Genomic DNA, 60948 nt, shown 5'->3' on the forward strand with positions numbered 1-60948 from the left:
ACAGATGTTATAGGAATAGCCAAAACATCCCTAGCAACTCGAGCTAATGTGGGATACCTCTCAACTTCAGATTTCCAATACTGGAGAACATCGAACTTTTCTCCCACAACCAATTTTTTCCGAGGTGTAGCCAAATAAGCATCAAGATCAACCGTTGGATTTAAAACCGAACCATCATCATCATCAATAGCACCACATAACTAACATAATGATTAAAAAGAAACAAAAAAAATAACAAGTTTAATATAAACAGATCAAATTAAACACGCAAAATTAATGATAAATAATAGCAAAAGTATTCACTTAACAAATAATCAAACTTGAAAAATCATTAAATTGTAAACTAAAACACAAATATTAACCTGATATATAGTTGATAGTTTAAAAGACCGACCATCATCAGCTTTGCCATCATCAAATTCATTATAGGGTCCGCTAGTCTTTTGCTTTGAGCTAGAAAGAGGTGCTTGAGCAGAATAGAAAGAACACAATTCACCTAGAGCATCTTGAACCCTTTTTACCTTTTTGTCACATTCCTCTCCAACATATAGCAGGTTGAACATTTGCCTTACACGTTGAATCTTGAAACGAGGATCAAGAACAGCAGCAATTGAAAGTATCAAAGAATAATCCTCCCAATAATTCTCAAATTTGTCCAGCATCATTGATGCCATTTCGGCAAGCTTAGGTTGTTTATGCGCTTGAGTGATAGAATACTCAATGACAAGAACATTCTCAAAATACAAGTTTGCTGTGGGATATTGAGAACCAGAAAATAGAGTGGTAATATTATAAAATGGATGCAAAAAGTCGCACACATCTTGAAGTGTATCCCACTCATCATCAGAAAGTTTATAATCAACACCCAAAAATCTGTTGATATAAAATTTCAGTGCAGGTTTAGCTTGTAAAGCTTTTTGGAGCATTGTATACGTGGCATTCCATCGAGTAACAACATCAAGACTTAATTTTCCATTAAACACACATTCAGCATCAACAACTGCTTGCTCAAACTGAGACAACTTAGAATCAGATCCATCTATATACTTGACCACTTCGCGCAACTTAACAACACTTCCATCAACAAATTCTAAACCTTTCCTAACAATTAAATTCAAGACATGAGCACTACAACGTACATGGAAAAATTTTCCATCACAAGGAAGTGGGGAACAATTCATGACATCTTTTCTAAGATAATTCACCATCACATCCATAGAACGAGCATTATCAACAGTCATAGAGAAAGCTTTATCTTGCAAGTTCCATAATCGCTTCTCTAAAAAATTCATGCTCGACAATTCGTAAAGGATATGCATGACAAATAATAGCTTTAGCCAACTTACTTAACCAAACTTTTTGATCAAAAGAAGAGATAGAATTATCAGAAGCAGAACCTTCTTTAGGTTTAAGCTTACATATATCATAATGATGTCTACATGTTGAAGTACCCATGACTGAGTTAGCTTTGATAACCACTCCACAATAATTACAAGTAGCATAGGTGGTGGTTTTTTTTTAGTAGTACTATCAACTGGTGTTTTACCATCAAGTACCTCAGAAAGAGTGAAATGTCTCCAAACATCTGATCTTCGTCCACCTTTAGAAATACATCCACTGCCTTGTGCAACTCGTATGATTGGGGGCGTCATAGTAGCAGGTTGGTTCTGAACTGTTTGATTTCGAGACTCCATTGTTTCAAGATATGTGTCCCTCTCATCATTTGACTCCTCAAATTCACCATCCATTACTATAAAATAATTAGACAGAATAACAATTAATAACAAAAAATAACAATTAAAGTAAAAATGAACAGATCCATTCAAATAAAAAAATTATAAAAAAAAATAAAAAAATAAAATCAAATGAACATGCAAGAGCCAACATCGAAAGAGCTCAAAAAATGCCGAAAATCATTCACAAATTTCAATCAACTAGACCCAAATTAATCAACAACAAGAATAATAACACGCTTTGGCTATTATACTGGGTTTATCCAAATTCGAGCAAATTCAAGGAAAGTAGCAACTAGCAAACACGAATTAGATACATACCCAGATATTTTCAAGTCAATAAATAGTAATTACCAGAAAATAAAAAGGAAATTCAAGCAAAGTAGCAACTAGCAAACACGAATTAGATACATACCCAGATATTTTCAAGTCAATAAATACTAATTACCAGAAAATTCGAGCAAATTCAAGGAAAGTAGCAACTAGCAAACACGAATTAGATACATACCCAGATATTTTCAAGTCAATAAATAGTAAATACCAGAAATTAAAAAGGAAATTTGGGCAAATTTATTCGAAATTCAAGCATAATCAAAACATAAGAAGCAAATTAATTCGATATCTTACTTTTGAGTGTTGGAGAGAATGAATGTATATATAAACTATGAAGGGAGCGCGCAAATGAGCGGTGGTGAAGTGGTGGAGATCGAACACCGGAACGGAGCGGCGGTGAAGTGGTGGAGAACGAACACTGGAACGAACACAAGTGAGGAATTGAAGGTGACTTGGGATATCGGAGTACCGGACTGGTGGTGGTGGACGGACGGAGTGAGGTGGTGAATGGTGAGGGAGAGAAGAGGGAAAATCTATGGTTTTGGTGAGGTGGTGCCCTGGACGGTTTTGGTGAGAGGAGGAAATGGGAAATGGAAAAAAGGAAAGGTTACTTAGGGTTTTGGGTATATATATGTGCCCCTAAACGGTTTTGACCGGCCCATATATATATGTAGGAAAATGGGTCATCCTATACTAAAGTAGGATCATTTTAGGAGGGAATTTTCCCTCCATCCAAAACTTTACTATGTACTCACTTTTTTTCTTTTATTAAAATCATTAATTTATCAACAAATTTATTTATTGATTTTTTTAAAGCATTCTATTTATTGATTTATTTGTGTTATCTAATTATTAATCTATTTAATATTTATAAAAAACTAATTTAAAGTCATATTTTAATTTATTTAATAAGGAAACTATAAAAGTAACTAATGAGGAGCTCGTAAATAAAAAATAATAATATGCTAAGCTGTAAGTTCTGTAAAAAAAAAGGAGTTCGTAAATAAAAAATAATAATTAAAAAAAGTAACTAATAAGGAGATTTAAAAAAAAAAGAATATAAGGAGATTATGACTAAATAACTACTATAGCGTATTTATGATCTGACCAATTATAACTTTACTGATTCAAATTGATTAACTGATCAACTTAACATGTATAGTCATTTCTCGATTTAATTTTGACCCGATATGATACATATTGTATGACAGTGTGACACGACTCGATTATGACTTGAGTTAGTTCAAATGACTAAAAACTACTAGCTTGTTATATCTTTTTTAAGAAACTAACTTACTATAATTAGTAAATCGCTAATTAAAACAACATATAAGTACAACTGGACTATTACCTATTACTATAAGCCTATAACTTTATAGTGTATTTATGATCCAACCAATTATAACCTTACTGATTCAAATTGATTAACTGAATAACTTAACATGTATAGTCATTTCTCGATTTTGACCCGATATGATACATATTGTGTGACAGTGTGACACAACTCGATTATGACTTGAGTTGGTTCAAATGACTCACTTTTGCACATTATTAGATCAATCCATTTTATTAATGAATCGTATAGTCAAATAGTTAACCTAATTCAATGTGTTTATGACTCGACTTGTTCTAATTTGATACCTATCCATTCAAACTTGTTTAAGTCTCTAGTTGATTTCGATCCGATTTGAATTCATGAATGACCTAATAAACCCAATACTTTATAACTTGACTCGATTATATCATTAGTGAACTTATTTGTTTAATTTACTATGGCACTATTCAATCAACCCAATTTGCTTTGTGACCCCTATTAATTGTGAGTTTATGACTAAACCCCTCCTAACTTGCTACCCAGTTAACCTAACGTGTTTATGATTAGACCAATTACAACCTACCCCATTCTTGCCCATTATCTAATTAACCAAACTCGATAACGATAAGAACGGATTTTAAGCCGATATGATTTATGACCATATTTTCAATTTAACCCAAATCGATTATGACTAGAATCAATAATGACCCGACCCGATTTTAGCCCAACTGTTTTGAACTGAAAATCGTTTTCAAACTGACACAATTCAACCCGAACCGATTATGACCTTAACCGATACAGACACGTCCTGATTCACCTAATCAGTTTTGAACCGAAACCTGTTTTCAAACCGATTAATTTCAACCCAGACCGATTATGAACAGAACCGATAATATAATGACCCAAACCAATTTCACCCGATCTGTTTTCAAACTAAAACCCGTATTCTAACCGATCCAGTTCAACCCAAACAAATTATGACCCGAATCGATAACAACCCGATCCGATTAAGACTCAATCTATTTTGAACCGAAACCCGCTATAAACTGGAAAAACCTGATTTCAAACCGACCCAGTTCAACCCAAACTGATTATGACCCGAATCGATAACAACCCGATCCGATTAAGACTCGATCTATTTTGAACCGAAACCCGCTATAAACTGGCAAAACCTGATTTCAAACCGACCCAGTTCAACCCAAACTGATTATGACTCGAACCGATTACTATCCGATCTGATTAAGACCCGATCCGAATAAAAACCGCAATAAATATAACCAAACCAAACCGACCCGATAATTTTCAAAACCAATCCGAACTGACCCGTTGTTAATTTTAAACCGTTAAAACCCGACCCATTATAACCCGAAACCGATAAACCCAACCCATAACTGAACCGTTTACCCGAATTGACACCCCTAATTATATGATACAGGGCTTTTGTATGCTCCAATTATGGGTAATGACATAAGGTGACTTCAGGCTTACAGGGATAGATTAAGAAGCGTGCATTTTTCTTCTGGAACTAAAATACCCCTTTCTTTCTTCCAAAACTCTTCTACTGTAAAAGACTAAAATACCCTTCCAACCATCAAACAATTTTGGACATAAATAAATTAGAGAATAATGCAATAAGATTTCCGACATATCACTTTCCTTCAACTTGATACGAGGCGTGAAGCAGAGGGAAAAGGGCACAAAGGGTATTTTGATGGCAGCAAACAAAATTAAATTAAAGGAAGCTTTTAACAACACACTTTTTACGGCTTCATTTACTTCCAACTCCGTCCTATTTATTCCCATCATTCCGGCCTTGTGGTTGCGGGTTCAATTTACCCTTTTGCTACAGTAACATACATGTCTTGATGCCTATATATATGGTAAATTAAATACACTTTCTTTTTACAGAGTATGAAGTATGAACTATATATATGGTAAATTAAGTATAAACTGAACTGAACTGAAAATAATCATATGAGAACAGACCCCTTACTAATGTTATTATTTCACTACTTCAAAGTGTCTATCCTGCAGATATAGGACGAAAAAAAATTGAATGAGTTGAGGTCTAAGTCGAGTCTTAATCCATCCTTGTCCTTGCTATCAAAAAAATCTTTTACTTATCATACTTCGTAATTACTAATTAGTTGATTAATACTTCCTCGTCATTTCTAAGTTTGTCCTACGTAATATGTAACTTGTAGTTATAACATATAAGGAACCACACCTTTATTCTAACAACCACTGAATTAGTGCATTTGGTCCCACCCCTTTTCTTTCTCATCAATAACTTCACTTTAAAAGAGCCAAAAATAAGGGACAAAAAAAGTAACCGATAAAAACGACACAAAACTCCCTCTATATTTTTTTAAGTGTTACATATCGGCACATATTAAAGTGGTAACATATCCTCACTTAAATAATAATTTAACACATTAATCTCGTTCTCCTAAAGTTAAACGAAGTATAAAAGTTAAAATGAAGCAATTTTTTTTAAAAAAAAGAGCGAATAATATTTTACCGGCAATCATTCAGATAGGTTAAACTCATTTTTTTACCACCACTCCAACCTGATAGAAGTTGTCTGACTGTACACTGTAGAACCTATCAATTCAATTACGAAGTTGTATTTATTTAATTGTTAAAATAAGGGGAGAAATTGAGTCTATTGAGATGCAAAATGATCAGTTTCGTCTCAAATGAACCAACAGCTAATAATTTAATAATAATATAAATTTCCTCGTCAAATAAAATATGGGGTTACCAGGAGACTCGAAACACTGCCTAAATAAACAAATCTTTCTGCATTTAAAAATAAAAAATAAAAAAGAGTATAATATACAAAGTATATTATAGTTTGCGTCAAAGAGAAAAGAGGTTGAGTCTGGTTTACGCCAAACTCTTGTTTCTCTGGTTTTTTTTATCAAACATCAAACTTCTCCCATTACTATAAAGAAGCCACCCTTTTCCCTCTTCTCTCTCTCCTCAAACCTCAAACACTTCTTTTTTTCTCCTTTTTTTCAGCTTCTCTCTCTTCTTTCTTGTTTTTTGATGAAAAAAACTTACAAGAAAGATGTACTAAACATGTGTTTCTAGGAACTTGTAACTTTTCAAAACAACCAACAAACCCCTATAAATATTCAGTTTTTTTATAATAGTAAATTCATTCAATTCAAACAAAGACTCAATTTTTTGAGAAAGAAAATGGAGAGGATGAATTTTGTGAAAAATGGGGTGCTGAGATTGCCACCAGGTTTCAGATTTCATCCAACAGATGAAGAGTTGGTTGTACAATACTTGAAAAGGAAGGTTTTTGCTTGTCCTTTGCCTGCTTCCATCATTCCTAAAGTTGATGTTTGCAAGTCTGATCCTTGGGATTTACCTGGTAATTCTTTCATTTCTTTCTATTACTTCACTAACCCTGCATTCTGTAAAAATAGACGGGATTTGATCTCAGGTCTTTTTCTTTCGGGTTTTTGAATTTGCAGGCGATAAAGGGCAAGAGAGGTACTTTTTCAGCACAAGGGAAGCCAAATACCCAAATGGGAACAGATCAAACAGGGCAACTATGTCAGGGTATTGGAAAGCCACTGGCAAAGACAAGGCTGTTGTTGCTGATGCTAAGAACAACAGCCCACTTATAGTTGGGATGAAGAAAACACTGGTTTTTTACAGAGGAAAACCACCAAATGGGTCAAGAACTGATTGGATTATGCACGAGTATCGCCTCGTAAACTCGAATCAAACTCAAATCAACCCACAAGCACTGAATTCCCCTCACAAAAGGGGGCTAGTGCAGGTAAAATTGGTTAAACGAAACGAAAAGAAAGCGTCTATAATCACTCCACTATATTTTATACAAGGGTTGATGAAACAGACACTCTAAAATATGGAAATGATTATAAAAATCATACAACCTTAATAAACTAAGCTAAGGATATTAATTATAAGCAAATTATTAAGTGGCAATCTTTAGAGTTTTGATATTGTCCCCACATTTTGAGCAAACATCATTAAACAAATCTTTCTCCTTTTCCAAGTGATTGACTTTTTTTTTTTTTTTTTTTTTTTTTTTTTGGGTGTTGCAGAAAACAGGGGAAGCAACAGGAGATTGGGTGTTATGCAGAATTTTCCTGAAGAAAAGGAACAATGCAGCAACCAAGAATGATCAGGAGGAAGAAGAAGGGGTTATTTGTGAGGAAGAGGAAGCCATTGTTACTAACAACAAAAGGATTGGAAACCCAGTTTTCTATGATTTCTTATCAAGAGACAGTGGAGGTGTTGCTGCAGCAGCAGACTTGAACCTCCCTGCTCCTTGTTCGTCTTCTTCGGGTTCGAGTGCAGTCACTGATGATGAAGGTCACCACAACATCCCTAAAAATCATCGAATTAATGATATCGATTCATCTGAAGAACGCGATGACAGCAGCAGTAGCTGCAATAGCATCTCATATCTTAGAAGAGAACTTTAACACCCCCCTAAATTAGTAGTTTTAATTTTAATCTTGTATGAAGAGTTTCAAGTAACAACTAGTACTAGTAAAATAACCAATCTTTAAGTTCAAAAGTTTCATGTTCTTTTTAAAATTTTTATTATTTCAATTAACCAAGTTTTAGAGTTTATTTTAATTAATGTCATGAATGTCCAACAAAGAGAACCAAAGTTACAAGAAGAGAAGAAATTAATGGTTAAAAAGATGTATGGATATTATTGGCAATTGGCAAATTTGATAAGTAATGGGCAGTTGTAAGAGAAAAGATGTGGCAATGTCAATTAAATTGAATTGAAATTTGTTGCTTGTAATTTACGACTGTTGTACAGTAGTGTCACAACTTTAGAGATGCTTCCAAGTCCATGCAAAAAGGGGAGTGATTCTCAATTCTTACGGCTCTTAAAGATTGAAAGTTTTGGCACGAGTGGAATAGTTTTGTGGCTAAAGGGTTTTATAAAAGAATGGAATACATGTGTGTAACAAAGAAACTTTGCTCAAAGCGAATTACTTTTACGGAGTATTTTATAAACTTCGCGTATGTGTGGGTTTTTTTTTTTTTTTTTTTTAAATCGCTTTCTATTGTGAGGAAGCATAAGAATATGAACATAATTTTTTGCAAAGATCTTAATACCTCCCACGAGGTACGCTTTGCATTTTTGCATCTTTTGGTCTTTAAAGAGAAAGGAAAGGTAAAGAAGTCAACATTTACCGGAATCGAACCGGGTTCCTTGAAGTTTAGGCTAAATGGTTGGAATCCGATGAAACTCCTGGGCCAGTAGTACAATATCAAAGTACCATTCTTGTTATCTACACTACCATGGTAATTGGTAAGCATCTTGTGCGTCCAAAGAAGTAACAAATGGTGCGGCATAAAGTGGTGATGAATTTAATACAATCACAACTAAAGGTTACTTGGCCATTTTGGAACATATCGTGATAGGACATGTTGCTTTGATAGAATTGCCTACCACTTGGAAGATGTATTTAATTCTATTATAACTCCTCAATTACCATACTGTACCCAGTACCCTTTTCCGTTAATATCTGATACCACAACGGTAAATACTCTGTACTTGACTTGAAGAATTCGGGTAACATTATACCTTTCCAAAAACAAAAGGATCTATCACCCCACATCCCTCCACTTCCTCTCTAGAGGAAAAAATTGTTTCCAAGACATCTCAAACATATGTATATCCCACCTAAGGCCTCTATTCTTATGTTTAAGGATTCTTCACTCAAACCTAACTCCAGTGTTCAACCAAACAACCACTCGACACTAGAGGGACTTCAAAATACCTCGTACAACGAAAAGGATCAAAATATGCAAGGGTGCACACAATCATCACCCAAATAACAAGAAATCCAATATCAATTTCACCTACCTTCTACATTTACAAGAAGGGCAAATTTTGTTTTGGAGAATCTCAGTTACAGAAGCAAACATTCTAAGGACAAATTTTCAACAACATCTGTTACAATTGTCATAATCATAGCATCAAACACAAGAAACCAACACAAAGTAGGGTCCCAAGTTTTAAACAAAAGAAAGAGGGAAATATACTGAGGGTTGAAATTCACAAGACTTGGTGAATTTGGTAGAGTTTGGAACTCAAAAACAGGTTGAGTGTTGCACAATGTTAGTGACACTAATTTGCAATTAATTTAAGGCATGTCAAAGAAAACAAGGAATAACCTAAACAAATTGGGTCTAAAAAGTCATCACGTATAAGTATGCAATTTCTTGTATAATTGAACAAAGTTCATAAAATTGTATGGTCCGACCCCACAAAACAAAGCCAATATATCCTATTTATGTTGCAGCTGACTTTAGATAGCTAATAGACGTCAGTTCCTTGCGAAAACAGGAAGGAAATATTAGATATTAATCTCACAATAATCATATTAATTATTAATGAAGCACTACTCATCTTCCAACTACATAAAAACTTTGACTTGAATTAAGGGGTAATCATTCCCTAATCAAAATGTACAACACCGTATCATGTAAATTAGTACCATAATTAAACCTAAAGTGGCGGCCTATATGCCCTTGACACGTGTCGAAAAATGCTTTGGTTGACTTGCCCCTAGTGTTAGTGCATAACCTAAGAAATTTAATAACTTATCAGATTATCAAATGATCATGACTATCCCATTCTTTAGTACATAATTAAGTATAATTAACTCATCATAATCAAGCTGGAACATGATGCTTAGCACATAAAATCTCAACATCATAGTACTAGTATATGTTAAGAGAAGTAATTAATTAGACAAGGTTATGAATAAAAGTGGACTAATAGCCAATGGGAACGCGCCAAGTGGATGTGGGACATAGGAAGGACGGCAATAAACAACTCGACTAAGTGTTTAATTACGGGTTAATTAAGAACACTTTATCACACTAATTAATAATTAATATGAACAAGATTAATCAGAAGAATTCAAGAGGCAGGAATTGGAAGGAGGGTGGGAGGGAAGAGGAGAAAGGAAATTAAATTTGCCGACCAAAGGTTACTTGCGACAATGGATTTGAGTCATCTAATATGGATGTTGGAGTTCTTCACGTCACCCACACTATAATCATATTTCATTTTCATGACAATAGGAGAGAGGGAAAGAAAGATAGAGAATAGAGAATAGCAAGGGTGCCATTGTCAATCACGTGGGTCGTGGGCAGGGCCGTCATGGTAGACCACAAAAAAACACTATCAGAGTGAAGGATAACTCAAGTAGTTAGAGCTTTTCTTTCAATTTTAAGAGAGTTTGAGATCAATTCTCATCACTTGTTCATGTGGTTCTCTAAAAAATAAAAAATAATAATAATAATAAAAAAAAAAAAAAAAAAACTACTCTGTAAATGTAAAAATCTTAGACAACAATAACACTACGTGGCTATACAACCTTATTACAACCCCACAATCAACAATAAACTCTAAACCTATTTCATTTGGTTATCGGATAAACTTATCGTACAGTGTATAATATACAACGGATGCATAAGATATCTATTTTGCAAGTTTTAGAGTTTAGGCATAAGCATCAACCTGATTAATAAGTAATTAGGTCAATTACACTGAAGAGGAGAGAGAAAGGGGGGCCCATTTTGGGTCCAGCAATATTTAATTTTCAGAGGAAGGCTAAAAGGGATTACCAATAATGGGTATCTTGGACAAAAGAAGGGCAGGTTTGAGATTTCTACAACTGTGTTAACCTAGCAGACAGGGAATTGATTCATCAAATGGTGTAGGTTGACTGGCTCCATTACATTTACCCCACTTTAAATTGCCTACTTGATTAGACAAATTTTATTTTTTTGCCCAGTATTTCTTCAACAGTGATATGTCATTTTCTATAATTTATGTTTTTAAATCCATAGAAGAGTACCAACACAAGTGTATAATGTGTTATCTATAGAGTCCAATTACCCAAATTCAAACAATCAAATTAAGCTTCAAATAAGTGCAGATAAAATTCGACGAATTTGGATAATCACTTTTCAAATGGATAGAGGGAAGTGTTGAGTCACTAAGAGTCTGGATCGAGAGTGAGGGATAGCTCAAGTGGTTAGAACCCTCTCCCGGTTTCAAGAGATCTTGGAATCGATTCTCATCATCCGCCCTTGTGGCTCTCTAAATACCAAAAAAAAAAACAAAACTATAGAGTTCGGATTATTACTTTTCCGCAATTAAATTAGGGGAAAACAAACAATTCAATGGAGAAAGAAGCAAAAGCGCCAACGTCTAAGAATAGCCCCTTCCCATGGTTGTGACTTGTCAGTTTGTGATAGTAGTTTAATCGTGCACTACAAGCCAACATATGGTCTATGTCTAAGCCCCTCTTTAATCCTCAACCTTCACTACCTTCATTAGTTTCGTAGTCATAAATAGCCAAGAGCTTGTACTAATTCGTTGATATGGGGCCAAAGTCAATGTACAGATACTTAAGATATATTTCTCATCATGGTGATCACGAACTAAGCATATTAATCCCAAATTTCAAATATTCTATTACCATTTAAGTTTATGGGCCTAGTTATGACCTTGTTCAACAATTAGCATAAAATATCTTCTTCTCACATCATTCACTAGTTCTCACACTTGCCTACACACAAAAATTATATACGAAGTAATTGAAAGACGGACTTGACGAATTTTGAGATACCTAATAAAGGTAAGTGATGAGGTATTATAGAATAGAATTGAAAGAGGAAATATAGGATACCTAATAAAGGTAATTTGCTAAGCAATAAAACGGAAAGAGTAAATAATATCACTAAGATGAAACGGAACAGCTCAAAAATAAATGTACGAAATACAAACTAATAAGGACGGAAAGACACTCAAAAGAGTATAAAAAAAAAAAAGGAATTTACTTCACTATTCAGGCTACTAATTACCAAACACCTCAGTAAATCAGATTCTTCACTGTATTACAAAGTAATTTAAATTTGAGACCAAACAAATGACAAAAAGAAAATTCTACTTCCAAATTAATCAAAAACAAAAATGGAAGAAGTGAAGCAAATGAATTCATCAATAAGATTCGCACATGGGAGCTGGCAAAGTCGGCAACAACCAAGTCTGATGATTAAATGGAATAATAATATGGATAAAAATGCATACCTATATTTTGCATCTGCCCTAAAAAAGGTGACATTTTTATATGTAAGCAAGAACCAAAACTTTGCACTCAGCAATCGGAAAATACAGCACATACTAAACCATTTAAAGCAAGGGAATTGCACATGCAAATTGTCATTTTTAGAGAGAAGTGTATACAGAACTACTTAACACTTCTTTTGGACAAAGGAAGAGGGTGCAAGGGAAGGAATACCAAGTCATTGAAAGAGGGTGGAAAAAGGAATAGGGTACTAGTGACTAGTGAGTAGTACATACATGTAAGAAACTAAAATTTCCATATTTTGATCGGGATTTCGGGGTCGGAAGAGAAACGAGATCAAAGAAACTCGTATACTTAGTAATTATGGTTATTCGAGCAGTTTCCACCAAAACTCGAAGAAATTTAGCTGATCAAGAAAGTTTCTAATCTACGTTTACATAAACGTCACTCTAATGCTAATAGCTCTAGCATCATAATGCAAGATTAAAGAGTTGGATAGATGCACACTTCCTAATCCGTACGATAACAAAAAAAAGTCATTTCTAATTGACCCTAAAACGACAAATAGATTCTAATTCAGTTCATTAATATCCAAAACTAATTAAAGAAATTATTATGACACAGTTGGAAATAGACAGATAATTCATTATAAGTTTCTAGTCTCACAAAGGAAATATATAGTTCACCTAAAATATCACTCCTCAAGTCCTTAGACTCCTTACCACTTCTATTAGTCCTAATAAAATACACAGTAAAATAGAGATATAGGACCACATTGTAACACAAAAGGGCAAATAATTCCGACTATCAAGGTTCAACGTTCAAGTGAATTAACTTAGTGGCCAGGGCCTACTTCCACAAGTTATGGGGGATGGGTTAGAACTTAAAACTCTATGTGATTAAATCTACAAGAAAAGATATGCCCTACTACCGGCATTACTGTCCATAGGCATAGCAAGGACCCTTAGGAAGAGCCCAACCGTAAAGGTTCGTCATCTTTGGACAAGTTCCCAATCAAAGGGGTCTCAACAAATTACCCTCCATCCATTCGTCTGTATTTTTCATTTTCTTATTTTAGGTATGTTTGTTATTATCATCTTGGGACAAAGGCTTTGTTGTTAAGATGTGTTCATTATCGATCTTTTTATTTTCGCTTTACTTCTTTTATAGCAAATTCTCTTTTGCATATTATTTAATAGCAAATTCACCTTTACTCCATCCTCAAGGACCTTAACTCACCACATTTGTCAACTAATAATATTTAATAATACCAAGTCTCTAAACAATTTTCTCTCTTACCAAAAAACTCCAAAAAGGAATCCACTTTCACTATTTTTTTTTCCCCTTTGCTTAATCTTTGTTGCTACTATAAAAACAGAAGAGAAGAGAGGAGGGGGTGAACCAAAGGATTACTGTAGATGTTTGCATAACTTTGCAATCTACTCTTTTTTGGAATATGGTTAAGAAACTATATTATACTTCATAGGTCTTTTGATAAAGTGTCACTTGTGGGCAAGTGAAGATAGGTTTGGTTAAACAAAAGTTAGGGCAAGAATGCATAAAAATTAATTCCACTATTCAGGCATATAAATAATGGCAATTTACTTCTTTCCTTTTAGAATACAAAAAAGCTCCCAAATAATTATAAATATTAAACAAAACACCCAAATATATTAACCATATTATTTGCATGATTAGGATATTATTTATGTTCCCTTCACTAACTCTAGTATAGTGATCAACCATCATTATAAAGTAATTACTATATATGGTCTGCTTCCACAACTTTGAGATAACCATAAACCTTAAAATACAGCAAAACCAAAAGTCAAAATTGGACAAATCTGCTTAATAAGTAAGCCAAACGTAAGGGTGCCGTAATGAAAGTTTCTCAGAAAAAATAATGTGAATTGTGGAAGCAACAAAGACTTAAACATGAAAGATAATAGCTTTCTTTGCAAAAAAAGATACTTTTTCCTTCATACTTATTGTTCTCCTAACACCTATCGGTATCATAGATTACGTCTAATGATCTATATGGATGGAATAAAGGGAAATAGAAATTCTTGTTTCACGTCTTTGAACATCTTGGATATCAAAATCAATCCCCCTGATTCCAAGAATAACCTCAAAGGGAATTGTCCTAGTCTAAAGAGAATTGTCTCTAAGGTTTATGGCTAACCTTAAAGTCGATTTCATATCAATATGGACCACCAATTTACATCAGATGATGTACATCATAAAGACAAACTGAAACGGCAAATACTCCACCAAGTAGACCCAAACTTCCAACACCCTTTTGAACAAGGAAGGGGCATCGTCCCATGACCAACTACCAACAAATACCAAATTTTGAGATGAAAACCTCAGCTTTTCAACTTGACAAAAAAGCACTCATTTGATTCTGAGCCAAACAAGCAAAGACATAGGAATATATAAATGCTATTTCCCAACACTTCATAGTGGAATTTCCAATTAGCCTTTACAGGGCATTACACCTCAAGTTCAGCAAAAAGTAACAGGGCAATCCAACCACCAGTATACCTTATACTCCAAATGCGGTGAGGTTTTCTGCTCACAACAGATTATAACGATGAATATTTAACAATAAATCTCTTTCACATCCCTTAAGACTCATCTCCATAAAAGATCCTCAGCCCTTCTAACAACTCAAATTGGAAATTAGAAACTAGTTCTAGAGCACCAATATTAACGGCATCAACTTTAATTTGAACCAAAAAAATAAGTTCAGCTCATAACTCATCAAAGCATGCTCCTAAAAATTACCATGCGGTAACCAAAAACAACCCCTCAATGGTAGACGGAAACTCAGGTAAGAATTCACAAATGATACCTATTTCATCTAGTGATGCAAATACAAAAAAGACATCTGGATGAACGTCAAGATGTTACTGTTTTGACCAGCCTACTGAAGTTAGAACTGAAACATTACAAGTCAAAGTGAAAACTGAGAGGTTTGACGCAAAAGGCTTAACCTTCCAGGTAAAGTTTGAATATACTATGATTTTGACAGGGCTACCTAATAATAAGATTATTCTGGTCAAGAAATCATAGTTACCAAGAACTATGGGTCTGATTTCACAGTAAATATTCAAGAATATTCAAGCAGGAAAGATATTTATAAAGATACAAAAACAATAACTATTGTGCACCCTTAAGATCATCCGTTATTCCTCAAATTTGTTCAAGAATCTTGCCTGGTCTCCCCACTGCTTGCTATGCCATCATCTAGACCATTTAATTTTGCAGGAGGTTGATCCGAACAAGCCTTCAGCACTGCTTCATTCTGTGAAAATTATTCGTGAGTACAACACAGTTATGTGTGTCAACAAATTCAGATACAGATATAAAGGTTACAATCATTCAGACTACCCAATTCAATATGAACAAAACGGCACCAAACATCCAAATTCTATAACTACATGCACCACAGACTCCACATAGCATAACACTTGTATTTGTAGAAAATAAAACAGTACATGCAAACAAGCATTCAAGGCAGCGGCTGCTGGGTTGTTTTTATTGGTAGCATTGTACCATCAAGAAAATCTGCCAAATTCTGACAAAAGGGACATTTCCAGAATACAATAGCAATTGACTGTCAGCAACCACCAACTGTAACCAAGCAACGTATACATTTGCAGTTTAAATTATGGCCAACCTAAATAAGCAAATGATTAAAGACAATACTGTTAACTTAAATAGCAGCAATTCAGATGACTATACACTCTACAAAATACTCCTATTGATATTAGCACTCATAGAAGATCCTCCAGTCAAAGAAATTTGCCGTTGAAGTTCTATCTAATTGCATGTTGTTGAGAAATTTCAGGAAAGATTCTTAGAATATGATTGATAATATGTCCTTTTTGGTGGACGCGGAGATGGGGAGAGGTGAAAATTCTACTTAGTTGTAGATACATAGAGTAAGAAAATTTCAAAACCGTGACTGTAAGAAGTGGACAAAGTAAGAGATAGTGCAAATAGGTAGATGAAGTAAGGATGTGAGTGGAAAGGTGTAACTATTGTGGGGTGAGAAGGATAAGATAGTAAAGGAGGTTTGCCAAATTTTAAATAAAGTAGGGAGTATAGGAAAAAAAAAAAAAAAAACACGAACCTAAACTGAAAGTGATTTGAAAAAAAAAAGAAAAAAAAAAGACACTGAAGTAGTACAAGCAAAAACAGTGTAAAGTTGAAAACTTGCCACTAGAAAGTGGTGATCATACCTCTAACAAGCAGATAAGCTACTTATAAAATTCCCTCGAAAAATTACATAGTGAAAGAGTAAACACAAAGTACTCCATAGCACTCCCCTTGTCCGGGAATAATTGACACAGTCAAACATGGCACACATGCCAATACAAATGACCTTAAATATATAAAATTAATTATTAGTAAAAAAATATATAAAGTTGATATTATGAAACTTTATACTAATACCTATTTAACTACATATTTCATGATAAAATTTGCTTTTAGTATGTTACTAAAAACTATGGTCAAAGCTAAAATGTGATTAGTGATAAAAAGTCCAACATGTCAATTATACTGAGACAATGTGAGTAATAGCAGTGAATAACGGTCATCATGAGTGGTGATCTTCTCTCTAACAAGCAGACATTAATTTCAAAAGATCCATGAAACAAATGCATTTGATTGATAAGATTATATATACTGTAATAGCTGTGAAAATAATCAGTAATATTTTAAGACAAAAAATGTATAATAATTATAATAAAAGTGAGCATTAATAACAAAAAATTAAAATGGCAGTAATAGAGAGACTAGGAAAGAAATAGGCATCAAAGCAATTTACTAACACAAGTTCTACTAAGAATTGCCACTAGAGAATAGTTATCATGCTCAAGAGTAATTTAGTTGCACAAAAGCTACAAACAACAGACCCTATTTGCAGAATGGTACAAGAGTCCCAAAATAAGTCACAAATTTGTGTCAAGGGTCATTTTCTTGATTAGATCCAAATGAGCAAGTCGACTTCCTCTAATCATCTTTGGCCTTCTCTTCTCTATTGAAAGCCTTGATATACACTCACAAGTCATGACAGCTCATTGGGCATCATGGTTCCTTCAATTAGCAGTCTAGCATGCTTGATTATTTAAGTCTTGATCCCACCATATGCCAGTTGCCAAATTACTTTCCTTACTTCGTCATATCTAGAACGAGTGTATGACCATGAATACAACAAAACAAAGCAACGTAACAATACAATCTAAAATAGAATCTTATATTTGCTAGGGAACGAAGCAATTAAGTATCCCTGTCTCAATCACTAATAACTTATGCATTTGCATAACAAGCACCATAAAGTCTCTATAATACCTACATGAAACACTTTAACTCTTTAAACTGTCACTCAAACATTTAACGTAAACCATTTCTCAGTGCCCGAACAAGTATGATATGATTGCAGGTCCATCAGGTATCGGACCTGTAAGTCAAGATGCACTTACAAATTTGCAAAATGATTTTTGGTTCATGGAGTGGTCACCAGGGCATAGAACTCGACATCCAGATCAAAAACGAAAATGAGTAAGACAAAGTGGAGTAGAGAGAGTGTTGAAGTGTGACCACTGCCATTGGAAGTCTAGTCTTCCCTTACCTTAACCCCCAAGAAAGATACATTAAAGTCCATGTGTTTTATGGTTAGCAACATGAGTGGACTTAGGTTGTTCAGGCCCATGGGCCATATTATAAATAGGGCTTCGTAGGATAAAGCCATGATATGTGTATAACAAGTGGACTGAAAAGTGGGCAAGATATTTTTATACTAAGGACTCATTTGGTTGCAATGGGAATTAACTTCCCATGGTTATTTCCAATTCATGGAAAATTATTTCCCTCCTCAAATTCTTAGGAAGTTGTTTTAATTTGTTTGGTTAGCATTAGGGAAGTCACAATTCCTAGAAAATTTGAATGACCTAGGGGGAGGTAGGTAAATAAATTCCCACATTGTGTGGGAAATTGAAATTCCTAGGAATTCCTATTTCCTCCCTTTTGCAAATTTTTGGTTAACCAAACAACACTCCATCAACGTATTTCCCAGGAATTTTGAGTGCCTACATGATATTGATGCAACCAAACAAGGTCTAAGATGAAACATTTGTCGTTGCCACTTTGACAGGAAACGTTTTTGCTAATTTACATGTTCCAAATCATTATATGATCCATAGGCCCAAATCCTGCCTATGTAGTTAAACCTAAAGCATATTCGCTTTATGACTTGGGGGGAGGCCACACTTTCAATGCTCACACTCCAGAACTCTCTCTCCTGAATATGACTTAGCCATCGAAGGCTCTGAGGACCAACTAAGGATTTGGAGTACATATATTGCAGGTGCATCTCGATCCAGGTTTGATGGCTCATAGTCATCCAGAAAGTATATGTGGTTCCATACTAGAAAAAACAATGTTACCACTCATTTGCCATGAGTGATCACCTTAACAAACTAGGTCAATGGCAGCAAGGGATATTGGCAATATAGCAGGCTCAGGCCACAAAATTGGTTGCTTTTCTTTTGTCCAAAGTTTACATTCAAGTACAATAAATCTCTTTTACTCCCTTAGAACCCCTCAACTCTAGATTATCGCCCAAAAGTTCAACTTAGATGGAGACTAACATACCAAAACGTTATCGAAAAACATCATGGAACATGACTCGGTGTTTTTCTACTAAAGCTCATACGTACATTTGCGAGGAAAGGACTAAAAGTGGACTTTGATGTATCTAATGTATCCCAGTTTTGAGAAAAATATTGCTTTGTGTTCGTAAGTGATGTTCAAAGGTAACGCTTTGCTTCTATAGTCTCCATTAAAGAATAACTAAAGGTTATGCCCAAGTACCTCCATATACCACTTTGATGAGAAGAATAAAGCAGAGGTAGATAAATAGCAATCTTTAGAACAAAAGAAACAATACAGAATAACACTCACAGGCTAAAGCTAGGCTGAATTATATCAAACAATTCTGTTTATTCTATTGAATCTTGCCAAAGTACTCCAATAATCCAGTTCATCAAGAAACATATCAATATCATATGTTTTATCTCATACTTAACCACTTTTGGTTAGTTCTATTTCTTTTTTCCCTGTTCATGACATAGTATATGTCTTACTCAGCTCCTTGTTCCCACCCAAGGTGTCCAAAAAGGAGTATCATAATTCATACGAAGACCCTCACACTTAGACACTTTGCATTAGAAAACTGGGAATGCCAAATCATCCATCTGATCATTTAAGTGTGAGCTATAACCTAATTATCTTGGAATGCTAGTCATAATCCTAGCGCAGCATGATGGAATTACCTGCAAGTATCTGAAATAAATCCCAAATGGAAACTTGAAAGTAAGCTAAGTCTACTTGAACAGAAAAAAAATGAAAAAGGCCTCTCACATCATGCTACATGTATATATATTCCACACAATTGTGCTCCTACCTATCAAACATGTCTAAACTCCACCAATTAAGTGCCTAGTATTTAAGGCTCTTTATTTTGGGGGCGTATATTATACCTGGGCTCCAGGAGGCGGAGCGATACATTCCATACCTTGCTAAAAAAACCAATCCTTAGTGTTTTCCACAGCATACATGACCAGCAGTTTCTGCATATTCTTCGCGCAACATTAGGGCCTTTGATACAAACACTAGACAATACAAACCTGACAAACTAATCCTAGTAGTTCGTTTCAACCCTATTCCATGACCTCAACTCCAATACTCCACGATAATCATGTCTCCTAGGACTCCAAGAAGCATCTTACATTCCTACTATTAAAAAGTCTTTTCCCCTCATTCTCAGTCCCAGATAAAGCCGATATTGTGTTCATTCCAATTTCTAGGCCATCCCCTCACTTTATTGAGATCCAAGTATAAGACCTTTCCGTTTATTTCAACAGCTGACAGAACAGAAAGAGCCGTTACTATGTTAATTTCCGACTTTAATACTGATTTAAACATCTCACTAGATTGCCCTCTATAGCTTACCAGTCGTAGAACATCAAAACTCGAAAAACTTTGCCAAACTATAGTTTGCTAATAAAGTAAATTGCAACTCCTTGATCGCATCTGCTCTAAAACCCTTCCTATTCAATTAGACATACATTGATCTTGCAATATAGTGTAGAGAAAAACATCTCTAACGAATAAGGTAATAATGGGCAATAACTTATATCATTGACGTGGTCAAGCATTCAAAAATAGGGAAAACTACTCAAATTCGACAACGAAATAAACATCAATTGTTAAATTCAGCAACAATATCATATTAAACTACAGACATTTCTCCCAATGGAATGATAACTACACATTATAAGTTACACAATTATTTAATCCACAATTGAATACGAGCAAAGAGGAATAAAGGGTTTGTAGCTGATAAACCCTAGGACAAAATAGGGTTTAAGGGTATCACAGAAAAGAAGTAAAGCAACATCAATCAATCAATTAAACAACACAAACTCCATCAAAGCATAAGAAATAGGGGAAAGAGAAGAACCTGCCAAACACGACGAAGACGTTTCTTAGCGTTAGCCTTACGAGTAGAAGTGAGTTTGATTCTCTTCCAAAGAAGACCACCAGAATCGTGTTTTTTCACAATCTCCATCATTCTTGTTCCCCAGAAAGCTCCCAATCCTCCCATTTTCTCTCTCTTCTTCCCAGCCCAGTATAGCCCTTGTTTGTAACTCGATCTTCTGGAGAATTTGCAAGTTCGAGTGTTTGTGTTTTAGTAGTGAAGGAAATGGTACACTACACACTCGCATTGAGCGGCATTGCCTCCGTTCTTGTGGAAAAATTAGGGATGCTGATACGGCTAATGAAGGGACGGATACAACTCGCAAGTTAATCGACCTCGGACCCTTGGTTTGGTTGAAATTGACTTGAACCCAAACTCGACTTAAGATATAATAAAAAAATAATTACTCATATTATTTTACTTTATACAGTACAAATTACAATTAGGGGCTCTCCTTTCAAAGACTTGTGCTAATTTGTCACTATGAAAAATTTAGAGAAGTTGAGGACTACAATTATAATTAATGTACATTTTGGTATTTACAAAGTGACCTATTTTAGCCATCCAACTGACTATTCAATTTTCTTCTCGGAAAATATATTGAATTTTCCAAATTACATTTCGTTGTAGTAGGAGTTTAATATTTGTGGCCCGTGTTAAATATTCCAAAGGGGGGTTCCAACTTCCAAGTGCCTTTGATGCAGGCAATAACTAGAAGGTTGTCTCCTTGGACGATTTTTTTTAAAATGCTTTCCTTGATTGCTATTAGAAGATCTTTATGTTGTGCTATTAAGCGGTGTCGTTCCTAGGTTTAAAGTATTTGCCGTTGTTGCCAATTTGCCATGCCATTGTGATCTTTGACGATGATAAACAACGATTGTTTTTATGAGTTGTCGAAGTTGAGTTTGTGGGTACTCAAGGCCCCAAGGGCAAGTATGGACTAATTTATATGGACACATTTAGCTATTAACCTTTATTCGTTATGACCCGAAAACTAACCAACTACAGACCGAATTTGACATCTTTACTAACAATGCATTAGAAAAGGCCGACCCAAATCAAGGCCCAAAGAAAGGAAACCATATTCATTTCAATTGATTCCTCCATTTTTTTTTTGAAGAAATTGATTCCTTCATTTAATTTAATCACATTATAATTATAATTATAATAATATTAATCAAAACATTCCCAGAATCAGCAGTAAGAAGGCGATCTTTCTCCAATTCGTTAATCTTTTACTACCAAGCTCAACGTACGTTGCCATTTCTTTCTTTGATTTCGATGATCACTATTTTATCATCATTTTTTCATGTTTTTTTGGATTCTGCGTTTTTTTAGGCATGTCAGTAAATTTTTCTTAAATTATGGTATTAAACTTTGCAATTTTCATGCAAATAGGTTATACAATATATTAGGTTGTTAATTTTGTTGAATCGTACGTGAATCTTATATAATTTTCTAAATTATATTGTTTGATTTGATTATGTTTATAAGTTTTCGTGTTCGTCTGATTTTGGCGTTAGGTTTTATAATTTAGCAAAATATGATGGGAATTATGAGGCAGAAGTTGGTTTCTGGAAGCTTCTCTCAATCGGTTTGTGGAAATTTTCAATTTTGTGTAATTTTTAATCTTGTAATTTATGTTCATGATTAAATTTGGTGATGAAATGATGGAATTGTTATGAATTGCAGTTGCAGAGGATTAGACCTGCTGTTTTGGGTTTGAGAAGCTATTCATCTTCTGGAAAACAGGTTGTTTTTCTTGTTTTTCAGTAATTTATTTCTATTTTTCAGGTTTTAAGTTTGATTATATGATGTTTTGTATTTATGGAATGAATATTGATTGCTTTTTTTAGTGTTTTATTAGATATTTAGTAATTTAGATACCACCCTACATTCGTCTTCATGGGATTGTTGCTGTCTACCCTTGTTGATATTGCCGTCTTTTCTGATATACATTTGGAAGTTGTGTGAGTTGTATATTTGTTTATGAAATGTGTTTATGTTTTTGGTTTTTATTTGTGTTAAGTTTTAGTGTTACTTTGTATGTTGGATAGAAGTTGTTCTTAGTTCATAATTCTGTTATATGCTAGGTCCGTGTCCTGCTTTTGTTCCTGTTACTTTTGGTTTTATTTTGACTTCAAATTTGTTGGAAATATGTGTAATTTTTCGTTTTGGATTATAGATGACGGTTAGGGATGCCATTAACTCTGCTATGGACGAGGAGATGGATGCTGATCCTAAAGTATTTTTGATGGGTGAAGAGGTAGGTAGAATTTGTTTCGGAAATATTATCCATGGAATCTTTCCTATTATCTTCCGAAGTTTGTTAATTGTACATAATATTATATGCAGGTTGGGGAATATCAAGGTGCCTATAAGGTAAGACTTATCAAAGAGATGAAATAAAGGGTGTTGACATGTCTATAGATTGGAATTTCTATGAGAGAATTGCTAATTGTTACCTTACTCTACATCTCTCCGGTTTGATTCTTGTTTACTTAGATCACCAAAGGATTGCTCGACAAGTATGGTCCCAATAGAGTTGTTGACACACCAATCACAGAGGTTTCCCACTTGCTTCATGCTCTTTAGTCTGACTCTATCTTGTGTGCTTGCACAATGCTAACTTGGGTTTGACCATTCTTTCATCTTTTGTCCTACAGGCTGGTTTCACTGGTATTGGTGTTGGTGCTGCTTTCCATGGCCTGAAGCCTATTGTGGAGTTCATGACTTTTAACTTTGCTATGCAGGTTACAGCCTCTCTTCCTTCCACACTATTTAAAACAAAGTTTCCCAAAATCTATTGAATGTTGTTTTGTAATCCATACTCCATACATCTGTAGCTCTGTACTAAATTAGGAAGGCATCAGATCATTTTGTCAGACATGTAGCACAAGATTCCAGATTTTCAGCATCTTTGTTGTCCGCTTATAAAAAGTCTCTATGCATGGGAAGAAAGGCTGTATAGCATGAATGTTTTGAACTTTTGATTGTACATGGCTTCATGCTAGTTTATAAAGCATGTAACTTTTGTTGTTATTTTTCTTTGTTTCTTTTTGGCTTTAGAATTTAGATTTTAGGAAAATGATGAATGTATTGACTAAAGTCACTAAACTCTATTTATTTTATGGCAGGCAATTGACCACATAATAAACTCTGCTGCAAAAACATGCTACATGTCTGCAGGCTCGATCACTGTTCCCATTGTTTTTAGGGGTCCTAATGGCGCTGCTGCAGGAGTTGGTGCCCAGCATTCCCAGGCATGTTTTGTCAACTCTTCCTCTTTTTATCCTGTTTTACTTTAAGTTGGAAGTAAATCATTACTTACAGGAAGTCAGTGGGAGTGATGTTGTTAACTCCTCTTAACTTCCAGCCATATATGTGATGTCTTTAAAATTTTGTGCAGTGTTATGCACCATGGTATGGCTCTTGTCCTGGATTGAAGGTGCTGTCTCCATACTCAGCTGAGGATGCTCGGGGATTGTTAAAGGCAGCCATTAGGGATCCCGATCCAGTTGTTTTTCTGGAGAATGAGATACTGTAAGTAGATCATATCTCTCTGCTGTGTTCGTGTGAGCTTTCAGTGGTTGATCTAGTTTCTTACCTTATATGTCTAGATATGGAGAGTCATTTCCGATTTCTGATGAAGTTGTGGATCCCAACTTTACTCTCCCTATTGGAAAGGCCAAGGTATCATCCTTAATCTAGATTATTGAAATTTTTTGTTCAACATGTTGCATCATTTCACTTCTTGTAAGTATCTCTGAATAAGATGCATTACTGCTCCTTTTCTCACCTATAGATTGAAAGGGAAGGGAAGGATGTGACAATAACAGCATTCTCAAAGATGGTGGGTTTTTCTCTCAAGGTTAGTGAAGAATATTTCTTCATCCCCTTTTTTGTGAACATGTACGATGGTGAATGGTCTGCTTGTCTTTTTGCTTAAATTTAACACTTGTTATATGTTGCATAATGTTGCTGGAGATCCTTAGCATGTATTGCCCAAAACTTGTATAAATGCGTCTTGTTTAAGATGGATATTGTCATCTAAATATTCTATCTCCGTCCCTTCACTAATGTCCAGGCAGCTGAGATACTGGAAAAAGAAGGAATAAGTGCTGAGGTAAACATCCTTATCACATTTGATCTTGATTGAACATGTTTTTAAGTAAAAAACATGATGATTTTATTATTTTTCAGGTCATTAATTTACGATCAATTCGGCCTCTGGATAGAGCATTGATTAATGATTCTGTCAGGAAAACAAACAGATTGATAACTGTTGAAGAAGGGTTCCCACAGCATGGTGTTGGAGCTGAAATCTGGTTTGTTCTTTTCTCATGACATGATTAGGATGTTTTCTTAAATTTCATGGTGTTACTGGATAGTTGTGTCAGTCATCATTCAACTAGGATAACCACATTTCGACCTGGTGTGTGCTACTTTGTCTGTAAATGCTGTAGTCTTTGGGGTAGACAGCGTGAGTATTTTGCTGATTGCATCAGCTAGCAGCAAGGAATCTCTAATTCTTAAATACTTCGTACTACTTTATTGCTCATTACTTGTCAAATACCAAGATCTCACCATCATGAATCTTTTCTGTTTTATTCTCCTGATGTTTGGTCTGGGTATTGGAGAGGGATTTAGAGGAATCGTGAGGAACATGCATTCTTTGTAATCCGAATAGCTTGTAAACTTATGCTTCTATACCAATGTGCTTTAAAACTTAATATCTTACAACATGTTATCCTATTATCTAGATAAAACTAACTATGAAACATACCAAGGTGTTTGTAGGAAAGCTTGGAGTAGTTGGACTCCCCAAATTCCTCATAGGGTGAGGTTGATAGTGTATGGTGGAACACTGGACGTAATAATTTAATGAATGGAAAATTACCCTTCCTTCCTTTTGTCCTTTCATAAAATAAAAAAAACTCAACAAATGACAAATTCATTTTACTGCTTTTAGTTACTCATGCTGTTCTCATAAACGAGTCGTAAGCTTCCTGCCTTCCAGATGTGACTAGAAGTGGAGCAGTCTCTAAGGAGATGCTCAACATTGTTTCCTTTTTCCCCATTCCCAGAGCAGATCCACCACTTTCAATTGGAATACCTTTCACATTAGCTATTAATCCATCTACACAATCTAGCTCTTAAAATCCTATTTCGTTAGAGTTCGCTAATGCTCTCTGATGCCTGAAGTGCCTGATAGTGATAATTGATAATTAAATTAGACCGAGTAATGTCCAATTGACCATTCTTAGGTCAAACCAAGCTCTATAAGAGTCCTGTTTGCAGTTAGGAATAGAAGTTGGTATTACCTTGAAATCTGGTTTTGGTCAATTCAATTTATTCATAAACCCTTGAAATTTCTTACTTCTAATGCAAGTTGTTCTATCATCTTGTTGATGAATTCACTTTTCAAGATGGCCCTTCTAATGCAAGTTGTTCTATCATCTTGTTGATGAATTTAATTTGGAGGGATGAATACTGCAGAATCTGTAAATCAAATCAAATAGTATGGCTAATGTGAGCTGTAAATGCTAGAAAGGGTTTAGGTCTAAAATGCTGCCAGAGACACAGCTACAATCTCAAGACAAACATCCCTGATTAAGAGAATACTTTAGGCCTTTCAGAAAATAAGCATTATTAAAACAGCAACATCCAACGTGCTAGGAATGCCTGCTGTCTGCTAGACTCTACTATAACACCACATTGCAAATAATCTGACCAACTTATTTCATAATCAATTAGTAATACTGATGCTGAATAAGACTATAGAGAAGAACTACAGAACCAAGTGTGTCGATGAGATATCACATCTGATTTCATTAATTTTCTTCCCTTTCACATTTCACACGTGGTTTCTAGGGAAAATACTAAGACTAATCTGCTTACAGCTTACCTGAATATATTAAGGCTGATGTGAGCTTTCTGTTTCTCTTGATCTTTTGAGTTGCTTGATTTGCTACACCTGCTCACAGTCTTTGATGCTCTTGACAGTACATCTGTTATTGAGGATAGCTTTGATTATCTTGATGCACCTATTGAGAGGATTGCTGGGGCCGACGTACCAATGCCTTATGCACCCAACCTTGAGAAAATGGCTCTACCACAGGTTGTTACTGTTTATCATGTTTGTGTGAATGCATATTGCTTTCAGATTTTTATATATGAATATCTGTTAGTCATTTCAAAAATATTACTTGAGTTCCTTGGTTGAGTTCTTTTGTTACTTTGCTGATTGGATACACCAGATTGAAGATATCGTACGTGCTGCAAAGCGGGCATGTTATAGAGCAGTACCAATGGCAGCAGCAGCATAAGCTTTATTATACCTTTCATGTACCTTTGACTCTTTGAGGTAGTTTCCTTGTTTTTGATGGTACACTTTTTTTTTTTTTTTTTTTTTTTTATGTAATGCATGAGTTATTTTTTTTGTTATTATTAAATTGCATGAGTACACTTTTTTTTTTTTATTCTGAAGTTTAGCTATGCTTATACATTTATTTATATATTTTGAGGAATTTTTTTTTATTTTGCTAAAATGCTAAATATTAAAATTTATTATCTTTCTCAAATTTGTAAGTAACTTAACTTCAGAAAGTAAATTTATTTCATTTAAAAAGAAATATTGATGCAAATTATATAAAATAATACTGTAATACATTGGAAGTTAAGATTTTCATCCTTATCTTTGAAAAACCAAATATCAATCAAATTGCAAATAAAGTCGATGAGATATTGTTATCTCAATATGTTTTTAGTATGCTGATTTATGTTGCATGGGTTTTTTTACAGGGAATTGTTAAACAATAAACCGTTTCATGTATGCAATGGGACGGGAGTACAATGTGAATAGCCTCTAATTTGTGAGGGTTATGTCAATTGAGCCGTATATTAGATGCTACTTAGAGCCACATTTGTAGTTTAGATTGCAGAGATTTTGTTATCTATCTTCTGCAGTATTACTTCCTGTATGATGACAGAGTGACAATATTTTCTGGTGATGGCTCAAATACGGTTCAGTTTGATTTTTCTTTGGAATAAGTTTGAAGTGCGGGAGATGAACAATTCTTTATTATGAGCTTGTTTTGAGGAAATTCTTTGTTGTAATGTATGCATTTTCTCAGCGCTTTACTTTGTAGAATTATGTCCTTAGCATTGTTGGTTGTGCAATTCAAGTCTTTTTGTACTGGATTTATGTTGTTGTTTTTGTCCGAAACTTTCTTGATACGTATGTCACTCTCTCTAGTAAGGTAAGTCTCCATGAAAGCTGACCTTGAGATATTGAGTTCAAACACCCCCCCCCCCCCCCCCCACACACACACACACACACCACCACACACACACACCTCTCTCAAAGGGGCTGATCTACGGCTGATCTTGGGGAATGACTTGAACAGAATGTAAATCCATTTTGATGATCTTACATTAACCATACCTAAATTTTCAAATTAAGTGTAAAGTTTGATCTTGTGTAAGTTGTATTCTATCAATGGTATATAACACTGGAAAAATAGGCTCTTTTTTGGGGTACATACACTACATAGTAATATTTTACGTGAGGTCGTGTTTTGACATGATTTATCAATATATTAAGACCCGTAGCATTTTTTTTTATTTTTTTTATTTTTTTGTTTACAAAGAGCATAGCGTTTATACAGTATTATTATTGTTGCAAGTATACTATAGGAATTTCTTGTGTTGGAATAAATATCCAGTACCACAATCATGCTTGTTTAAATGTGATTTAGCTTAAAACATGATAACTTATGGTACTTAATAATTGATTATAATATTTTCGTAATCCATAAGATTAGAAAGTGGGAACGAAGTTGGTAGGTCATAGAATCCATGTGAAAGCAGTTGGCAAATACTTAGGAAAAAAACAAATTTTTCATATAAAGTTGAGTGGTACTTCTGTGTTCTGTTATAAATGGGTTAAGTCAAATCCTCTATGTTTGCCTGGTTGGAACATTGTATGTAATGTAACAGACACGTCTTTTTAGACCATGAATTATCAAAAATGTAATCTCCTTTTTAATCCCTTTAACCTATGTTTCTTCTTTTCTTTTTTTCCCCAAAAATTTAATCTCCTTTTTAATCCCTTTTAACCAATGTTTCTCTTCTTTATTTTTCCTTTTTTTTTCCCCTATCATTATAATTTTATCAAAAGCTGTGTTAATGAGGTACCTCTGTTCTTATCTCACTTGCTCATGATGCAAAACGATCAACTATGATTACTAGAAACACTTTTGGAAACCTTTTGCAATAACATTGCAAAAAGACAACAGAAATTTTGTGGGGTTACTCTATAGTTGTAAATCTTGTCATTGTAACAATGTTATCAAGTCTTCACCTTACACCCTTTGCTATTTGAATGTGTTGCTCTTTAATTAGTCTATTAGAGTAAATTATTATTGCCCTAGCCCCTTATAACTTTATAAGTAAGGTGTTCTTCATGATTATATCACAATAACATTTGTAATAGTTGTCTTATATCTATCCTGTGGCCTTTACTTTGAGGGGTAAACGAATAATTTTGCACAATTGTCTGAAAATATACTTCTTCCGCTTCAAAGTCTATTATTCATTTGCGTTTGACACACAAATTAAAGATGAAGTATAGAGTATATAAAATGAGACTTCTATATGAAGTATAGATAAGGAGAATGATTTTATCAAGCTGGAACCTCTCATAGGTCAACTCGGCTCGGATTAGCAGGCCAGACCCTTTAGGAGTGGGAAGGGAGAAAGGTAAGTAATCCCCACCCCAAAGCCTCTAATATGGTTTGATATAGGTTATGAGTTATCACTGGACTAAATTTTGCTTGGTATTATACTTCGGAAGCCAAGGGAATATCGAGTTTACAAACTAGGTATTATATCTAAATGGACTAATATAATTTTTAAATCAATAATCGTTTAGTGGATTAGCTGTTAGCTAGCATATCTTAAATCACATCCTTCATCATTTTCCTTTAGGAAAAACAAAAGGTTAGAGAGTAATAATACTATTGGACTGCTTTGACTTTCCTTTTTGTCTTCTGTTTTATAAACCTCAAATTTTCAAATCGTGCCAAGTTCTAGTACATGTCACCGGGTACTTCATTTGAATCATTGTTTGTGGGAAAAACTGTTACACGCTCGATAGCTACTTCTATTTGAATACTAATCACTAAAAGTTGATTTCTTTGTTTTAGCTTTTTGGTAGAAGAGAATTGAAAAAAAGGGATGGGAGGAGGAATTGTCAAATGATTTAGTTGTTTATGGTGATGGGGACATACTAAGGGTCTCTTCTGACTTACTGAAATGAGCTGAATTAAACTGAACTGACTGAAGCCGAACTGAAGTGATTGGAGCTGAATTGAACTGAATTGAAATTAAGCTGAAGAGAACAGGTCCTAAGTTAATATGACAACAAGTACTTTACAATTAAGCCTTTGAACCTTCATAGGTAATCTTGTTAGTATTTGTCGATGCAATCATGGAATTGATATGAGTAGTTTTTGCTCATTATTGAGTAAATAGCTTTGACAAGAAATTATTTTACCTCTCTTTCTGGTAACGATTTACCTTATTTTCTCATAGGTTGACCATTGGTAATGTTCAAACTTAATTTTATTTTACTCGTTGTCAACTTAAAATTTACATCCTTTTTTATTATTGGAATTGGAAGTACCTAAAGAAGAATTTCATTCTGTACATAGGTTTATCAAATGTACTCGTATTACTTCATACTTTGAAGATTTTTGCAATAGTTGACAATTTTAAAATTTTTAAGTGTTGTGTACTGTTGACATAATTCTTATCATGCACCCAAAATCATAATGCTGAAATATTATATTCTTGATCAAAACAAACGGCCGGCAAACATAATATTTTCCTTTTCTTTTCTAGGTGCAATTAACCAGGCAACTAACAAAATTTCATTTGTAAAATAGCTATCACGGAGACTTAAATTTGTCAAAGGTTTTAAATCGAATAATTCTTTATTGTTGAATAATACTCAATATTTCACTCAATATTCCACAATCATGCATTTTAATAACCATATTCGAATAAAAAGTCTCTTCATAAAACAAATTAAAAACACACATCATAAATTTCTTTCGTAACTAATTTTCCTTTATCAGAATCAATTTTATAAGACCATGTTAATTCAATGTCATAAAATGTAATATTCGCGAGTAATTCTTGCTATTCATCACTACGGGTGGTCAAAACTTCGAGTGATAGATTACTACAAAGTAGATTGTTAGGTAATCTCCATTTCTTGAAGGATCCAAATGAAAAGACACACAACAAAAACTTAACAAGAATAGCAAACATAATTGTATAATGGGAGAGAGTCACCTTCATTTAGCCCACATCTTTTGCCACAAATAATGATAAATCAAAGCTTTCTTCTAGGACAGGTAACATTCATAGGGTTTGACTGTTGACTCAACAAAATAATATTTTCTACCAGTCAAAGCCAAATAATGCGGCCTTCTAAACTTGAATGCACTCTTCATCATTTTCGTAAGCAAACATGTAAATTACATTTCTAGTCTTCTTCTTCACGTCTGTCTTTTCCTTCTACCTCCTTTTGTATTGTTTTGGAGGGTACTCATTTTTTTTTTTTTGGCTCAATTCTTCGCCCATACTTGACCGACATTTACTTCTTTAATTTATTCTTTAGGCTAGTTATACCGTCACAATTGATCATGATATCGACTCTTTACTTAACAATTCAGTAAAATAGGTGACGGTCTTAAGAGAAGACGAATCTAATTCCACCAATTAAAAAAAATCTTGACCAACACCATATATGTATACGAACACCTAATATGTATAACTATAAAAACATACAGAGACGTGTGGAGTAAAAGGCAACAAATAATAATTGATCATGTAAAAGTTTTGCATTAACTCTAACAAAATTACTTTTTAAAATCAAAATCAATGAACATATATAATATTACTTCTCTTTACAATATTTTTTTTTGACGGGCCATTATAGTATTTATGATATATATGAATAATATGATACAATGTTATTAAATGGAGTAATTGATAGATAGTAAATAATGCATAGTACTCTCTATAATCCTAGTACTTACCATAATATATGTTGTTTTTTTAAAAAAATAAAATAAAAAATTTAGTGGTGGTAAAAGTGAAAAACATAGTCTAAAACCTCAAAGCAAGACATATAAATAGCGTAAAAACCTTCCTTCAAAAAAAAAAAAAAAGCGTAAAAACCAAAGTGAATTAAAAATTAATAATAATAGTAATACGGTAAGTTTTTTTTTTTTTTTTTTTTTTTTTTTTTTTTTTTTTTTGAGGCAAGTAATACGGTAAGTATAGTACACGATGATCATAGGAAACTTGGAATAACTGGAATTCTCAGCTTGGAAAGGCTACTCTTCTAGTCTCTTTTCAACATTAGTATAATTCAAGTTATCTAGTGTAAAATAGTTAATACCAAAAGGAAAATTATGTCCGAATTCGGGACATCAATATATGGGAGACACATTAGATTACACTGGATAAGGATTAAGGAATCAAAAACCATTATTTTCTAAAAAAATATTAATTAAAAGTACAAAAAAAAATAAATAAAATAAATAAATAAACGACAACAACATTACAATATTAGTATATTACATATACGGAGTACATTAGTACATGCTAGTATGCTACGGAACAAGCAAATTGTAGAAAGTCTTAGTAAAAAAGAGACATAAATATAAGATGTTGAAAACTAAGGTGGGGTCCAAACAATAGAGTCAAAGTCAACACGATCGTTAGAAATAAAATGCGCTCAAAAAAGCTTATGGGCGCTTTTGTTTTTTTTTTTGTTTTTTTTTTTTCCCTTTTTTTTTTATTTTGATTATCATGAAATCATTGTTATAACTTATAATTCTTTTTTTTAGGAAAACTAAGCCAAAAATTATATTAAACTAGATGTAAGCCCGTGCGATGCACGGTTTTTAAATATTTTATTTTTGTATATTTATTTTATTTTTTTTTTGTAATTTCTTAATATTTTTTGTTTTTATTTTCTATTCTATTATTTTAACATTAATTTAAGATAAAATATTTTGTTAAGTTTTAAATTATTCTTATTCAAATTTCACGTATATAGAACTTGAATTTATAAATTGAAATAAATATTATCTCATTCATCGGATAGTTAGATAAAATCATTAAATCAAAATATATTTTTTAATTTCTAAATATTTGTTAAAATAATATAAATCCTAATGTAAAAGATAATATAATAGATAATTTTTGTTTTTTTTCATTATTTAAATCTTAAATTACTATTTTTTTGTTTTCAATTCTCAAATTTCATTTGTTAATTTTTTCTTAAATGGCGACTGAAAATATAAATTCTAAATTAATACATAAATCTAATTTTTCATTGGTCGAAATATTACTTTTGCTTATGTGGCGTGCAATGCACGAATTTTCATATACATTTTGTATATAAATATTTTTTTGGTGATATCTTAATTGTTTTCTTGCATTATAAGTTTTAAAAATTTTGTATGAAAATATCATATCATCAGATATTTACATAAAACCATTAACATCAAATGATAATTTCAATTTTTTAAATATCAAAATATAATTTTTAGTTTTTTAAATAATATAAATCCTAATATCTAAAGATAATTTTTAGTTTTGTAACAAATAAAAATGATAAAATTTAGTGTTCTTAAACAATTAAAATCCTAATAAATTACTATTCGTCGTTTTTACCTACGTGGCAAAAATTTAAAATTTCATTCGTCACTTTTGTTTAGGTGGCGAGTGATTTTTTTAATTCTAAAACAAAATAGAAATCTAATTTTTAATTGGTCGAAAATATACCTTTTCTTACGTGGCGCTCCCAATGCTCTCCAAAAATGCCTACTTTATTTATATATATTAGATTAAGTTCTGCTAGAGTTAATAAATTTTGAGTGAAGGAGTTCATACAAATACGCTGCGCATTATCGTTAGTATCCCATCTAGCAACTAAGGGCCTGTTCTCATTGACTGAACTCAGCTGAACTGAACTGAACTGAACTGAACTGAGCTGAACTGAACTGAACTGAACTGAGTTGAACTGAACTAAACTAAACTGAACTGAACTCAGCTGAACTGAACTGAGCTGAACTGAACTGAACTGAACTGAGTTGAACTGAACTAAACTGAACTGAACTGAACTCAGCTGAACTGAACTGAGCTGAACTGAACTGAACTGAACTGAGTTGAACTGAACTAAACTGAACTGAACTGAACTCAGCTGAACTGAACTGAAATGAATATTTTATAAGAGAAGGTAATTAGGAGCTGAACTGAACTGAACTAAACTGAGCTGAACTGAACTGAACTGAACTGAACTGAACTGAACTGAACTGAACTCAGCTGAACTGAACTGAACTGAATTTCAACGTAAGAGAACAGGCCCTAAGTAGGTAACGGTATTACCGTCTCTTTTCACATGAAAAAAAAAATAAAAAGAGAATATAATTTATAAATCTTATAATCTCGTAACTATTTACCCTTTTTTTTTTGAAAGAAGTCCTAGCGGATACTAATTTTCATTGATTAAAGCCATACGACATCTACAATTGATGATTAACTACAAAAAAATAGATTTTAAAAAATCAAACAAGAAAGAAGAACTAAGAATCCAGATACATAGACATAACAATTCGGCACATTCTCAATTCATTGTCTCATACAACTTTTTAAGTTGATTCGTCAATGCTTCGTATTTTTGAAAGAAGAGATTAAAATTCTTGTGACAATTTTGTATCATGAATCAGAGTAACCAATATCAATCTTAGCCCCACACAACTTGATACTATTCCAAGCGCAGAGAACACCATGTCTTTCGAAGGAGATCGAAAAAACCTTGTATTTTGAAGTAGAAAAACCCTTTCTTTCGAGGAAAACAAGTTCCTTTCGAACGAAAGAACCATTATTATAAGCTATAAACAAACAAAAGGCAAAAAAAACTTAAATTGGGGCTTTTCACCGGCAACATCCGACGGAAGCCCCTCAAAAATTAATAATGGAGGATAGGGTTGAGGAGAGAGGTTAGGGTTTTTTTTTTATTATTATTTTTAACTATTTACAACTTAATAAAACATTTTAATTATTACAGATATACAAATAAATAAATAAATAACACAAATATAGTTATGTCGAAGTTTTGTTTAACTTGATTCACATGGTTTAATAATGTCAAAACTTACGAGATTTTACTAATATGTAACTAGATGAAGCCCGTGCGATGCACGATTTGTTTGATTTTTTTAATTTTTTTTTTTTTGTATTTATGAGCTAAAATTTGTTATATAATTAGATAAAATTCCTAATATTAAAAGATAATATTTAATATTTAATTAATTTAAACTTAAAAATTTCATTCGCCAATTTTGCTTACGTGACATTTGAATTATTTAATTCTAAAAGAAATTAATAATCTCTTATCTAATTGGCTAATACTAAGATTTATAATCCTATATGGCGCGCTGAGAAAATTAGATCCTACGTGGTTCTCTAAAAACTCGATTGGCTACTACTAAGATTTATAATCCTACATGGCGCGTTGAGAAAATTAGATCTTACGTGACTCTCTAAAAACTCGGGAAAAAAAAACTTCCCTTTAAATATATATATTAGATTAAAGATATTTAAAGTATTTTCAATGTTATGCTAATTGTCAAATTAACAAGTAATAATATATGAGACCTCAATTTATTCACCTTTTATAGCCAAATACTCTGGATCTGAACAGTTATTACTAAACGTTCACGCCACGTCATGCTCTTATAATAATAATAAAAATTAAAAAAAAAGCTCTCCACAAGAATTGAACACACAACCTCTAAATCTAAAACTAATTGATTTACCACCAAGCTAAGTTATTTTTTATTTATTATTTTGAATACAAAATATTAATACAATGTAACAAATGACAATTCAATATGAACAACAAATTTACTTACAAGAAAATTAATTTATAAATTACAATGTATATTAATGACCAACCCTATGTAATAACCCGTGGCATCACCCGGGCCCAAAAACTAGTTCCTAATTACAACTATTGTAAATGCTCTAATAGTTAAAGATTGATTGACAACGTACACCAATAAACACACAAGAACAGAAATAAGAAACAAAGAGGGTGTCATTTTACCCCAAAATTATAATACTATAAGTCACATATATGAAAAATATGATAACTTTTTACAATAACATATGCGTATCCCAATTTCTTGTTTAACGTCCTCATATATGTCACATTCCTTTCAATAATTATGGCTTTGAAACTAGAAAACTATGATTTATATACACCAAAATGTGATCATATATTTTTCTAATAACATTACTTCATATAATTTGTTTTGGAGTTCTGTTAACAAAAATGTGTTTAAAGTAGGTGTAGATAAACGTGAAATGTTACTTAGTATGAAGTATATGTGTATACAAACGTGAAAATCAACTATATCAATTGATTCAAGTGTGAAAAGTAGTATTTCTAACAAAATTCTAAACGGGAAGAGTGTGAGTGTAACAAACTATTATTAGAACTCTGTTAACAAAACGTGTTAAAAGTAATATATTTCGTACTCCGTAACTGATTCTTGAACGGACGAATTATATTGCTTCTTTCCATCTAAGTCTTAACTTCCTAAATTTGGATTTTAGAAGTAGTATTTGAAGGGCAAATGCATCAAGTTCACATTTCATAAAATTCTAAAAAGGAAGGAAGAAAGAAGAAACAAAAAAGAAAAAGAGAGAAACAAAAAGAATATAAAAAAGTGGAGATATAAATATAAATAAAAATCTATGATATGATTTCATTTTCATTTCATAATCGTTTCCATATTGGTACGTCGACGAGTACATAGAAAAATTCAACAACAAAGTCTCACACGAAGACGAACAACAACGAAGAACGCATTAGTTGAACAAAGCCTAATTCACACATAAAGGGTGTGAATATCACCTAATTTCATTTTCAAATTCTTCAATTTCAATTTCAATTTCTTCAATTTCTATTTTTTTGTAAACAATTTTGGGAAGATTAATTGTTGATTGCATCGCAAGTTTTCTCCGCCATTAATTCTACAATTTCGACCTTCGTAATTTCTCTTTCCTCTGTGATTGGTGGCGAATTTTCTGGGTTGAAGAAATTTCTGTAAAAAAAAATAAAATAAAAAAATGAAGACTTCATTGAAGAAATTGCTTAATCATCATAATAAGCATAATAGCAAAGACAGAAAAATTCAGCCTCTTGTTCAATTGGATGAGCTTGCTAAAGCTTCCGAGGTCTGTTTTTTTTGGGTTTAATTTCGATTTTTGATTGGGTTTTCTGCAATGTTTATTCAATTTCAATGTATTATATTATTGGTGAAAATCAAGAATTTCATAATTCTGTAATTTTGATTGTTATTAATATTTCTTAAAATGAATTTGTAATTAACGTGCAATTTTATGTTTTGAATTGAGCAGGCTATGCAAGATATGAAAGACTGTTATGATAGTTTGCTTTCTGCTGCTGCTGCGGCAACAAATAGTGCATATGGTATGATGAATTTTAATTTTTTTTTTTACACATTAATTATTTTGTAAATAAAATTATGAATTAATGTTGTTAAATTTGCAATTGTGGCACTAATTTATTATGAAATTGTGTGTATAATTGTTCTAAAATGATTTACTAAGTTGATTTCTGATATTCTTCAGAGTTTTCTGAATCATTGCGTGAGATGGGTGTTTGCCTCCTTCAGAAAATTGCATTGAATGATGATGAAGAATCTGGTGAGTTTTCGAAATTCGATTTGATTTTCGATTTCATGTGTTTTGAAACTTATGTCATCTAATTGTTGTTAATCTTCACTTTAAAAATACAGAGACTGGCTTAGTAAACCTGCATTTCATATTAATTAGCTTTTCTTATCAGAAAATATCAGTTCTCTTTTCATGCTTAGCAACTGATATTAACCCTTGTTAATTTAGTTATTACTGTTCCTACTTATGATATATTTCTTCTTCTGTACTTCCTCTTGTGTGCATAGTTGACTGTTTTCGATATATCGATTGTTGTTTGTCATTCCTTAACCCGAATTTCATTAGATATGATAACCTACTGGACATCTATCAACTACTTATTATGCAAGTATATTTTTCATGCAGGTAAAGTGATGTTGATGCTTGGTAAAAAGCAGTTTGAACTCCAAAAGCTTGTTGATAGCTATGTGAGTCCATTTTGTAATTTGCACAGGGCATTCAATTTGACAATGTATATATCTGTTTTTATTTTTAATATCACTAATCCTGTCCTTTTACTTTGCAGCGAAATCATATTTTCCAAACAATCACGGTTCCATCAGAGTCACTTATAAATGAGCTTCACACTGTCGAGGTTAGTTTGTTTTGCCACTACTTTTTTGTTTTAGTGTGTATCTGGCGGTTTTGATGAGTACTACTATTGTACTCCTTGTTGGTGCTAATAATTGTACATGGACAAAAGATTAAAACTTTATTCTCCCTTCTTTCAACTTCTTGAAGATGGTTCACCTGTCGAATTTGCTTGATTTGCAAGGAGGGCTTTCTTGATGTCATTTGTTGATTTGAATTTGATGATGCCTGATGCATTGTATTTTAAATTGTATTGCAGGAAATGAAGCATCAATGTGATGAGAAAAGGTGATTCTATTTTAAGAATTTGAATCTCCATTTTAACTATTTTTCGTATTTAATCAAGTAGCCCTTACACTCGTGCTTTGGGTTTTACAGGGAATTATTTGAGTACATGAGAACAAAATACCGGGAGAAAGGAAGATCCAAAAGTGGGAAGGGGGACACTTTTACACTGCAGCAATTACAAGCAGCTAAAGATGCATTTGATGAAGAAGCTACCTTGTTTGTCTTTCGTTTAAAGTCTTTGAAACAAGGGCAGTCCAGAAGCCTTCTTACTCAGGCAGCACGCCACCATGCTGCTCAGGTTGTTATCTTATTATTGAGCTATTTCTTTTTTGCTTTTTTTTTTTGGGCCATAGTTGGTCTCTGATACTTTTACTTTTAGAACTAGATTTTGATTTATGTTTTTGCTGGCAAACAGTTGTCTTTCTTTAGGAAGGCGCTTAAGTCACTTGAGGCAGTGGAACCACATGTGAATTTGGTGACCCATCAGCAACATATAGATTACCAGTTCACTGGCCTTAACGATGATGAGTCAGAAGATGTTGAAGATGATGATGACAGTGAAGATGATGATGTTAGCAGCACCTCTAGCATGGAAGATGAAGAAGAGTTGAGATCTGATTATCAACGTAATGATCGGCAGCTCAGTTATATGTCTGCTGCAAGAAGCAATATGGAGGTTGGTGGTTTTAACTTTTGGCTGAGAATCTCCATGCATTATCCTTTTCGTGTCTTTCCAATTGTCTGATGTCAGTTGTGTGCTAAACCTGTTCATAAAAGGACTTAAAACTTAAAAGCAAGAGTAATACAGATTATGGTGATCAATTGATTTTTTATTTTTTTTATTTTTTTAAATGAGGCCTAGAAGAGAATTTTAAGGGTAGTCTCACCCATATCTTCTCCCTTATGCTCTTGCACTCCTCCATATCTTTTGCTTTTCTGCATAGCTCGGAAGGCTTGTTGGTTGTCAGTTTTTTTTGGTCTTATCTCTTAATCCATATTGGTTCTGTCTTTTTGAAACTCTTCTTTATAACATGGTTCATTTGTTTCTATCCATTGTTTGCTTGAACATTTTCTGGTTTCTTTCTTTTTGAGTGTGTTGCATGTTTCACAATGACAAAAGGTCAGTTGGATTTATGTCAAAAAAGTGTGTAATTTGCAGGGAAATGTGAAAGCTAGCCATGAGGATTCTTTTATAAGAGAAAAGAAGATCCTCAGTCAATCAGCCCCACTGTTTACTCAGCGGAAGTTTGAACCAGCTGAAAGGATAAGATTGATGCAGCCATCATCAACAAGGAAGTTCCATTCTTATGTTTTGCCTAAACCAGGTGATACGAGTAGGGTTTCTGCTTTACAAACCAAGGCACTTCCTCTGCATGCTGAGAATTTATATCATTCATCTCCTCTGGAGCCGAACATGTATGAAAAGATTGTGCGAACTGAAACCTTGTCTGGTCCTATCATCCTAAGCTCAAAGTCAGTATTGAAAGAAAGTAATAACATCAGAATGCCCCCACCTTTGACTGAGGGTATTTCTGCGCAGCATCTGAAACCTGAGATCACATTGAGTAGCAAAAAACTCAAATTACAATCCTTTTCTGGTCCTTTGACTAGCAAACCTTTGTCAACCAAGCCTTCCTTATCTGCTGGCAATCCTGTAAGTGCCACTGGTGCTCCGCCATTTTCCTCTGGACCCATTTTTAGGAGCACTGTACATCGATCAGCATCATCCCCTGTGATATCTCCTACTACCTCACCAACTTTCACCTCTCCGAGAATAAATGAGCTTCATGAGCTTCCAAGGCCTCCAGTGCACTTTATATATGGTTCTGGCAGACCTTCAGGCACTGTTGGACATTCTGCACCATTGGTGTCAAGAAGTTCCGAGAATTCTGCTGCTAGTAAATTCTCTTTGCCTAAGATAGCATCCCCATTACCTACTCCTCCTCGGATAGGTTACTACTCCATGCCCTTAAGTGCTGCTGGAACAGCAACAATATCACCACCTTCCAGGCCTTCAGAAACTTCACCTGGTTCAGAGAAGTCGGGTGATATTTTCTCACCTCCTTTGACACCAATGATGTTAGAAAATCAGCATCCAACAAAAAGTTGATTTGGACCATCTTGTAGGCTGTTTTACCAGAGGTAAACTTTATCTTGTTTTCCTGTCTGAGAGTTGTGCTTCAAACATTAATATTGATATTAGATAGCATTGTTGCTTGGATACTCTTGAAGTTCTGCTATATCTATTCATCAAGTATATGAACCTTGTATTCTGACCCAAAAAAAGAAAAAAAAAAATAGGGAGACTTTATGCACCTGTATCGGGGCTGTATACAATCTGGATGAAGCAAATACCTTGTATGCAAAAGCAGGCATTAAATTTTGTTATACTCGCAGTGTATTTGGCTTTTCACTCCAAAACTTTACCACATATTTCTCATAGTTAGGGGATAGTATATGATTTAAATCCTCATCTTTACCATTATGCTTTCAAATATTATTGAAAGTTTGAAACTTATACATTACTCAATAGCTTATAGAATTGAGTGTCTTTTATATTATAGCGCAGTCCTTGTGGAATTGCAGGTTTTAATTTTTGTTATCCTAGTAGTATGTTTGGCTTTTCACTGCCAAGCCTTATCACATATTTTCTGATAATTGCAGAGGACAGCACAATTAATTTAAAGCCTCTTTGCCATTTTGCTTTCAAATTGTAGTGCAATCCCTATTAAATTAATTTAAAATTTTATTTCCTTTTTACCCAGTTGCTTGTTGATGATGAATCAACTATCAAGAATATATGTGCCAGTATTTTAATTTGCCGCTAAAACGAAAAAAAGCTATTCTTGCCGCTAACTAGTATCTTATCTATATTGCAGGTCTTATGCGTAGTTTGCACCACCTACTGGGCCTATCTGCTCGTAAGTTGTCGCCTAGAAAATCACAGGAACAAGCCCCTGTATAGACTGTACTTGTTCGTGATCATAATATGCATATAAGCTGGTTATATAGGTATTACAGCATGTTTGTTTATAAAAGAGCATAGATTATATGGCATAGAAAATTAGGAGGATAATCTGCTCTTCATTGTTATATGATATAGTCTGTACCATTGGTAGAAAATGTGCAGAACGTTCTTCCTTATGGTACTCAGAAATTAGGCCTTTGTACATGGTTGCATAATTCTTTTAAAATTACAATATATATTTGTTTATAGGAGTATAATTTTCTTTGTAATAGGAATTTCTCAATTTTTGGGTATTTTTTGTAGAATAAAAAGTTCGTAAGATGATATTGTTCATCCAAATATAATTGCTCCCTAATCCCTACTACTTTGACAGCTTCACTAGTTTGTGATCCTGCTTCCTTGGATAGTTGCTTTTCAGATTTCTCTGTACATCCAATTTTGATTGTTTGAACAAAACCAGTAGATGATAAACTATCCAGAAAAGTCTTGAGAATATTTTGCAAAGCTTGCTTATTTGTGGCGAAAGTTTATACTAAGACCACTGAAATTTAATGTAAAGGAAACTAGCGAAAGCTTGCTTATTGGCCTCAACACCCTGAATTATAGTTGATGTACCTCGAACTTTGACTAATAGCAATCACACCATTAACTATTGATTGGGTGCAACCTGCAACGTGTGCCATTAATTATCCTTTTATTGTAAAAAATGTCTCACTGTGAAAGTCGCATAATATCAATTAATGACACACATTGAACCCCAATCAATAATTGGGGCGTGTCAACTACTAGTCAAAGTTTGGGATGCTAGGTGCATCCAAGCTATATTACGAGGTGATGAGGGAAATTTTGCCTTATAGCCTAATCTATGAGGAATTACTAGTAAAAAGGTTAGTTAATTAAGTCTCTCTTATAAACTTCTTCGGTCTGAAAAATAGAATGCTAATCCTTATTTCAATCTGATGTCTTCTACCAAGCAACTTTGTAACAAACAATTTACTTAAAGAGTTACAATGACTACTGTGCTTCATTAGTCTTTCGACATTTCCACAAAGAAGTCAATTCATGCATGATGCATCCGACATTACAGAAGATACGGAAACAAGCAATTTCCGAGAGGTTCCAACCAAATAATCTACCTCCACAATAAGCTTTCCTTACAAAGGAATTAAACCAGTTACAAAACAAGTACTAGTAGTTCTGAGGGTTTATAGATATGATACATTTGGGGACAAAACCGAACTCAAAATAAGGATTCATCCAACATTCGAGTCTCTGTCGTAACATCAGACAGAGAATCCCAAGGACTATAGCCTGTTGTTCTCCCTTTTTGATGCAGTATAATGTTAATTATCAGATATTCCTATTACATAATCGCTGTTTTTGCCAAGTAATCTTGCGCCTCTTTCAAATTTCAGTAACATTCTTTGCTGGAGTCGTATCGCACAAACCCAATCAATTCCGGTCCTTCTATCCTAGGATTGTTCACAAAACTGCAATAGACACAGCAGGAAAACAGAACTTTTAGTCAGTCTAGACTCTATCAGGTAAAATACAGTATTTGAGATTAGCGCCTTAAAGTTAGAATAATGTAAATTGTGATCACCTCTCTTCTGTGAACTTAGAGAAGGAACCAGCTGTTGGAAAGGTACCACACAAGTTATTGTTTGACACATTTCTGCAGTATCAAATAAAGATTGTGAGAATACAGTTTTTCCCCTTAAAGAGGTAATACAAAGTGTATTATTGAGAGGCATACAGGATCTTAAGGTTTCCAAGCTTGGTAAGCTCTCTGGGAATTCTTCCTGTCAGATTGTTGTTGTTCAATCGTCTGCATACATGAAGAGCCATCATTAAAAGCAGCTTAATATCATTAAAAAAAAATACGACAACAATGTTAAAATGGATCACTTGATTCATGTCAAACCGTGTGCAGCATAATGATCGTTATTTTATGCTGCAACTTTGATAGAACCTCCAAACACGCATCTCATGCTTGTGTTTGCATGAAGATATACAATAAAGATGGTTCCTTGGTTACATTAAATTTCAATTGCCATCTTAGGTAAATAAAACAGTTATATAGATGAAAGAAGCTCATTAACAGTAATTTCAATGCTTACAGGAATTTAAGGTTGGAGAGCTTAGACAGCGACGAAGGAATTGGACCGGTAAGATTATTGTGAAACAGATCTAAGCTCACAAGGCTCTTTAACCCACCAAGCTCCTTTGGTATCTGGCCTACAAAGTTGTTCGTGTACAGTTCCCTGACAAAACAGCACCAAAGTTTAGTCATTCAATTAATTAATCATCCATAATGACGTACTAATTGCTACCTGTCTCAGCATCAACTTAGAGTACTAATCAACATAGTGGAGCCTCAAATTATCAAGAAACTGGTCCAACATTTTACTGTGCTCAACTTATGGGTGGTGGGTAGGTTCAAATTCCATCCACAACCACATATCAAACTGATAGTGAAATAACATTAGTCATGTTTTGTCATTAGTTTCGTTCGTAATAAATAAAGCAGAAAATAATTCCAAGTTCAAGTGAGTACAAGACTAGTGCACATCTATAGTCAATAACATCTCTAAGAGTGAATTAACTATTTCATTCATCCAAATTACATAAACTCGCCCTTAAAGACTAAAATTGATTCTCATAGCATCCGATACAGCAACAACATAATTTCTTGAGACTCAATAATACTCCCTTCGTCCCAAAAAAAACGACCCATTTGGGTTGATTACGCGGGTATTAAGGAAGTTAAGTAAAAAGAAGTAAAAGGTATATTGGAAAAATAAATTTACATGGGGTATGTAAAAAAATAGAGAGAGAAAGTAATAAAATAACATAGAAAATCAAATTTTTATATGGGGAAGCTAATTTTGCACAAATATTGTAGCAAATTGGTGGGTGTTTTAATGCAAATGGGTCATTCTTTTTGGAACAAAGTTTTGACCAAATGGGTCGTTCTTTTTGGGACGGAGGGAGTATTAAAGAAGTAAATTTCCTTTAAGATCTTTAGACAAAAATTAAAGGGGTGAACTTAAAAGAACATAATAAAAGAAAGTTTTCAAAAAATTTTAAAAAACTACTTTATGACAATAAGGAGGTGAGCATGAATGCAGCAAGAGAGCTCACAAGTCAAGTTCAGATGCAATAAATAAATAGACAGTTGAAACAGGAACTACTCGATCTACTCATATCACTAAGAATACAACTTAGGAGAATTTAATGAGAATAAATAGCAGAGAATTATAAAATCATTTAATGTCCAAAATATAGATAGGTAGATAGTACTAGATAGCTATACTGTAAAGTCTGTAATTGATTGAATTTAATTAAATACAAAGGTCAACTAGATTACTTGTCATATTAAGACAGTACTTATTGCTGAAAAATAAAAAACTTACAAGTATTGAAGGTGCTCAAGCTTTCCCAACTCTGGAACTAATTTTCCTGATAACTTTGCATTTCCAAGATCCCTGTTATAAAATAATTTTACACTAATTAACATTTTATTTGCAAATTATAGGAAAATGATACTCCGTATATGGCTAAAAGCGAAAATAGTACGGAGTAAGCTAAATAAATCATTAGTTACACCCAATGACGCGTGATTTTGTCATTCATTTTGAAATTAATACCAATTCAGGTAATCAGCTAGTATTAGTCTGTAATGGCCTCTTTTTATTATTATTATTATTATTATTATTATTATTATTATTATTATTATTATTTTTTTATGGGTAATGCTATACATAGCCCTTAGGGCTATATATAAGCATTGAATTTACTCTTGAAAAATGTATAAAGTTGGGAATTCATGACAAAAACACGCGCAAATCGGTGTAATTAGTGTGTTTTTGTCATGATTTTATAAATTTAAACAAATTTCAAGAGTAAATTAAATGTTTTTGTCATTCATGATTTTTTTTTTTTTTTTTTACCAACTGTATACATGAATCAACACAAAACACGGCATATGTTGTTGAGATATGGGTCCAAAACTCCAGTTACAGAAAATTAATCAAACTTAAGCATAAATTTAACGTAATGACTAGCTACTCTCCCCCTCTCGTTTCTAAAAGTTATCCCTGTTTTGCCGGTGATTATCGCCCACGGAAAAATTTAAACACGAAGAAAAAAAATTTAAAACACGAAGAACATTTAGAGACGTAAGGAGTATAGGAAGATGCAAAGTAAAGAGAGACAGAGAGAAATTACAGGCGGGTGACCCGATTATGATGGTCACAGGTAACATGAAACCAAGTACATGGGTCAACAAGGGTCGGATCCCAACTCTGCAACACATTTCCCGGGTCAATTACTGACCTTCTCAGAGCATACAGAGCATCCCCTGTAAATTTACATCAACATTTTTAAAATTATAAACCCACCAAAAAAATACTACTAAAAAGAAACTTTATTTAGTTTATTTGTTATTTCTTTAATTAGAATTAAGAAATAAACTTAATGTTTGATTAGAAATTAAACCCAGAAATGAAAGCGCAAAATATACCTTCTAAATTAGCATGAACAGTTGATAAAATTGAAAGGAAAGTAATGGGAAAGAAAATTAGAGCATGAATCTCCATTGTTATAAAAGTTGAAGGTGCAGTTTTTGAAATCACGTTGATTGTGTGGGAGAGGAGAGAGAAAAAGAGAGAGAGACAAGAATGTAAGTTTGGTGGGTTGGGGTTCAGTGAGAGTGTTTGTGTGTTGTGTGTGATTTTGGGGTTCGTTAATTATTTATTTATATACACTGAGGAGCATTTTATAGAGCCCATAAACATAATCACATCGGATTTGCTCTTTTTTACCTTTATTAAGTGCAAGTGGTGGTAAATTGGTAAGTAATACACCCCAAATCCCCAATACTTGTATAAGTTGTATTAGAGCCTTAGGGCCTGTTCTCATTGACTGAACTGAACTGAACTGAGCTGAGCTGAACTGAACTGAACTGAACTGAGCTGAACTGAACTGAACTGAATTCATAAGAGAACATGCCCTTAGTGATGCTCAAGTAGGGTTAGATTGTCATGACGAGTATTTTTAGTAACGTGAAAAGAGCCACAACAAATATATAATTCAGGTATCGTCGTCTTAGACTTTAAGAGACTTTTAAATGACATTTTTTTTTGGTGTTTAGAAAGCCACAAGGGCAGGGATGAAAATTGATCCCACGATCTCTTAGAACTGGGAGGAAATCTCTAACCACTTGAGCTATTTTTCCCTCTCACAATGATACTTTTAAATTTATCAGTATAAAACATTAACAAACTATTAATAGAATAATATGTACGAAGGTTTTTTTTTTTAATTGTACTTTCAAAATGATTGTTATTAGCGCTATTTTTTAAATGCATAATGCTTAAAGAAGTTACTTTCAAAATATAAAAGATTAGTTATCATTTGAGGCTTTCAAACATGGATAGAATATTTCAATAATTATCATGGGTTTAAGAATATGTAGCTTAGCTTGTAAATTTGTAATGGTGGTTTGTGCTTCTCAATTGTTTTAGTTGTGGTAAAACCGTAAAAGGTTGGAGTGTTGGCTTCATTAAGTTTCAAACTTAATTGTAGGCTCTATTGAAATGTTATAAAATTACATCATTCTAGCAATATGTATATGGTGTTATTGAAAAGATGCATTAGGTCATTTAGGTGATACATAATCAACCACATATTTAGAAGGTACCATTTCAATTATACTCTTGGTCAATGACTTGTGTATTTGGTTAATGACTCCTGGTTAATAATTCGTGCAATTGGTATCATTGACCCAATTTATGGCTATTGAATTGACTATTAAGTAATCAAGTTTTTCCATGATTCATAATTCATGACCCAATTTATGATCTATTGACTTCTTAGTCTTTATTTGTCCATTATTACTAAAGTGAAGTAACTTTATGTACTAAACTTAGGCTTTTTTTACTTCTCTCAACTAAGGGTGATTATAATTATAGGATTGGTTTATCAGTGAAATCATGAAGTGTTATAAAAACTCTATGAGCTTAACATCCATCTAGGGACATAATAAGATTCAAGGTGTTACTTAATAGCCTATAGGTGACAAATTAAATGAATTGTATGAGATCGGAGTTAAAATGGACTATTGATAGATTAAACTAAGAAAACGATCCAAACCTATGAGAAATTCATACATTATCTCTTATATACGTAGTGTTATATTGTAAAAGGAAAAGGAGGAGAGGGAAGAACGATAAAGAAAAGAAAGGGAGATGAGGGAAGGGAGAAAATGGGATTTCATTTCCAAACCAAATCTTTCCAATTCCCTTTCCCTTTACGACCTGTTCTAACTTAATTTCAGTTCAGTTCTTAATTTTCTTCTCTCATAAACAATTCAGTTCGGCTCAGTGCAGCTCAGTCAGTAAATCAGAACAGATCCTTAGTCATTCATCAAACAATAAAACATGATCCCATCATAAATCACTTTTCCATCCTTGGCTAAGTTGTCCTATTTAGAATGAATTCATCTCTTTTGATTTTTCTTTTAAAAAAATACGAGTCTTTTCTACCTCTAAAACAAATAACAATTTTATTATGGTGACTTAGGGTCTGTTCTTTTCGGATTATTTTCAGTTCAGTTCAGTTATTAATTTCTTTCTCTCATAAAATATTCAGTTCAGCTTAGTTGTTCAGTTCAGTTTAGCTCAGTTGTTCAGTTCAGCTAAGTTTAGTCAATCAGAAAAGACCCTTAACATGATTATTGGACGAATTAGGCTAATAATGAGATGAACTGTATAAGTAGTTGAAAAAACTCGGTTAGGAATAATGGACATGAAACCTGTTTAAAGGCTGACAATAAAATTGGTTGTCTCTTGATGCAACTTTATACACACCATTTGAAAAACTGAGGTTGTTAAAGAAATTAAAACACGTCAGGAAGAAGATATGCATGGTACGTACTTGGTGGAACAAGGGAGACCAGTCCATGAAAGAGTTGGTACAAAAACAACGTACAACACATTAAACAACACTTTCTATGCCCATCACTTATTTATTTTAACCTTTAAAAAAAAAAAAAAAAAAAAAAAAAGGAGTAGGAGTACTTATATACTCGTATAAATAACTTTTTTTTTTTAAAGTAGATAATTTTATTTTTGGAGTATTTAGTAGTCCTTTTCTTGTCCTTTGGCACTATATGGCATATCGCATATGCCTAGCTATATGACATAGGGAACAGTAGTATACCCTTTAATTTGGTTCCTTAGCATGTTAAACAAGTCAAGTTAAAAGAAGGATTATTCTATGGCATTTCAATTCAGAATTTGAGGTTAGTGTAATTAAATATAACTACAAGACACAACATATATTTACATATGACATTTAGTATTACAAGATAACTCGTGGATATATTCTTCCCAAGATAGTGATAAAAAAGGCATCAACATTGACAACATAGTTTGTATATTTGTTCTTATTCTTACGAAAGACCCTCGCTCTTAAAGGGTGCTTAGAATTTTATGTTTTTTCATTTATCATTTGTATTGTAAAATATTGTTAATTTATAAAGTCACAATGGTTTGAGGATGGTGATATATGTAGTACGTCCCATGAAATAAATGGATTTTACATAAATTTAGAGAATTGTCCACCCAGGATGTCAATTAGTGTCATATATTGAAAACACCCTTTTTTCTATTATTTCTAGCGAATAAAGTGTTGAGATCGAGTTTTGTGCTTCCTGTGAGTATATTGAATTTCAACACTTAAATCCCATTCAACCAATAATTAAAATTGACTCATTTGATATACTTTGTGACATCATTTGTTAGGCAGTTGTTAAAAACATTTTTAGTCATCCTAAATCACATAAAAGTCAACTTTATAAAGAGCTGACTTTAAATTTATATACTTTAGATTATTTTGAAACATATTATCAATTATAATATACAATTTATATATTTATTGCATGTGAAACCTATCGTTCAGCTTTACTCTAACCGAACCCGACCCTAAGCCAGTCCACATAGAATTAGGGCTAACAAGACGACCCTTCCTTGGCCAAGATGTGGGCACCTCTAGCAAGTGCAAAAAGATGATGGAGTGCATGTGAAACTCGTCTTTTAATGTTCTTATTCTAATTAACACCGTCCCCTTGATCAACATTTGTCTGACCTTATTATAAAGTTATAATGTTGCATTACATTTCATATGTTCACTTTAATTTTATTATTATGTTCTTTTATGAAAAAAGATTGCACTTTCTTCCGGAGCAGACAAATTACAATGAGAAGATGGTGGGTCAACTAATGGAAAATACGAAATTAGTTTGACCATCTAAAGAATTTGTTCCTCAAAAGAGGTGACTTGACTAAGCCATAACGCACTATATGAACAAAAAAATCAAAAATAAAGTTTTCTTTTTCTTTTGTGTTTCTTGTGTTGCTCCAATCAAAGTTTTGAATTTTGATCAATTTGAAAGAGGCAAAGTTAAAGTTGCATTACAAATTTATAATCACTGGAAAGTTTACCTTCTTCAAACCAAAAAGTTTTCTATATAAGATCACCATCAAGTGTATAATTACCTTTGCACGATTGAGCTAAGCTTTTGTCCATAGTTCATCATTGCTCATTTCATGCAACTTTCGCGCCACGAATGTGTAAGTTCATTTGTACTTGTACTTTAGTAAACTTTATCATTTATCTTATAAGCTTCGATGTAGGGAGGGAAAATTTGAACTAGAACTTAGGTGTATTATTTTGGTAATGTGAGCTAAATTTGATGATTCTACTTGTATTATTGATATTAAAAATCATTGTTAACAAGAAAAACTCTTAACCCTTTAATTATGCATTGGCAAGTAGATCCATGTCCAAATTTATTCACTTAGCCAATGAGTAACAAAGGTTTAGGACCTAATCTCTTCAAATTATTTTCAGTTCAGTTTTTAATATCCTTCTCTCATAAAATATGCAGTTCAGTTCTATTTAGTTCAGTTCAATCAATCAGAAAAAGCCCTTAGTGATTATATCCTCTCCCAAACCTCAGTAAACATTTTCTCACCCATTTAATAATTCTTTTTGTACCTTCATTTACTTGTCTTATCTAGGGTTATTTGACGAGTTTTAGAGATAAAAGTCAAATGGCTTTAAATAGATATCTAACTCTTAAGTGAACCGAGAGCATCTCCAAGAACAAGTTATACCCCTTTTTTTGTGCATCAATGGTTTGCTATCCACTAGTTTAATTGCTATTATATGAGCCTCCTCTTTTTTAAAAAAACTAGCCATTTAAATTTACCAATTTCATATTTTTTTTTTTATCTCAAGCAAATTAACTTGCCCAAACCAATTTCATATTTTAGCTCCAATTAGTAAGCAAGAACTTTTAAATATTACAGTAAAATCTCTAGCTACAATCATTGAAAATAATCTTAGACTTTAGTTTATGAAATCTAATCATATACCCAACAACATCAAAAATGAAAATATAGTTATAAAATTTGTAGCTCAACTTGATTAAGTGCATTTATTTGTCTTATATACTACGAGTAATGTTGATGATTGTGACAAATGATAAGTCAAAGCTCCATAGACATGAAAAAGAATATGCATAAAAGCATATAATTAGCCTATCCAACATATATAAAATGAAGATTATAGAGGAATAATAAAAGTCAAGGACAAATCTTTAATACTCCGTAATATTAGATTCAAATTCATGATGAGTTAATGACCCATTTGTTCAATGTAAAGGTAAACCAAATTGCAGCAAATTATCCAACGAGAAATAGAATTTGAAATTGGAAGTGCATTTGCTTTTTGTAGTGAAGTCTAAAGTGATATTCCCTCATTTTATGTTTTGTTTCCATTTTTTTTTGCCTCTGCCCGTGCATTTTTTGTTGTGTTGGTGCTTTGACCTTCTACATTCTTCCATTTCTTTTTAAGACATGTAAGAATAAAAGTTTAGCTAAGGCCTTAAAGCACTCATATTAGTGAGCAAAAAAAAATTTGCTCATTCTCTCTCTAGCCACTTTATCTCTCTTCCCAACCAATTTGCTCATGAGCATTTTTGGTAAGGAAATTTTATCCTACTAGTGATCAAAAAATAATTGAATTGCTCATGAGCATATTTTATTTTGCTCATTGATGTAGTAACATTTATACCATTTTTGCTCATCAATTTTGGATGAATGTTGGGGCCCACGAGATTACTATTCATCATGAAATTTGCTCATCCTATGAGCAAATTCTAAAATGCTCATGAGCATTTTTCATTTTCCTCATTGATGTAGTACCATTTCTACCAAATTTGCTCACCATTTTTGCTCATGAGCAAAAAAATGCTCACTGATGTGAGTGCTCTTACAAAATACATAGTGTCCTACTATAGTCTCATGTGTTGCAGGATTTTGATATTACTTCGTATAAAATTTTGAAAATGGTATCTGTTATTCTTTATATTGTGGGGAAATGCATGATCACAATTTCAATACATTTGTAGGAAGCTGGCTGTCTTGACACTTTGACAAACAAAAAAAAAAAAAAAAGAAAAGAAAATGAATACACAAGCCGTTTTGATTGATGGTTGATTTGGCTAATTTTTGACTTTATTTGTACGCTAACTCAAGGAAAAATTGCACGGAGTAGTGTTAAATGAGGTCTTACGAGTATTAGATTTGTATTAATGCATATTTTTCACATATGTAGTTTTCATAATTTTTATTATTACAAAATTAAGGATATCAATAGCACATAAAAAAACCAATAAATATGATGTAAACTTTTTTTTTTCCTGATCTAACTTATATGAACTTATTTTTTAGATCTGATCTGGGTACTTAAATAAGATGTAGTAAACATAGCCTAAATTACTACTGTAGAAGAGAGCACTAGGAGAAAATTAATTTGAAGCATTTTATTACTCGTATAGTTTGCTGCAGTTTCAAATGGGCTAAGAGCTGTGGTCCAAATTTCCAATCAGCCTGTGACAAAGACAAAAAGGCCCAGATACCATAAGACGGTTTATATTTCCATTGAGTAAAGCCGTAAAGGCCCAATCCACAGGGTTTTTATTATTGTGGAAATCATATAAGTGTGCAACTGTTTAGTGTTTAACCTGTTTTTCCTTTAAAGACAAAAATATGCCATTGTTTTATTCATATTGGCTAATCCAGTATTTCATAATTTCATATACAAGGATGTTGTTTGATCCATGGCATTGCTTCAGTGTAGCCAGTCTTCGAGTTGGACCGTTACCGTATGCAAGCTCTTGGGTCTTGTATGATGTTGGTTAACTGGATATCTACCAACTCTACAAGACTTCAAGTCAGTTCAAGATAAATGGAAGCAATAGTCAATGTCCACAGTAATCAATTAATCATGCATGACCAGAACTAGCAATCTAGTACGCCTTCCCAATTAACGGTATATTTCAATGTAGTACAAGCTTTCAGTATGGACTATGAAAAGCCATTATCCATCTGCAGGTTAGGCCATTGAGTTGAATTTAGTGTTGCCTATACAGCACTGTCGGCGATTTATGAAATTCTTAAAATAGACGAGGTTTATAGTGATCAAGAGATACTTACAGGTACCGCAATGACTTTCAGATGCCAAGAACCGATGTAATGAGTTCTGAAATCAATTAGTGTAAATATCCAAGTTCATCAGGCTTGTTTATTCAGTGAGGTTGTTTCCATACATTTCCCTGGCAAATCAATCCACAAATTACATCAAAATATTATCAAGAGACTGCACAGAAAAGCGGGTGCTTTATGCTTATAAGTACTGAATATTAGTCAACAGCGACAGACCAGGTGATAGGGTTCCCTATAGTCCATTTACCAGGGTAGCACCCCAAATATGCAGCATGTTGTTTGGCTCATTAAGCAATTGGCCTCCAATTAGCAAGTGCATTACCTGTTGAATTTAAAAGTTAATTCTTCTGACTTAAGCTCATATTTGTGCTATTTAGAGGGTGAGTTCTATTGGGCATACCTTCATTGTTGCCATTCACAGCAACGATGGCGATGGAGACTGCAAGCAGAAGTAAAAACAGAAACTTTGGAAGCAAATTAACCCTTAATTTGATAAAAGGAGGCCCTGAAATCTGCATGTGCTTCTGGCAAATACCGGGGCTGCTGAGTGTCTAATAACTTGTTTGATTAATTAGTAGCTAGTACTATAAGTTGACATAGTTACAATCTTTACTCTTCTTTGAACAGTCAGTTTTTCTGACTTATACTTCAAGAATAGTACAGAAAAGCAAGCTAACAGCAAATACCAAGTCCCTGTTGACAGTAAAGCCTTTACCATTGGTTAATCCACCAGATACGCACAGACCAATTATCAGGCATAAGAAACATCTCATTCGACAAGAAACTCGAGTCAAAATCTTAACAAAATGCAGAGAAGAGTCAAGAAATACACAGGCAAATTAATCTCTGTCATGTCTCTCTCTGCTGTATCTTCAGATAAGAAAATTTTCTCCCATGCAGCTGAGCTGATTGTTTATAAAAACATTCCATACTAGTCAAAAATATACTGAATTAACTACACCGAATAGAATTCTTACAGCTAGGGTTTCTCAAATGATAATGTATTATAAGGTTGTTGAAAACCATGATAATTCTAAGATGCATTCTCCAGTTTAGCCAGATGCAAAGTTTCAGTTTATATTATCAGACCATTTCCTTTTTTTTTTTTTTTTTTTTTTTTGTCCACGTTGCTTCTGACATCAAAGGAATGAAAAAGAAATATTCAAGTCATGCTTACCAGTATGGTAGAACAGCATCATATCTTTGTACTCAGCACACCCAGGGAGAAAAGCTATGCTACTAAAACTCGACTACAAGTATCCAAGTTACCTGAAAAGTGAAAACTTGGACGCGCTATTGGCTTGGAAAGCAGCAAACAGGTGTTTCAATAATGTATTTCATAGGATTTCACCCAAAAAAAAAAAAAAAAAAAAAAAAAAGTATTCCATAGGAACTTCCACTTGAAAGGAAAGCATTACTATGATCAAAATTTCATACAAGTCATTCAACAGAAGTAATTTTGGTTATTCAAATTCTACTGTTCTTAGCAATGACTTCCCTAATTCTTCCTCATCATAATTTTTTATTTTATTTATTTTTTTACAGCTATTACATGGCCGGTATGGGAGTTACATAAACTAAAAATCTCATCTGAAATGTCATCATTCTATGCTAGAAGCAACAATCGCATAGAGAATGATGTAGTAGACAAAACTGATTTCAAAAATGGAAGAAAAAAATAGATCTCCACTGCAAAATCAAAATATTTACACAGCACAGACTTGTTTCAACCAGATGGAGCACCGTTGATCTTCACAAATCGTCCTTTCACTCTTTTTCGCGTATCAGCCCTTGCCTTTCTTGACTCATAACGTATATGCTTCTCATATCTATTCATTCAGGAAAATCAGAGTTATTAAAGGGATGCACAGACAGCCAGGCCAAATTAAACGTCTAAAAAACGAGAAAAATAAATGACAGGTAAACATGTACAAAATGTACCTTCTTGTTTTCTTCTTCTCCTTGTAACGTTGCATGGCATTGCCTCTATTCTGTGCCAGCATTTCCATGTCAGCCTCTGTTCTGACTGCATTTAGTGCGTTATCGCCTCCAAGAAACACAGAATCCTCCATAAAGTGAATATCTGTGGAGCCAACACTTTTAGGTTTACCAAAAACTGAACCTGAAGATGGCCTTATGATAGGCATGTTATTGCTCTCTGATGTTGCTGGGCCCTGGCTTGCTGCTGAATTCTGCATGTTACTCTGTAGTGACAAATCACAATTTCAGTAACATCACAATTAAACAATTAATAGTATTATATAGCTAATTAATACAGATAAAAAAAATCTCCTAAAACACTAACAACGAATGCAGGATCAAAAAATAATAGATTTATCATATAGAATTTCACAGAGAAGGATAATGTTTTTTAAGAAAGCTGAAGCATATAAGTTTAAAAAAAACGCAGTGACTTTGAAATGGCTATACAATGAACCTAGTAACTGCAGTCCAGAAGGGGATGACTTACATTAAAAATTCGGATATCATCTGGAGTGGTGGAGGAGTTCATGTCATACATGTCCCCTAGGATCTTTGAATTTGCCAAACCAGTATCTTGTAGAAGTGAGTTATAGCTGTTGATCATAAATCCCACATCACTTTCACGGTAGCCACCATCTAATCTTCCAGATTCTTCATGATCTCTCATTCTTCCTGAGTTGAAATCCCATATCTTCTGAGTGAAAATACACATGGTTATTCACTTGAGAAATTGAGTAATGAACAACAATGTAATATGCACACTTATCAAGTTAGCAAGCAGAAGCGTAACACCAACACAACCAATAGAAATGTCCTAAAAACATTTTACAATAGCTACAAAAAATAATCGCATCCTTTAGGATTCCTGAGATGCAACTGATGATCAACAGCAAACTAAAGCTAATCTAAGTATCAAACTCAATTTTGTATAGGTGGCACACTGTTAAGTCAAATCACAAACAGCTACTATAATCTAATACTCACAAAGGTGACAACATATAAAAGCTTTCATTTATGTGAATGGAACATCATAAATTCTAATCACAAACAACTCCTATTACTCTAATACTCGCGAAGGTGACAACAAACTAAAGTTAATCAAATTCAATATACTCCGTATATAACAGGCACATTGTGAATTTTAATCACAAATAACTTCTATCACTCTAATACTCGTGAAGGTGACAACAAACTAAATTTAATCAAATTCAATATACTCTGTATATAACAGGCACATTGTGAATTTTAATCACAAATTAAATAACTTCTATCACTCTAATACTCGTGAAGGTGACAACAAACTAAATTTGATCAAACTCAACTATAAAATTTTCACACTTGAAGTCTAATCACAAAAAACTACTGTACTCTGATACTCATGAAGGTGCACAGCACATTAAAAACTCAATTTATCTAAACGGCACATCATAAATTCTAATCACAAAAAACTAATGTACTCTAATATTCGCAAAGGTGACAACTTTTTCTGAACAATCTAAAATAATATACTTGTATAGTTGTATGTGACTATTCTGTATGGAAGGAGATACCGAGATGGTACATACTTGGCAATACCAATTCAGTATTCTAACAATGAGAGTAAAATAAAGGGGCAACTTTCTATTATGTATGTACTTGGTATAACTTTAAAAATTCCTTCCTTGATTTACAGTTTAAGATGAATGCTTTAGTACTCGAAAATTACAGTTTTTTTTTTTTGACAAAGAAAATTACAGTTGAATGCTAAACAATATCTTCTCACTCTAAAAAAGGTCATAAATTAAGCTAAAATCCGAGCTCAATCTCATCATAAACACATAAAAAGCATTCTTACTAATTCAGGCAAGTTTACTGAACATAAAGTGTATTAATCTTATTTAATCAGATCTATTATTACTTAATCAGGTAAACCTACAGAGATCAAAGATCATCCTTACTAATTCAGGTAACCATTCCAAATGAGGCAAACAGCACAATTCCCTAATGAATTGAATATACAATAACCAATCTATAAAGTAAACCAAACTCAAATTTTAATTAGCAAAAAAAAAAATCATAAAAAAATAACAAAGTAATTAAAAACTAACCTGTGTAGTAGGATTGGTGGGACTAGCATCCCACATCGCATTTCCAGCTGTTGGACCATCCACATTATTATTATTATTATTACTAATAATATTAATATTTGTGTTCAAACCCATAAAAGATGAGAAATTAGCTTCTTCATCTTGTTGCTGCTGACATTGAAATTGATTTTGAATAAGATTATAATTACTAATCCCATCATTATTATTCGGTAATTGTAAGATATAATCATCATTATTCGCAACAACAGCCGGAACAAGAAGATTATTATTGCTGTTATTATTATTGTTATTATCAGTCTCTTCATCAGCATCATCACAAGACGAATCTCGACGACGTCGTTGAAGCTGCAATAGCTGCTTAATCACCGCCTGTTGTTTCTTCGCATTAGAAGATTTCTTGATTAAGCCATTAACAAACCCTAAATCATGATTAACGTTATCATCAAACCCCCATGGAAAAGTCGGGCCCACATTTAGGTGGTTGTTGTGATGAGCTGGCACCATTAAATCCGACCAAGGATCTTGAGTGACGTCACCCCCCTCGATGAACATAGCGAACAGATCATCATCCTCAACAACTGATTTGTTGTTGTTGTTGTTGTTGAGTTGGTTTTTATTGGTGGAGATATCGAAGCCGAGGAAAGAAGAGAGGTCGGAGGCGGTCGGGCAGCCGGAGAAGCCGTCGGTAGCGGCGGAACGGTCGTGGTTGGCGGTTGAACGGTGGAGATCCCAGTCGCAATCCTGACAAAAGCAAAGGTTGTTGTGGGTGAGACATTTGACGGTCGCGGGTTGGGACCCGCAAGCATCGCAAAGGAGACTACGGACGTGTTTTTTGGAAAGGGTGTTGGCGGAGTGGACGTGTTGGTCACATAATAAGCAAAGCTTGGCGGAGTCAGCGCGGCAGTATAGAACTGCCGTTTGTTGGTTACAAAAATCACACAACTTATCATCACTATTACTACGACTATTATTATTGTTATTACTATTATTACCGTCATTACAATTTATAAATGGATTTTGAGTTTGATTTTGATTTTGAGTTGTGTTTGTATTTGTATCTACATGATTTAATATATCTTCTCCTCCCACTAATCCTACTTTTGATGATGTTCTCATTTATAATTTTTGTTTTTTTTTAAAAAAAATTTAAATGGGGAGTTTGAAGAAATTTGGGTATGAAGAAGAGTAGGAAATAGGAATAAAAGGGTGGGTTATGTGGGAGGAGAGAAAAGGAGAGGAGATGGGAAAGGGGAAGGGGGGGATATATAAGAGAATTTTGAGGGAACCAAAAAAAAAGCTATAAGAGTAAGTATCTCTAGTGTAGAGATAAATATCTGAATTTAAGCTTCTTTCCTTTTTACAAAATGCAAATACTCTTTTATTTGCGTATAAAACCTTTACCTTTTTAAGGCTGAGGTGGATCATCGACTATGGATTGTGTTTCTATCATTCTATGTCAATAATGCCATACAGACGACACATTATACTCACATGTCACATACCATTCCCATTCTATTGTGTCATTTTCACACATATACGTACGTTTGTATATCTTTATTTACACTCTATCGGGAGGATCGGGAAAGGTTTATGCTATAAATAACGGTTTTTATGCTATAAATAACGGTTTTTATGATACACTCAAGTTCATAATGCGTATTTTTCTCCAAAAAAAGTTCATTGCATATAAATGAACAAGACAAATTGTGAGTTTGAGTGTACTATGTATGACATACTTGGATAATTGGGTGCATAGGGAGTATCATGTTTGATATATAGTATCTTCTTTATTTCTTTAAATTTAAAATTATGCGACTTTTAAGTTTGTTGATTTCATAACATTGATCATCAACACTTCTTTTCTTTCATTAAATTGGCAAATAAAGAGGAGGAATATAATTTTTCATAAGAGATGCATCTAATAAGTATATATCATAACTTATTGTGACAATTTTCACAAGTACTTGGGCAAAAATGATTGAGGGCATGTTCTCTTCAGCTTAAGTTAAGTTCAGTTTAGTTTCTTATTTCCACCTCTCATAAAATATTTTGCTCAGTTCAGTTCAGTTCAGTAAATCAGAGCATGCCCTAAATAGGAGAAATCTTTTGTTCAATTTTTAGTTACATACAAAATGATATGAAGTGATAATTTTACTAAGCTAGCAAAATTATCAAATTAGTAGTTTTTACAAAAGTGTATACATTTATTTATATTTGAAATTTTGAATACAATTTCTTCACTCACAAATCACAATAATACGGTTCATTATTGATAATGGATATGGTTGATAAGTGATAATAATTGTACTCCGTACCTCTTTTTTCCCCTAACTCGGCTAAATAACTAGAAATAATTATCAACTTGACATGAACTGATCCTAATACTGAGGAAAGTTGGCTGAAATATGCTTTTCAATCACACTGATTAATTCTGAATTCTTAAACAAATGATCCTAGTTTGTAGTCTTTGTAATCTATTCAGCTAGCTATTCACTTGCTTTTATTTTCCTAATTTTAGAGGTGATAATTTGACTAAAATTTGCCATTTTAATTGATATGTAGTCAAATGTGTAAAATTTTGAAATATATATTAGAATTTTACAAGCTGAAAAATGTATTATATATGAAGTATACAAATTCATAAATTCATTTTGTTTATATAGCAAAGATTTTCTTTAGGAGAGTTTTATATTGATTGCAATTTGCAAACAATACTCTTGTGAAAAACATTTACAAATAAGGTATTAACTCGATCTACTCTAAGAGCAACTGCAATTGTTATAGTTAGGAACTTGCTTGCAATATTAAATAATCCCTAGTTACTAGCTTGACCATTGGAGTGAGAAAATGTAATTAGCTAGTTTGCTTGGAGAAAAACTTACAAAAACAAAAAATAGAATCAATAAAATGAAATGTAAAATGTTAATTAAGGAAGTGAAATTCATTTAAAGTGTAAGCTAATAACAAGCCATTAAAGTTCAAAGTAGGTACAATGGTAATTAGCTTAAAATAAAGCTTATGTGGCATGCCAGCTAATCATTGTCAAATCAGCTTTTCATTGAAGGTGCTCTAATGTCGATAATTTCTTTTCTTTCTTCAGATTCTTAACCACATGTTTACAGAGTATGTAGATAACCACATGAATTAGGTCGCTCATTCAGGTTTTTCTTTGACCTTAATTTAGTGTCGAACCCCATTTAATCATTCATGAATTATTCAATAGTGTAGATAAAAATGACAAGTACAAGATCAATTGAAAGAAAAGAAAAGAAATGTGATACGATATGTCAGCTAAAAATGCGATGTATTGATATTCCCTCCATTCCTTAAAGATCTTCCGGTATAGGATACAATAAAACTTGATAAATATACATGTCATGAAATCGAAAAGGTGACTTTTAGATTTAAAAGAAGACGGTGATGATGATGTGTACGTATGTTATGTGTATAATGCGTAGGGTCGAGTAGTTGTACATTATAATTGCGAAAATATCAAAAGAGAAAAAGCACATGGAATGGCATCTGGTTCTAAAAGAAATAACACAATGAATAAAATAAAAATAATAAGATA

General features: G+C 33.2%; 6 protein-coding genes and 1 long non-coding RNA gene across 7 annotated transcripts; 3 read left to right on the forward strand and 4 right to left on the reverse strand.

The window, feature by feature from the left end:
• Window positions 1-6238: 6238 nt before the first annotated feature.
• LOC145602096 (NAC domain-containing protein 83-like) lies at window positions 6239-8185 on the forward strand. Its single transcript, XM_081658242.1, has 3 exons — window positions 6239-6766; window positions 6870-7180; window positions 7470-8185. The coding sequence occupies exons 1-3, from the start codon at window positions 6586-6588 to the stop codon at window positions 7851-7853; spliced, it is 876 nt and encodes a 291-aa protein (XP_081514368.1). The 5' UTR covers window positions 6239-6585; the 3' UTR covers window positions 7854-8185.
• Window positions 8186-15456: 7271 nt separating this feature from the next.
• On the reverse strand, window positions 15457-21342 carry LOC145602171 (uncharacterized). The gene is made up of 2 exons (XM_081658337.1): window positions 21034-21342; window positions 15457-15807 (listed from the first exon to the last, which is right to left on the reverse strand). Exons 1-2 carry the CDS (start codon window positions 21175-21177, stop codon window positions 15706-15708), a joined length of 246 nt encoding a protein of 81 aa, XP_081514463.1. The 5' UTR covers window positions 21178-21342; the 3' UTR covers window positions 15457-15705.
• Window positions 21343-22227: 885 nt separating this feature from the next.
• On the forward strand, window positions 22228-28249 carry LOC145601526 (pyruvate dehydrogenase E1 component subunit beta-1, mitochondrial-like). The gene is made up of 16 exons (XM_081657559.1): window positions 22228-22303; window positions 22575-22645; window positions 22744-22803; window positions 23237-23317; window positions 23407-23433; window positions 23557-23619; window positions 23718-23804; window positions 24189-24314; window positions 24461-24594; window positions 24672-24744; window positions 24857-24922; window positions 25139-25177; window positions 25255-25379; window positions 27058-27172; window positions 27312-27418; window positions 27856-28249. Exons 2-15 carry the CDS (start codon window positions 22595-22597, stop codon window positions 27378-27380), a joined length of 1116 nt encoding a protein of 371 aa, XP_081513685.1. The 5' UTR covers window positions 22228-22303; window positions 22575-22594; the 3' UTR covers window positions 27381-27418; window positions 27856-28249.
• Window positions 28250-36839: 8590 nt separating this feature from the next.
• LOC145601117 (uncharacterized protein At2g33490-like) lies at window positions 36840-41977 on the forward strand. Its single transcript, XM_081657059.1, has 10 exons — window positions 36840-37383; window positions 37567-37639; window positions 37801-37875; window positions 38251-38312; window positions 38411-38479; window positions 38735-38763; window positions 38854-39061; window positions 39179-39439; window positions 39923-40905; window positions 41643-41977. Exons 1-9 carry the CDS (start codon window positions 37276-37278, stop codon window positions 40871-40873), a joined length of 1836 nt encoding a protein of 611 aa, XP_081513185.1. The 5' UTR covers window positions 36840-37275; the 3' UTR covers window positions 40874-40905; window positions 41643-41977.
• Window positions 41978-42723: 746 nt separating this feature from the next.
• Window positions 42724-46478, reverse strand: LOC145601118 (leucine-rich repeat protein 1-like). Its single transcript, XM_081657060.1, has 7 exons — window positions 46257-46478; window positions 45962-46094; window positions 45148-45219; window positions 43852-43995; window positions 43488-43559; window positions 43335-43406; window positions 42724-43221 (listed from the first exon to the last, which is right to left on the reverse strand). The coding sequence occupies exons 1-7, from the start codon at window positions 46330-46332 to the stop codon at window positions 43143-43145; spliced, it is 648 nt and encodes a 215-aa protein (XP_081513186.1). The 5' UTR covers window positions 46333-46478; the 3' UTR covers window positions 42724-43142.
• A 6314-nt stretch (window positions 46479-52792) lies between these two features.
• LOC145600106 (uncharacterized) lies at window positions 52793-53629 on the reverse strand. The gene is made up of 3 exons (XR_014104241.1): window positions 53524-53629; window positions 53299-53417; window positions 52793-53190 (listed from the first exon to the last, which is right to left on the reverse strand). It is a non-coding gene; the product is annotated as an uncharacterized LOC145600106 (long non-coding RNA).
• Window positions 53630-54875: 1246 nt separating this feature from the next.
• On the reverse strand, window positions 54876-58591 carry LOC145601753 (zinc finger protein CONSTANS-LIKE 15-like). The gene is made up of 4 exons (XM_081657822.1): window positions 57378-58591; window positions 55778-55981; window positions 55249-55511; window positions 54876-55136 (listed from the first exon to the last, which is right to left on the reverse strand). The coding sequence occupies exons 1-4, from the start codon at window positions 58491-58493 to the stop codon at window positions 55034-55036; spliced, it is 1686 nt and encodes a 561-aa protein (XP_081513948.1). The 5' UTR covers window positions 58494-58591; the 3' UTR covers window positions 54876-55033.
• Window positions 58592-60948: the final 2357 nt, after the last annotated feature.

This window comes from Chenopodium album, chromosome 21 (genome assembly GCF_948465745.1).
Source record: "Chenopodium album chromosome 21, dcCheAlbu1.1, whole genome shotgun sequence".
NCBI classification, from domain to species: Eukaryota; Viridiplantae; Streptophyta; class Magnoliopsida; order Caryophyllales; family Amaranthaceae; genus Chenopodium; species Chenopodium album.

Coding starts and splice junctions, on each gene's coding strand:
- LOC145602096 (XM_081658242.1), top strand. CDS start 6,586: ATGGAGAGGATGAATTTTGTGAAAAATGGGGTGCTGAGATTGCCACCA. Junction 6,767..6,869: donor TGATCCTTGGGATTTACCTG/GTAATTCTTTCA, acceptor TTGAATTTGCAG/GCGATAAAGGGCAAGAGAGG. Junction 7,181..7,469: donor ACAAAAGGGGGCTAGTGCAG/GTAAAATTGGTT, acceptor TGGGTGTTGCAG/AAAACAGGGGAAGCAACAGG.
- LOC145601753 (XM_081657822.1), bottom strand. CDS start 58,493: ATGAGAACATCATCAAAAGTAGGATTAGTGGGAGGAGAAGATATATTA. Junction 55,982..57,377: donor CCACCAATCCTACTACACAG/GTTAGTTTTTAA, acceptor TTCACTCAGAAG/ATATGGGATTTCAACTCAGG. Junction 55,137..55,248: donor GAGAAGAAGAAAACAAGAAG/GTACATTTTGTA, acceptor CTGAATGAATAG/ATATGAGAAGCATATACGTT.
- LOC145601117 (XM_081657059.1), top strand. CDS start 37,276: ATGAAGACTTCATTGAAGAAATTGCTTAATCATCATAATAAGCATAAT. Junction 37,876..38,250: donor GAATGATGATGAAGAATCTG/GTGAGTTTTCGA, acceptor TTTTTCATGCAG/GTAAAGTGATGTTGATGCTT. Junction 38,480..38,734: donor ATGAGCTTCACACTGTCGAG/GTTAGTTTGTTT, acceptor ATTGTATTGCAG/GAAATGAAGCATCAATGTGA.
- LOC145602171 (XM_081658337.1), bottom strand. CDS start 21,177: ATGGGAGGATTGGGAGCTTTCTGGGGAACAAGAATGATGGAGATTGTG. Junction 15,808..21,033: donor GTCTTCGTCGTGTTTGGCAG/GTTCTTCTCTTT, acceptor TAATTTTCACAG/AATGAAGCAGTGCTGAAGGC.
- LOC145601118 (XM_081657060.1), bottom strand. CDS start 46,332: ATGGAGATTCATGCTCTAATTTTCTTTCCCATTACTTTCCTTTCAATT. Junction 43,996..45,147: donor CTTGAGCACCTTCAATACTT/GTAAGTTTTTTA, acceptor CTGTTTTGTCAG/GGAACTGTACACGAACAACT. Junction 43,222..43,334: donor TCTAAGTTCACAGAAGAGAG/GTGATCACAATT, acceptor TGTCTATTGCAG/TTTTGTGAACAATCCTAGGA.
- LOC145601526 (XM_081657559.1), top strand. CDS start 22,595: ATGATGGGAATTATGAGGCAGAAGTTGGTTTCTGGAAGCTTCTCTCAA. Junction 24,745..24,856: donor TCCCTATTGGAAAGGCCAAG/GTATCATCCTTA, acceptor TCTCACCTATAG/ATTGAAAGGGAAGGGAAGGA. Junction 25,178..25,254: donor AAGAAGGAATAAGTGCTGAG/GTAAACATCCTT, acceptor ATTATTTTTCAG/GTCATTAATTTACGATCAAT.